At 40.9% G+C, this 66,051-nt stretch overlaps 2 long non-coding RNA genes across 2 annotated transcripts in view; one reads left to right on the top strand and one right to left on the bottom strand.

Moving 5' to 3' along the window:
* Positions 1-7,112: 7,112 nt before the first annotated feature.
* LOC137656963 (uncharacterized) lies at positions 7,113-24,821 on the top strand. Its single transcript, XR_011047063.1, has 3 exons — positions 7,113-7,242; positions 10,244-10,395; positions 24,538-24,821. It is a non-coding gene; the product is annotated as an uncharacterized lncRNA (long non-coding RNA).
* Positions 24,822-48,001: 23,180 nt separating this feature from the next.
* LOC137656962 (uncharacterized) overlaps positions 48,002-66,051 on the bottom strand; it is a 31,080-nt gene continuing 13,030 nt past the window's right edge. Inside the window, exon 3 of the long non-coding RNA XR_011047062.1 lies at positions 48,002-48,316. This is a non-coding gene — a long non-coding RNA (uncharacterized lncRNA). The remainder of the gene's footprint in view (positions 48,317-66,051) is intronic.

Below are 66,051 nucleotides of genomic sequence, written 5' to 3'. Positions count from 1 at the left end.
ACAAACCTTTTTTATCAGATCTTCATTCCCTTTTAGTAACTCTTTGATTCATTCAAATAACTTAGTGGAAAGAAACATCATAGAGTCCTGTTTCATAAAGGAAACCTTTGAAAATAACTTGAATATTGGTCATGGAATGTATAAACTCGACGCCTTTATATGTAAAGAGATTTGTAAGCTATATAAAAAAACATTAACCACTTAATGTAGAATTGAATGTATTGTGAATAATTAACATCGCTGTAAAATTAATATTTAGACCTAAGCTACCATTCATTAATAGGTACAATTATTTTATATAGTACGCATAAGTATATTGGCACTATATAATGTTATGCTAGATATAGGTATTGATATACACATGATTATATGTTTATGATATTAATGTTGTATGTATATATATATGTATATATACATATGTATATGGGTATATGTATGTATGTGTATATATATGTATGTATATATATGTATGTGTGTATATATGTATATGTGTGTGTATATGTATGTATATATATATATATATATATATATATATATATATATATATATATATATATATATATATATATATATATGTATGTGTATGTTTTGCTTATGTATTTATATAGATAAGGCTACCGTGTTTTCATATAAACTGTACTGAAAGTCAAAAAAACAAGAATTTACCCACAACTATATGTTCCTCTTTGGCAGGTGTCTAATGATCTTGGGGACTCCGCCCACTTGACCCAGGTAGCTGGTAAGGGAGTGTCATTGTTCTCTTAATCTTTATATGTATGTTCCTACGTTTGCTTTCCCTATAAAATGTAAAGAAACCTCTCTCAATAAATCAGTCCTCTGAAGAAGTATCACGAAACTAGACAGGACTTAAGCGTATATTTCGTATTTTCATTTTCCCTGTGGTTCTTCTGCTTCTGCATATATATATATATATATATATATATATATATATATATATATATATATATATATATATATATATATATATATTTTTATATATATATATATATATATATATATATATATATATATATATATATATATATATATATATATATATATACAACAAATGCAGCTGTTTCTAGTCAACTGCAGGACAAAAGCTTCAGACATGTCCTCATTCTTATTTCCAAATTTTAGTCACCTATTCTCTACCTTCCCTTGAATCACTATCCCAACTCTAAATCACTCAATTACCTCAGTTCCTTTACATGTTTTTAACGCATAATCTTTTAACTACCAAGTAAACAATCTGACATTGAACACTTCCCCGCTTATTTATTTTTTAATCTAAGTCTCTAAACTTACTAAGCCAGTTGCTTGCTTTCGTTGTTATTTGCTATTACGCTAACGTGTTATGGAGATTCTTTTTATTCTATTTCGGGTTATTTCTATGTATTTGTTTTGATTAAGCAAATATGATAGACAGCGCCTCTTTTTCTAAATGGGAGTAATGACGTTCTACCAATGTTAAGGACCACCATACCTGTATTTTTTCATAGAGATTTTATAATTGATATTATTTTCATTTAATTGATATGATTCTTCTTAAATTAGGTTGTAATGATTTATCGAATTAAAGTTTATTAGCATTTATGTTCATGTTTATTCCTGATGATGGGAAAGATTGTATCTCGAAAGTTTGTTGGAACATGATATATATTGTCCAAAATCTAGCAATTTCTGCTTTCAATCGACTTTCTAGTAAATTCAAAGCTTTCTAGATGTGAAAATGCAATTCATCTTATATATATATATATATATATATATATATATATATATATATATATATATATATATATATATATATATATATATATATATATATGTGTATATATATAGTATATATGTGTATATTTATATAAATGTATATAATGTATGTATATATATATATATATATATATATATATATATATATATATATATATATATATATATATATATATGTGTGTGTGTGAGTGTGTGTGTGTGTGTGTTTGTGTGTGTGTATGTATATATATACATATATATACTGTTTATATATGCATATGAATATATATATGTATATATATACATATATATATATATATATATATATATATATATATATATATATATATATATACATATATATGTACATATATACATACATATATATATATATATATATATATATATATATATATATATATATATATATATATATATTTATATACATATATATATATATATATATATATATATATATATATATATACTGTATATATATATATATATATATATATATATATATATATATATATATATATATATATATATATACATGGTAAGACAAAGAAAGTAAGATGCAAAGACAAATGTATAACAGGGAGTGTTTTTCAAAATTAATGCTGAAACATGACATTGCTGAAGCTGCTAATAGATTTAGATTGCATGTGATTTTTACACTCTTGAATAAATCTGTTAATTATTATCATCATCATCATCATCATTATTATTATTATTATTATTATTATTATTATTATTATTATTATTACTATTATTATTATTATTATTATCATTATTATCATTATTATTTATACTATTTCATAAAAAGTTTCAACTTGAAATCTCTCATTACACATTGCAGTATCAAGTAATTCCAGTTAGCTTCTTAGGTGTTGGTGTCTGGCTATAATGAAAAACGAATCTTATTTTTTTCGTTCTCAACAAAAGGGATCTTGAAAATATACAGTTTATTATATATAGACAATTTATGCTCTAACATTTACGTGAAAACTTTTTAATTATTACTGAATGTTTCTGAAATTGCTTTTTAAAAGATACAAGAAGGAGAGAGAGAGAGAGAGAGAGAGAGAGAGAGAGAGAGAGAGAGAGAGAGAGAGAGAGAGAGAGAGAGAGAGAGGTTGCGTGCCATTGTAATGATTGGATATTCATGATCTACCATAATGTTCATAGCTTGAAGTCTTTCATTCTTGATCACTTATATCTTCTTCCTCTAGTAATGTAAAAAGTATTTTCTATAATAAAAGGGGAAAGAGAATTAATGCTAAAATACATAGACGTCGGGTAATACACGCAAAATCGTAGAAAATAGTTATATTAGTTTCATAGCCTCCTGGCTAGTACAGTGGTAACGTGTTCGCCTAGCATTTACCAGATTGATCCCAGTTCAGTATTCTGAATTTAAGCTGTTTACTGATGAGGCCACTGCTGTGGTGGGGCACCACAGTTGGGGATTGGTCTTGCTTAGCTGCCGTTCTGGTGAGTATCTACCCTGATGAAACTGGAACTGACACCATACACCTTTACTTTTACCTTTAGACTAAACGAAGTACATTTAGCTATTTTGCCACGTTTGAAAACCTTAATATCTGTGTTTAAAGATTGATATGCCACTCATGAATGGCAGAGGCAATGGACTGTAACACTGCCCCAGCTAGCAGGACAATGCTCTAGAGACTAACCATGTAGGCTATACATATGCAGTGCCCAAGCCCCCTCTCCACAGAAGCTATCACCATGGAGGTCCAGGCAGTGACGGCTGATGACTCAGCAGGTAGACCTTTAGGCTCTCCCTAAACCCCCCGTCCTCAGTTTACACGGATGGTGAGGTTACGGACACTGCAAAAAAAACTATCGAGGTTGAACGAAACTCGAACCTCTGTCCGAAAGATCGCCAGGCAGGTACGACTTCCAGTAGGCCACCACCGGAGTTCTGTTTGTAAGAAGTTTAAGGTAACTACCTCCCTTATTAATGTCTGATATCTGCATTAGTCACTATGTTTCTTTAACAAAGAAAATAATAAGTTTCTTTTCTTTTCTTTTTTTTTTCAAATATTGTATATATATGAGCAAACGTACCAGGTTTATAATAATTCTTCATTATATTTTAGTTAGTCTATATTTGCTGCCTTTGCGAATGAAGAAACATCTTCAGTAGCCATCAAAGCATGCGATTTATTTCAATAACTGAAATTGTATTTCACATGAATAAAACACCACAAAATAGCCTGAACTCCCCTTTAGTTTACACAAGCCGTGTAATCATATTTATTTCAAACTATCAAGAATTTTGTTAAGATTGTGGTGGCCGATGTAGTAACGTCCCTGACTGGTGAACACCAGACTGGAGTTAAAGTCCCGATCAAACTCGTTAGTTTCTTTGATAGCTATAACCTTACCATACTTGTGAGCTAAGGATGGGGTGTTTGAGAAAGCCACTAGGTCCATCTGCTGAGTCATCAGCCTCCATTGCCAAGCCCTCCTTGGTCCTAGCTTGGGTGGAGAGGGGGCTTTGGCGTTGATCATTTGTATATTGTCAGTCTCTGGTCATTTTCCTGATTGATAGGGCAATGTCACTATCCCTTGCCTCTGCCATTCATGGGCGGTCTTTAAGCCTTTAAAGCCTTTAGAAAGAACAAACGCCAGCCACCATTATTTCTTAGTAACATAAGATTTATAATCCTACTAAACATTTCTTCTTCACCCAAAGGGTTACTGAACTCTCATTGTTCAGTGGCTACTTTCCTCTTGGTAAGGGGAAATGAGACTTTGTTGCAATGGTAAATCGCTCTTCTAGGAGGACACTCCAAAATCAAACTATTGTTCTCTAGTTGGGTAGTGCCATAGGCTTTGAACCATGGTCTATCACTGTCTTGGATTAGAGTTCTCTTGCTTGAGGGTACACTCGGGCACACTATTCTATCTTATTTCTCTTCCACTTGTTTTGTTAAAGTTTTTATAGTTTATATAGAAGGTATTTATGTTAATGTCGTTACTGTTCTTAATATATTTCATTTTGCCTTGTTTCCTTTCCTCAATGGGCTATTTTCCCTGTTGAAGCCCCTGGGCTTATAGCATATCCCACTTTTCCAACTAGGGTTGAAGCTTAGCAAGTAATAATAATGATAATAATAATAATAATAATCCTTCTAGAGTTACAGCATCTTTCTCCGTATCTCGTAGACTCATCTCATCCTCAAGAGCATCTTGAGAGTTCCCCATCTCGGGACATTAACGCGATGACGCCCAAAGAAAAACTTGTTTGCGACATGTTAGGAAGTTAACCCAAAGTTCCTTTTAACTAATAGTTTCCCCCGGCCCCTACGATGTAATCATCTTATTTCCTTTTTCATATCTTGTTCTTTTATTTTATTTTTATAACTTTCAGGGTCTTAGTGTTATGAATTTGTGTTCGAAGTTTTATATTGTACAGATATACAAAGGTATGCACAGATAGACACATACGCGCACACACACACATATATATAGATATATATATATAGATATATATATATATATATATATATATATATATATATATATATATATATATATATATATATATACATATATATATATATATATATATATATATATATATATAAAATATATATATAATATATGAAATATATAAATATATATAATATATATATACATATAATATATATATATATATATATATATATATATATATATATATATATATATATATATATATATATATATACAGTATATAGAGTACATATAAGTTCTTATATATTTGTATATATATATATATATATATATATATATATATATATATATATATATATATATATATATACATGTTTTATATATATGTGGGTGTTTGTATTGGTGATATATATATATATATATATATATATATATATATATATATATATATATATATATATATATATATATATGTGTGTGTGTGTGTGTGTATGTATATATACATATATATATATATATATATATATATATATATATATATATATATATATATATATATATATATATATATATATATATATATATAAGCATGTGCATTTAATTGCAAATATACTCATAAATATAATTACAAATATATACGTAAATATATATATATATATATATATATATATATATATATATATATATATATATATATATATATATATATATATATACAGTAAGTCTTCAGTAACGAACTGGCAGGTGCACCTGCTCTCTTCAGCTGCCTCAACACGCTCTAACTCCTCTTTGTAAGTGGCTGCTTCCCTAGCTAGCAGAAAATGTAAGGTTTATTATATAAAACAAATTGTCATTCCTGCGTGACATTTAAACTTGGAGCCAACACAGTGGATAGTCATCAGTGATACTACTCTAATCATTGATTTGATATTAATCCAATTCAGATTTCGTTGGAAAACTTTCATGCGTGAATTAAGATCGTAATAGTACATACGTACATACATTTATCTTCATGATTCATATGTAGAATTTCATTGATAAATTTTCTGGTAGGCGATGTAAAAAGGTATGAATTAGTATATATTCTGTGACTAAATACTAGTGTTGTTTCTCAAAGAGTTACTAGATGTCATTAACAGGGTATTCTATAATGCCTCTCCTTAATATCTCATCGAAGCGGAAAACATGTTTTATAGTTTTCCTTTCGCAGATTTAGAAAAAAAAAAAAATATTTAACATCAATTTTTTTTTTTTTTTTTTTTTTTTGAGAGAGAGAGAGAGAGAGAGAGAGAGAGAGAGAGAGAGAGAGAGAGAGAGAGAGAGAGAGAGAGAGAGATAATTTCCCCATGCTTATTACGGCATATTGTATTTCCATGTATTATCGCAAGTCAACAGGTTCTTCATTTTCTTTTTCTTTCGGTAGGCTGAACTATTATCTTGAGATAGTTTCATCTATTCTTTTTTTTCAAGTAGACCACAAGTGAAAATTTACCTTAAATAATGATAATGATATATACTTCTAAATAATATAACTTAATACTGACATTATTAGCACTTTAATTACAGTTGTATATTTCATCCCATTTACTATAGGTTGAATAAATGTGAAATAATATAACTCCTGTTTACTGTGCTTTCTGTTTATACAAGAATTTCAGAATTTCTTCTTTCTCCTTTCTAACTCTTTCTATATATCTTTCAATAACAATGATTTATTCTACTACTATCAACCTTACTACTGCTAGTTCTAGTTCTAGTTCAAGATGATTGAGATATGGGAATACTGTATATAAATGAAAAACATTGAATTTGTCTGAACATTATTAGAACCTTTGTGGGGTTGTAAGCGGTTACTGTAAGTTTGGAATAGTAATGTTTCTCCTAGTTAAAAAGAAAAAGAGGAAGAAGAATAAGAAGTAATGTCTCCCGTCACTTGTTACTCCTCCTTGACAATAATGAACGGTGATATATCGAATTGTGATTAATTTGTTCAGTGCAATTCTTCTGTTTACTACTTCTGTGAAGGTAAGGCTTTCCTTATTGCGTAATAACTTCATTGAAATACAAATAATATTACAGTTAAAGTGGTAATTCTTTATATGATACTGGTCTGATAGAAGCGTATTCTATTGAATAGGCCTATTATTTTTTTCGAGACTAGGCGTCTTCATGCAAAATTAGGCCTACCTTCAGAGTGGGCTTATTAGTAGAGGTTTTTCTAGGGAGTATCTTGGAATTTTAAAATATGATTTAAAAGGTAGTAAATCAGACACTTGATTCAAATGATGAAAACAACATTTACAAAGATTGTTTCCAAATTAACTTTCCTGTTGACATTGAGTTTTTTAGTTTTTTTTAGTTTTGACGGTCTATTATTGCTGCTAACGACTATCTATAATTTCTCAACTTCTGTTTCTTAATGTTATTGAAAGACTTAACCAAGAAACAACTGTTCCAAGTAGTGGGGAAGCAGAATGAAGTGAACTTTATCATCGGGAATTATAAAAAAAACTTTAATTCTAACGATCTAATCACTTGGATATGGTTCCTGTGAGCTATCAGAGGTTGGTTAATTCCCGCAAACCTAACAACAAGCTGTTTGAAGATATACTGTACAGTAGCTCACGAAAGTGACAGGCATGTTTCTTAGTCTCAGCTTCTCTAAGTTACCTAAGCTACCCTCATCGTACATACCATTACCTTTACTTACTTACTTTGATGGCTGCTTTTCCGGTCCCATACTGCAGGGGAACCCCACTCTCTACAGGACCTCCATTGTCGTTTTACCTTGTTCGCTCAGAGTATTTAACGTTTCATATCGCGTGTTGTTCATTTACTGTTAAATCGTCACTGTTGTATGACTGATGAAATAAGCAAGTCTTCAGTTTCCTCTTGAAAGCCTTAATATCTTCAATCATTCGAATGTTTCGTGGGAGTTTATTATATAGTCTCGGGGCCACATATTTAAAGGCTCTAGAGTCTAGAGCCTAAAGTAGACATAAATCTAGGTTCCAACAGTTTGAAGCCATCTGTAACTATTCTCATGTCGACACGATTTATTGGCTGCGCAATATGTAGCGATTCTCTTAAGTATTTTGGACGCCCTTCCCTATAGTTACCCAAGTTACCCTCTCCATACATATCATTGCCAAACCTAGCCCAGCCTTCCGTGCCCTTAAGTTACCTATACCTTAGCTGACCTACTTTTACTTTACCTGATCCTACCTTAACTACTCCTATCTTACCTAACTATATCTTACCTACTCTTATCTTACCTAACTATATCTTACCTACTCTTACCTTACCTAAGCATACCTTACATAAACATATCTTACCTACTCTTATCTTAGCTAGCCTTACCTTACCTAAGCATACCTTTCCTAAGCATATCTTACCTACTCTTATCTTAGGTAGCCTTACCTTTCCTAAGCATACCTTTCCTAAGCATATCTTACCTACTCTTATCTTAGGTAGCCTTACCTTACCTAACCTGACCTACTCCTACCTTGCCTAACCTAACCTACTCTTACCTTGCCTAGCCCTACCCTGCCTAACCTAACCTAACCTACTCTTACCTTGCCTAGCCCTACCTTGCCTGCTTCTACCTTACGAGCATTTACCTTACCAACTGCCATCTTGCCAGCATTTACCTTACCTTACTAGTATTACCTTAACTACTCATACCTTACCTTACTAGTATTACCTTACCTACTCATACTTTACCCAAATACATTATCTACCATCAATTTACCTGCACTTACCATGCCTAATTTTACCTTCCTACCCATGCCTTACCTACTCTCAACTTACCTATCCTTACCTACTCTTAACAGGCCTACCCTTTCACCCTGTCTACCTCCACTTTGCTACCCTTATCTTACCTACACTTACATCTTATCTGCCATCATTTTACCTCCCCTTATCTTGCCTAGCCTACCCTTGCTTTGTCTAGCCTAGCCTAGCCTATCCTTATCTTGCCTAGCCTACCCCTGCCTTGCCTGGCCTTGCCTTACCTAGCCTACCCTTGTCTTACCTAGCCTACCCTTGCCTTGCTTAGCCTACCCTTGCCTTGCCTCACCTTGCCTTGCCTCGCCTCACCTTGCCTTGCCTCGCCTCGCCTCGCCTCGCCTCGCCTCGCCTTGCCTTGCCTTGCCTTGCCTTGCCTTGCCTTACATTCCCTACCCTTGCCTTGCCTTGCCTTACATTCCCTACCCTTGCCTTGCCTTGCCTTACATTCCCTACCCTTGCGTTACATTCCCTACCCTTGCCCAGCCTACCTTTCCCTAGTCTACCTTTCCCTAGTCTACCTTTGCCTACCCTTGCCTAGCCTACCTTTCCCTAGCCTACCCTTGCCTAGTCTACCTTTCCGTAGCCTACCCTTGCCTAGCCTACCTTTCCCTAGCCTACCTTTGCCTAGTCTACCTTTTCCTAGTCTACCTTACCCTAGTCTACCTTTCCCTACCCTACCCTTGCCTTACATTCCTTCTCCTTGCCTTACATTTCCTACCCTTGCCTTACATTTCCTACCCTTGCCTTACATTTCCTACCCTTGTCTTACATTCGTTACCCTTGTCTTACATTCGTTACCCTTGCCTTACATTTCCTATCCTTGCCTTACATTTCATACCCTTGTCTTACATTCGTTACCCTTGCCTTACATTTCCTACCCTTGCCTTACATTTCATACCCTTGTCTTACATTCGTTACCCTTGCCTTACATTTCCTACCCTTGCCTTACATTTCATACCCTTGTCTTACATTCGTTACTCTTGCCTTACATTCCCTAACCTGAAGTTATCTTAGCTATTCTTATGTAGTCTACAATAATATAGCCTACATTAATGTAGCCTTACCTTACTTTATTTTTAGTTTCTTTTACTTTACTTTACTTTACCCTAACTTAGCTGACTAATATATTCTAGAAATGGTCTCTCACCAAGAAAAGTATCATAATTCCAAATTTTATACCAAATATTTTTTTTTCATGTTTAACTGTTATAGTTATACAAATTTATTCATTCAACAGAACAATAGGCACGAACAGCTACATGCCTTGGCGGAAGCAGCTACATTACACCTGCACTTTACAGTAGAATGAGAACTTCAATTAAGTCCCCGAACTCCAATTAAGTCCCCGTAGCTACAGAAAGACTTCAGTCTTTGACCTCCTGGACTTAGGTAAGAAGTAATGTTTTAATTATGGATTTATTTGGGTAATTTTAGGTAGCTGAAACCTCTTGGCAAGTAAAGAGAAAGACCATTTTGATTTAAGGAATTTTGCCCTTAGATCCCAGCACCATGATCAAGGAGACTATTCAGAATTGAAAGCATTATAAACTGAGAATTTAAAGGTGATGAATATCAAGGAGGAAGAAAGGAATTGATATCAATGAAATAGATTGATAAAAAGTGCATGCAGTTGTGGGCCAAAGAGATTCTTCAAAGATCCCTCAATATACAGTACATCAGCCGAGATACATTATTGACTCTAACCACTTCCCTCCATACCTTATATTTCTCATCTAATTGAAATTTAAAATTTCCTATAGAGTTTTAGCATCACAAATGATAGAGTGGATACGCTTTACAACTGTTTAGTCTCTCTCTAATTGATTAGTACTTTACAGGTTATCAGTTCTCATCTGTATGTCCATTTTATTTTGTCATAGCTACTACAATTACAGTAAACGGCTCTCTGCCTACATTTTGGTTCCTTTTTATTTCTTGGCTCTATATAAAAGATGGATTCTTCAGTCATAGCCACCACTATTTCCTCTTCTTTCAATATGAAAAACTTCATTGGTTCCACTTGTGGATGAACCTGTGAATGCCAAACATTTTTTTCCCATTATCAATGCAAGGAGTGTAATTCACTACGAAATTTGGAAAGCCTATAAAGATCTTACCATAGATAGACATGAGCACCTGTCTGTTAATCACTCAGAAAACATTGTCGATTCTGATAAAGGTGCACATACCCAGAACATTGAGAGCGATGATAGGATGTAGAGATACATTCCCTTGGGTAAATAAAAAGCAATTTGTTCCGGCATGATTACAAATCTTTGTCCTTTGCTTTGGGATAGGATAGATTATCAGAAAAGCTGGAGTATACGGCTACTAAACTTTTATAACGAGGTGTAAACAGGTGCAGGCTTGGGGAAGCCAACCTCCAGCTTCCATGCTTGCTCACTGAGATCTCATTCTGATATCAGCTCTCAGTGAGAACAGCTGCTCTACCACTGAAAGAAGTTCTTGGCTTTTATTAACTTTTTTTTTTTTTACAGCATTTTTGTGTTTGTTTGCTTGTCTACACTTAAGCAAACCTGACTTAATCAGTTTCTGTAAAGTAACTTTTGGATTTGTAACTTGAATGGGGAATGATATTCAGTACCTTATGATAACGCCCTTGAGACAGTCTTTACAAATAACCTCCCCCTTTATTATGAGTTCAGAAGATGATTTTGGGAGGAACACGCTCTCCTTACCAAGTGGTTTCCTTTGATTGAAGCAACAGCTCATCAGTGATACGTCTCCGAGTATGCAGTGTTTGGACTTATATCATTATTTGCCGATGAACGCACTACTTCATGCGCACAACCTTTTCTGACTAGATTGACAACCCTGTGTGCCAGATGTAGTCTGTGCTTAGCTAGCTCCTGATACACTTGATATTAGCGAATATGGAGCACGCTCACACTCAATAACTTAACAAGTGACACAACTTCATGGGATCCCATGGATTTGCAAGCACTTTCTTTAGCTCTCCTCACCGAGGGAAGAGACATGCCTAGTTTTAGCATGCCGCCCACACCTTTCATCTGGGACCACACACGTGAACTAACTGACCTGTCCTCACTGGACAACCACTCCTTTCTTCCCCCTGTAGTCGTAGCAAGCGTAACAGACGCATATTAACCTTCCCTTCGCCTTGCTGACATAAGCTGAAACTGCGGGAGGTTAGAAACAATCAAGTTACCATGCGCGTATGCTACCTAGACACGCCTCACCAAATACGGGCCGTAATGGAGAAGCGTGCTTCTTACAAGGCTCTCTGAGTTAGCAAGTAACATGTCTCTCTACATACGTGGTTCGTGTGGACACACCTGAGTGCATTAACTACTCTGAGTGCGGTCGTGGTTTGATCCACCTGTCTCCACTTGACAACCCCGTTTTGCCTGAGCCTGTTTTGGTAGCATGTGCTCAGTCTGTTAGGAGTCTGGAGCAGGTAGTTGTTTCGTAACCGAAATACAAACCACGCTATTTATATAGGGTTTACTTTCGGCGTAGCTGGAATGACGAGCCACTAGAATTTTAACAAGGGTTAATTACCCCCGCGCTAGTTAGCAAGGAGGTAGGGGAGTGGTAGCTAGCTACCCGTCCCCCCTCACACACCGGGGAACTGCTTCACTTCACTTTTGGCTCAGACGATGAACAGACGTCTCTGTCCCGTCCTTGCATGGCAGCCATTTATGTTTTGTCTTAATTACTTACTTTTCTTATACTTGATATATATGTAAACATTTTTATGTTTATATATATATTTGAGTATAGAAATACAGTAAGTTTCCTTTTCAGTGTTTGTGCTGTGTGTGTGTGTAGGAAGTCCACTCAATTGTACGACAACATCTCCGCGTGGTCCCAGGCCCCCACGGTGACATTTCGTGGGTCGCGATCTCTCCCTTGGTCCTTCGGTCTCAATTCGGCGGGCGCCATGGGGAATCGTCATCGCTGGACTTTATTTATTAATCTGTTTCTCCGCTGTTCCTCCTTCCCTACGGGGAACTTGGTCTATCAGTGTAGGGAACATGGGAGTTTAGTTTGACTATGGTCTCTCTCTCTCTCTCTCCTTGAGGTCGTTCACCCTTTTATTACGTATTACGGTAGCTTCCTTCCCGTTGCGGGTAGAGTTGCTACTCCGTTTATTTTGTCTCGATTTTTTTTTTAATCAAATCTAATTGTATTTGTTAACTTTTCAGCTCTGCGTAGAACGCTTCCCTTCGGGGTTCATTCGTTCCTACGATTAGTGAACATTCTTAGTTGAATTACATAATTATAATTGTTATAATTCTGTTTTGTTACAGTTCTCCGCCTTCCCCCCCTTCCCGTGAGTGTCAGTGGGGGAGGAGGACGCATGCCTGGTGCATAATTCTTATGTTCTTTTCCCTCAGGGGTTCCTCTTCGGAGTTCCTCCGGGGGAATAAATATCAACTAATTATTTTGTTTTCACAGTTAACTATCTAGTTTTTCGCTTGCCTAATGTGCCAACGAAGCAGAGCTGTCCTGTTTGGGCCGGGGAGTCTGCTGTTGCCGCCTCCTCTACGACTTCGTCATGGGCGTGTTCCCTTCTCTTAGAAGTTCTCCCGTGACAACTGTCAGCTCCTTAGTTCATTTAGAACGCTCAGGAGGTTAGCCTCTATGGGTGGGTAACTTCCCTTCCGAGGGAGGTTCCCTTCCCAGGTATGAGTTTTTTTCCCCTTCAGGGGGGGCAACTTCTCTTACCTTAATAATTCCTGGTTGGTTTTTTCCTGGTCCTCGGGCGGTTGCTCTTGTTGCTGAGCGACCGCTTTTGTAACCATGCTCTAGGGGCTGAGCGGTTTCAAGGCCGGACCATGGAATTCGTGCGATTATGCTCTTGGTGCTGAGCGATCGCACTTGCAGCTACCCTCAAGGGGCTGGGCAGCTGCAGGAGCTCCTCTTCGGAGAGTTTCTCTCTATGGTCAGCTTGCTGACCCAACGGCCCTAAGGGGTGCCTTCATCAGTTCTTCTGGTCTCTTCTACGAAGTGTTCTCTCTCGTTTGCGAGAGAGTCTCTCGTTCACGAGAGAGTCTCTCGTTCGCGAGAAGGACACTCATAGAGACTCCTCTTCGGAGGACTCCCCTGCTGTTGTTGCTGTTGTTGCTGAAGGCTCAGTTCCCCCCTCCGAACATCCTTCGAGGGGGCAGCTGAGTCCAACGGTCTCTCCTTTGAGTGTCTCTCCCCCTCGGGGGAGTTCACTAACAGAGACTCCTCTTTGGAGGACTGATGATGGTGCTCCTGTTCGTGGTCGTCTTCATCTTCAGCCGCAGAGGATCCTCCTCGACGAGAACAGACTGTTACAGCTGCTTCGCTAGACCTTTCGCCAGATCGTTCGCTATCTCTGACACCTGCCAGATCTTCTTGTCTTCCATCTCTGTTCTTGGACGCAGATGCGCAGTGGGCGCCACTCCACCCGGTTTTCCGACGGGCACCGGTCCCTTCGGGGCTAAGAGCTTATCTCACAATGTGAGTAAGTCCCTTAGTTCCAGGTTTTTACCTGTGCAACCTCGTTCTCCTGCGCGCTCGCACGCAGTAGATCGCAAATATTCTCCTGCTGTGGACCAGTCTTCTGCTGAATCAACACTCCAGCGATCTCCTGTAGCCGAGTCTCGTCGTAGATCTCCTGATCGCCAACGCTTCTGGGACCTTCTGTGCGGCTACGCGCCTTGTGCACCAACGGTCTCCTGAACGCCCACGATCGCCTGCTCGCCAGCGCACATCTAATCGCCCTTTTCTGATGTGCGCAATGCGCGCCGACGTTCGCCCTCGCACCCATGATCTCTGGATCTGGGCGCAAGCAGGGAGATTATTTCTTCACTGAACTGCATGTTCACCTGCTAGCCAGCGCGCATCTGCGCCCCCTTTCCCGATGTGCGCAAAACGCGCCAACGTTCGTCCACGCACCCATGATCTTCGGATCTGGGCGCAGGCAAGGAGTTTATTCCTTCTCCTCCTCGCCGACGATGTCTCTGGTTCTGCACCCTCGCTGATATCGTCTGGCCGCGCATATCTTCTGGCCACGTAACTACTCGCCTACGATCTCCCGGTTCCTGCCTCGTCGCGCGCAGTTCAAGAAGTTCCTACGCTAGCGCACAGGCGCTCACAGGTTCTTCTGGACTCGCAGCGCCCTTCTGGAGTTTCGCGCCAAGCGCGCCCACCACGGTTCCAGTTCCAGCGCGCCAACGCGCCAGCACGCTTCCACTTCTCACCGCGCTGCCCAGGAGACACCAAAGCTAGCGCACGTGAGCTCACAGGAACCCCTGGGCTCTCCTTGTGCGCCAGCGATCTCCTAAGCGCCTGCGCAATTCTTAGCCTGCGAGCAAGCGTTTTCAACACTTCAATCGTCATAAGTTTCCTACGAGCCCTCGCGTTAACCCTCCCGTACGCGATCGGTCGCTACGCGCCACTGCTCGCCAACACGCCATCGCTTGCCAACGCGCCTTCACCCGCCTACAAGCCATCGCTCGTCAACGCGCATCGCTCGCTAACGCGCCATCAGTCTCCCGGCCGCCTGCGCTCTCCCTTACGACCGCGCGCCCGCGCACATGCGCACCCATGTTGGCCCGCATGCGAACCAACGGTTTTCCATCGCGCCAGCGCGATTCCCGCCAGCGCGATTCCCGCCAGCGCAATTCCCGCCAGCGAGCCATCGCTCGCCAAAACGCGCCATCGCTCGCCAAAACGCGCCATCGCTCGCCAAAACGCGCCATCGCTCGCCAAAACGCGCCATCGCTTGCCAACGCGCCATCTCTCGCCTATGCGCCATCAGTCTCCCGACCGCCAGCGCTCGCCCTTACAACCGTGCTCGCCCTCACCTGCGCGCCCACGTGCACTTTCGCCTGCGCGCCCACGTGCACTTTCGCCTGCGCGCCCGCGCACCCACGTTCGCCCGCGCGCAAACCAGCGATTTACGTTCGCGCGAGCGCCAGGGCGATTTCGACCGCGATTCCCGTCGGGTTTTCGCAACACGGGCAACCTGGCGAGTCTTCTGGAGCGCGTACTTCCAGATCACGATCTTCACCCCGTAAACGCAGAGCATGGCACGTGCAAGAGCAGGAAGAATCTTCAGAGAGGTCTGGGCAACATTCTTCTCCTTCTTTTCAGGCAGGCCCCAACATCTCTACTCCTCAGGATCGTTCGATTCCCTTCCCCCCAGCGGGAGTCGCTGACACTGCGTCTGTCAGCCGTCAGCAGAGGAGGTACTTCGAGGTCATGGGGGAACCTGGTTTAGCCCTTCCTCTCCACCATTCCGTAGAAGGGGCTTACCAGAAGTTTTTCTCTCGAGAAATTCTCCGCCCAGCAGGTGACATTCTCAACTTCAGAGATCTTAAGCCAGGAGAAAACCGCAAAGTGTGCCATGCGGGCCACTTCATGGCTGGTCGTCTGGCTTGGATCTCTGGGCATCCTCCTGCGATACGAGAATTCGTCCAAGGAGAGCTCCAGGAAGGTCATGGAAACTTTCCTCCTCTCTGGCACGAGCACCATCGTTTCCCGGCTCACCAAGATTTGAACTTGTGGGCAAACTCGATGTTGAAGCATTGAGATGCAGTGACCGAGAGGTTCCTCTCGGAAGTCCCAACCATGGATGTCGGCAAGCTCAGACACTCTTCCATCCCTGGAAAGACCTTGTTTTGAGCCCAAGGATGGGGAACGGACAGCTGAGAGGTGGAGGAAGTCGAATCATGGTTCGCTCCTCCAAAGGTGCTTACATCCAGACCCTACAAGCCTCCAGTGCCTCAACAACAACAGCCTTGTCAGCCTAGGACATCGGAACCGGCCCCGGCAGCTAAGACAAGGTGTCTAAAGAGCAGCCCCCTCCTGTCAGAGACAAGAAGGGCGGGGATTCCTCCTTGGGAGGCAATAATCCTAGAGAGAGTGGCAGAGGCTGCAAACGCTAGGGTTGGCAACCTCCCTGCATGGTCCCCAGGGGGGGGATGCGTAAGGTTGCGCGCTCAGGTGGCAGCAACTCGGGGCCAATTCCTGCACGATCTCTGTGATCAGCCAAGGATATCACGTCTCGTTCTTTACATCTCTACCGCCACTGACAGCGAATCCAGTGTCGCTGAGCTCCTATGCCATGGGATCGGCAAAGGGGCTAGCAGTTCGGGCAGAAGTCGAGACCATGCTCTAAAAGGATGCTCTCCAGGAGGTCATTGACGGCTCCCCCCCCCCCCCCCCCCCCGGCTTCTTCAGTCGACTCTTTCTTGTAAGGAAGCGTCTGAAGGCTGGAGACCTGTCTCGACCTCTCAGCCCGGAACAAGTTTATCGAACAAACTTCGTTCAGCGTGGAAAAGCAGAGTCGATCAGGCTTTTAGTGAGACCACAAGACTTCATGTGCACACTAGATCTGAAGGACGGGTACTTCCAGATCCCAATCCATCCGTCTTCCAGGAAGTACTTGAAATTCAGCCTAGACAACAAGATATACCAGTTCAAGGTGCTGTGTTCCGATCTCTCCACAGCACCGCAGGTGTCCACCAGAATGTTCACCCTGTTATCTTCATGGCCACACAGGAGCGGCATCCGTCTCCTTCGCTTTCTGGATGACTGGCTAACCCAGGCAGTCTCGGAATCGACCCTTCTTCGACACCGAGACAAGCTTCTGGGACTTTGCCAAGATCTAGGGATCATAGTAATTCTCGAGAAGTCTTCTCTGCTTCCATCTCAACAACTGGGATATCTAGGCATGATATTAGACTCCAATCTCCAAGCCTTCCCATCAGATAACAGGATAGCAAGGCTGAGGAGAGTCGCAGAACCTTTCCTCAGATGAGGAGAGCTTCCAGCCCAATCTTGGTTACGCCTCCTAGGTCATCTTTCCTCCTTGGCCAGGCTAGTTCCAACGGCCGCCTCAGGATAAGATCCCTGCATTGGCGGCCCAAGACCCGGTGGAATCAAGACAACGATTCCCCAGACATTTTGGTCCCTTTGGGACCTGCGGAACGAATGGACTTGCAGTGGTAGTTGACCTACGGAAACCTTTGCAAGGGAATGGATCTTCTCGTCCTTCCCCCGCATTTGATGCTGTTCTCGGACTCGTCAAAACAAGGTGGGGGGGGGGGGGCCCACGTTCTGAATCAGGCCTATGGTCAGAACCAGAAGGGTACCGCCACATCAATCTGCTAGGAATGAGGGCCGTATTCTGGCCCTTCAACACTTCCAACAGACCCTGGCGAGTCACTCCGTGAACGAAAACTCCACGGTAGTGGCTTTTTTCAACAAGCAGGGAGGTACCTTTTCATAACAGCTTTCTCATCTTGCAGTAGAGATACTGAGATGAACCAAATTCCACTCAATACCCTGTGCTCTCCGACAGTCTGAGCAGGGCCTCACAGATAGAGAGTACCGAGTGGTCTTCAGCCCCCCCTGGTAGCTAACAAGTCCTGACCTTGTGGACCTGTTTGTGACAGCCTTGGATTTCAAGCTGCCGCTGTACTACTCCCAGTCCCAGACCCCAAGGCACTCTGGCAAGATGCCTTCCTACAACGGTGGGACAACATTGACGTCTACGTCTTCCCACCGTTCTGTCTGTTGAGAAGGGGGCTCAACAAGACCAGACTATCGGTCAACCTGTCGATGACTCTGATAGCTACGCTGCGGCATCATGCAGAGTGGTTCCCGGAACTTCTGCATCTCCTGACGGAACTCCTGAGAGAGCTTCCCCCACGACACGAGCTACTCAAACAACCACACTGCAACATCTACCACAAGCCGTAGCATCGCTTCGGCTTCACACCCGGAGACCATCCAGCATCTCCTCACAGAGAGAGGCGTTCCGCAACAAGTTGCGGAGTGGATGTCTCGACACCTGCGAAAGTCATCCGCAGGGGTCTACCAGGCGAAGTGAAGAGTCTTCTGTGGTTGGTGTCGTGGGAGAGGTACCTCTCCCCTTGATGCCACTATTCCAGCAATAGCAGAGTTATTGTCTATCAGCGGGAGGAAATGCGCCTTTCGCTCTCGGCGGTGGAAGCCTATCGCTGAGCCTTAAGCCTGGCCTTCAGGCTGAAAGGAATAGACATTTCCTCCCCGCTGGATCTTTCTTCGCTCATACGAAACTACAAACTTACCTGCCCCCAGTCGGAAGTGAGACCTCCTCCATGGAACATGGTTCGGGCTCTTAGGGCTCTTAAGAGATCTCCCTGAGAACCATTACGCCAGGCTTCTGATCGTCACCTGTCTTGGAAGACGGTGCTCCTGCTCGCTCTGGCCTCGGCCAAGCGTGTCAGTGAACTTCATGGTCTCTCGTACGATGTCGCCCATTCAAGAGGATAGGTGGAGGTAGCGTTCAGGTTCGTCCCTGAGTTGGTTACTAGACTCAAAATCTTGTAGTCCCGGACCTTCGGTTCGACTCCTTCAGGATTTCGAGTCTCCGTTCTGTAACAGATGACCCAGACCTTCTCCTACTATGCCCTGTAAGGAGTCGGAGGGGTTATCTTAAAGAACAGCTGTACTTCGTCCTCACGTGCAAGCCTTGTTTGGGAGCACAGGGAGGACGGAGAGGAGGATCATCAAGAATGCCTTTTCAGCCTGGATTCAAAGGGTCATCCATCACGCCCTGAATCCAGACCCTCCTCCGTCACGTCACCTTAGAGCACACGATGTCAGAGGCATCGCAACGTCCCTGGCCTTCAAGAGGAACTACACTGTGACTCAGGGGCTACAAGCTGGAGTCTGGAAGCGTCTAACGACCTTCACAGCCCACTACCTGCAGGACGTGACCCACAGGAGCCTCAATACGTTTAATATCGGCCCTGTGGTGGCTACACAACAGCTGGTCTAACCTCAGGCTCCTTAATGGACAAGTAGCAGAAGGTTGGGGGCATTGTTACCTGTTTTTAGACTGCATGAATGAAAGAAGTATGTCTGGCCCTTATTTCTTTCTTCATCCTCCCCTCTCTTGGGAAAAGCAGCATCCTGGGTTCTCTGCATAGTTGACCTCAAACCTCTGCAGGTAAACCATGCTTCCTTGTGTTCCTAGTATTAGGTTAATACTGTCGTGTCCCCCATACCCTGACGAGGTGGTATTGGGAACGTCCTAGCCTAGATTTCCAGCTAAAGGACTTCAGATCGACTTCCTAGGACAAGTCACACTTCTTCCCTCCACACACAAGCTTATGTAGGCCGCACGTTTCTTGCATAGCAAGAAACTTACGAGGTGCAGGGACTCTTTTTCTCGAGTGTTCCTCACTTGGATTCTGAGTCCCCTGGTAACCCAAAGCCAGTCAGGCTGGGGACTTCCACCCTGCCTAAGGGTAAGTCACCCAATGTAAATAGCGTGGTTTGTATTTCGGTTACGGAACAAATGACAAATTCGGAGATAATTTGTATTTTTCCTAACCATACAAACCTTAGCTATTTACACATATTTGCCCACCAGCCCTGTCCCCCAAGGCAAGTCCTACCTCTAAGTGAAGTGAAGCAGTTCACCGGTGTGAGAGGGGGGGAGGGGTAGCTAGCTACCACTCCCCTACCCCCTTGCTAACTAGCGCGGGCGTAACTAACCCTCGTTAAAATTCTAATGGCTCGTCATTTCAGCTACGCCGAAAGTAAACCCTTTGTAAATATCTAAGGTTTGTATGGTTAGGAAAAATACAAATTATCTCCAAATTTGTCATGTATATCATGTGGACATAACTAAAGCATGTAACCTCACCTAAGAGTACTCATGAATTAACTCACCTGTCTCCACTAGACAACCCCTCCTCTCCTGAGCCTGTTGTGGTGCCTGCTAATGCCTGCGAGCACCCCCTGTGTACACTCAATCGATTAGGGGTTTGGAACACATGAGTTGCTATGTACATCACTCACAAATGCACTCATAATTATGACCTGCAGGTCTAGCCAGTAATCCTTGTGGACTACCAGTAGCATGGCTTTTAGCACCCATTTACTTTTCTAGATGACCTTCATCCTCGAACCCATGGATGTTCGAGATCATCTAGAGTATTTTCCCCCAGCAACAATTATTGATTGTCCCCAATCACATTTGGTTTGACCTCAGAATCATTGAGTTCTCGGCAGAAAAAGTGCATTTGGGTTGACCTCAGAATCATTGAGTTCCCGGTAGAAAAAGTTTTCAGCCTCCTTGGAATGAAATAAATTTGGTACAGATTACAAGTTCCTGATGCCTCAGAGAAGGAGGTTTGTAGCTATCTCATTCCCCTCTTCTGAGAGGATGCAAGCCTCCGAGAAAGTAAGGATATCTAGTCAGGACTGAGGAGCAGATCTCGCAGACCAGAGGGGATTCTCAAGCTATTGGGGATATCATGGCTTGGGATACAGACCTGATTCTAGAAGGGGTATTGGGAAAAGCCCCTCTTGCCCTCAATCTCCTCCAAGGGGAGAGAAGCGTATGACATATTTGTATCTCTACCCCACCCCACAACGGCCTTGTTGCTGTCTCCAAAGAGAGTGACATAATTACCCCTGGAACATCTATGCAGAATTACATGCATGTATTCGATTATCACTGTTATAATGACGATATAATGGGGATTCTTATGAATCACCCGTTTTCCCAGATTCACAGAGTACAGTTGATAAAGAAACACGCGAACACAACTTTACGGCATGTAACATTTATTTGACGCTTTTCAAACAGACGAAAATCTTGTACAAGCGTGTATTGTATTCATACCTTAAGTTCCACAAGAGGATATTCAAGGAATGGAATATGCTTAATCAAAGGTTAACAACGAGTTGGCAAAGGTTTTGTAGTCCTCCTTTGGGTGGAGTAAAGCTCGATCATTAGAGAACTTCAAGTAGTTACAAAAATGCTCTTATTGATGACAAGAGTTGGCAAGTCCCATGACTCCTCCTCTTTCTCCACATCCTTTCTCAGGTCCTCCAGCAATCACAGGTCCGAGATTTTCATCTCCAGTGGCTCCTTATTCCCATGCAACAGGAGATGTAATTAGACCCACTGTAACAGCGGGTAGGACAATAAATCTACTACAAAGATGTCGTGATAGCATGCCTTCCTGGGACAGAGAGGAAAAAGAAGTGGCACAAGAGAGATTGCCAAAGGATTGGAGTCACCCTCCAAAGGAGATCAAAAGACCCTATTTGCCTGGCGTGACCCTCGTTCTTTCCTCGACCTCAGGCATGTTGTCAGTCAGCTGACATTAGACACATTGCCAGTCAGTCAGCTGACATTAGACACATTGCCAGTCAGTCAGCTAATATTAGACACATTGCAAGTCAGTCACCTGACATTAGACACATTGCCAGTAAGTCACCTGACATTAGACACATTGCCAGTAAGTCACCTGACATTAGACACATTGCCAGTAAGTCACCTGACATTAGACACATTGCCAGTCAATCAGTCAATTGACAATCGAATAATTGTCAGTCAATCAGTCAATTGACAATCGAATAATTGCCAGTCAATCAGTCAATTGACAATAGAATAATTGCCAGTCAATCAGTCAATTGACAATAGAATAATTGCCAGTCAATCAGTCAATTGACAATAGAATAATTGCCAGTCAGTCAGCTGTTATTAGACACACTTCCAGTCAGACGAGAACAAAGCCAATGCCCTTCCTTTACCCCTATTGAACAGTTAGTCTTGAAAGACCAACCGATAGGAGATTTATAAGACACTCCCACCATTCCTATCCACAGGGGAGAGACAGTGGTGCCCAATCCTTCACAGTTGACAAAGAATAGGACAGCAAAATGTCATACTACTTGACTTTCTACTCTCCTGTTCATAATTGCGATCATCGGTCGCAATGAAAACAATTCGCAATAGCAGATCGGTTACTGAATATGTACTCTTATGGCAGCTCCACCTTACCGGTCTGTGCTCCCATTAAAGTGATATAAGCCATACTACTAAGTGTTTGTGCACGCTTAAGAGTGTACCATTACACATGCGCATGATCGCAAGCCACAACCTTATCTTCTCAGCTTGTGATAGACGCCTGCTCCTGATAGTTCATGCATCTTCTCACCAACTCATGATCGATTGCTCATCCTTTCACCTGCTTGTGAGAGCGTTTTCCCAGGAGATCATCTTCACTAGCACACTCGTTTTAAGATTTTGGACTTAGCAGGTGGGGTGCCATCTTAGAGCTGTCAAATACTGGTGCTCTCCTATGTAATTGCACACAACCTCCCTCACCCGGTCCTTACGAGCTTTAGTTGTTATTGCAATCTCCAAGTTATTCTTTGGTATACATGGGACAGAGAATAAAGACACATACAAGCACACCCACGGCATGCCTTCAGCACAGTCCAAAGAATGTTGCTGAATGCAGGGGAAGTGAGGGCTCTCCAGGCTTCTTCAGTTAACGCTCTTATTGAGAACACGTCTGGAAGCCGGAGGCCGGTCATGACCTCTCAACCCTGGATGAGTGTTCTGCAAACCTCTTTCAGAAAGGAGACTACACACGCAGTCAGGAAAGAGATCAGGTTATTAGGCTTCACAATGAAGATTGACTTGATAATGCGTTCTTCCATATCCAAATCCGGCTTGCTGCTAGGAAGTACCCCCATGTGTTGTAAGCATGCACAGCATACCAATGCAAAGTACTTTGCTTTGTTCACTCAACAGCTCTGTATGTTTCACCAGTTTTTACTCTAGTTTAGACATGGAAACACACCAACATCCCTCATCTTCTCAATTACTTGGACAAATGCAGGATCTTGACAGACTCAGAGGACAGCCTTCCTCTCCACCAAGACAGGTTTCTCTTATTCTGTCATGAGCCAGGGATCTCGATGAACCAAAAGAGGTCACTTTTAATGCCTAAACAAATATTGGTCTGCTCAGATGTGGACTTCGACCCCGTTGTAGGAAATCTTCCCATCTCAGGACAAACACATCAATAGCAAGGACTAAGCAAGGTCTGGGAGTAGCTAAGAGACCAATTTATCTATAATTGGCTTTCGACTAAAATTGAAACTGACTGTTTTTAAATCTTAAGTACTAAACCAGCAAGTTCACTGAAATCTTTTCAGATATGCTAAAGTATTTGAAAATATTATAATAATCTCCATCTTCAATAATTGCACTTTAGACTCTACCAGAAAATTACAATTAGGCTGTATCTAAAATTATCTTTTCACCTAATATTCTCAAAATTCCAATACAATATTACCAATGACAATACTGTGTTAACTTTATCAAGAATAGCACTCATAAAACCACTGTTTAAAGAATTTGGTTGGTATTGAAACACCAATCTAATTTTATACAATACACGTCTGTTATTACAGTTCCGGATAATCATCCAAGCTGAATTTGTCTTATTCTTGTTTTATCCTTTTACAAAATAGGGTTATTAGCACTATTCTGTCAGATGTTTTTGTTGAAGAATATCACACCATGGTCAAGTTTAAGCTCCAAGAGTGTGTGTAATATAAAATTCTAAAGTATGAATTTGAATATGCCATCTATTCTCATGGGTGATTTTAAAAAGTTACTCTATGTATCAAATTGATTCACAAAATTGATGTTATGGCTTAAAGGTGAAGAACATTTGTAGTATACACATTTTACCTTCCTTTCAGATGCGTTCAAAAGGCGATGCCAGTAAACTAAAAACTTTCAAGCGCGCTACCCGATTCCTCTAGTAGTATGGGAAGGAGATGGAAGCTAAAAGAACATTGATGGCCCAAGATTGAATTAATCATATCTATATCAAAGCTGATAACAAGGATGGAGATTGCAAGATCCAACTGACATTTTCAAGATAAGTTTAAATTTTCATTAAAGTTTTCGTTCAGAAATTTACATAGTATGTAATAAATATCTATAGAAGGTAGCTTATGGTTAGTGAACTTATACCATCTGAAAAATTCTTAGTATTGCAGAAATTTTGATGAAAGATTTTTTTTAGGGGGTGGGGGGGGGGGGTGGGATGGTCAGATGCTGTCTGAGCAGAGATCTGGCAGTAATTCTAGTCTTCTAGGTTTTGTTATTACTGTACATTGCTCGAATTTTATCTGTATACTATATGGGTCATTGTAGATGTAGAAATATTTCTTAAAAGATAGATTTAAAAGAAAGTCTTATTGGTGATGTAGTACTTAATTTAAGATTAGATAGAATACTTTCATGGGTCATCGACTTTAAACACTCGTCCATGGGCCCATAGAATACCATATTTCTTAAACCTGTTATATGATACTCGTTGAAGAATAATAATTTTGATGTTGCCTTTGAATTCACATTTTAGCAAAAGTAATGATTATTTGTAAGTCTAGTATTTCACTTCCCAGACACCAAAAACTAAAGTTATTCACAAACTGATTTGACATGGGACCTCTTGTTTGCTGTTTGAGGCGAGTCCAACTGTTTAAGTACTTTGACATGCTATGTTTAATTGATATTACAATTTTCCTTCCACTACTGATGTATAACTATTTATTTCAATAGACCTAGACTTCCAGGTTGAAGAGAAAATAACGCAAACCCATCAATTAATGAAATTATTTTGAAGTAATTTATTACATAAACGTAGGTTACATAAACAAATCAGTTGAATATTGTAAATTCAACATTTGTAAAAATTAGGTCTTTTGTAAATAGAACATTTTACTAGTTCATGTTAGTCACTTCAAAATAATAATAGGGGATATTATAATTGATTAATTGATATTAATAAATTCATAACTTCAATATTGATAAGTCTTGAGTTTTCTAATATTGTAAGAGTTACTCCCACTTATGATTGATTAATTGATATTAATAAACTCATAACTTTAATATTGAGAAGTCTTGAGCTTTTTAATATTGTAAACGCTACTCCCACTTCAATTATTTGAAATGTTCCTTATAATCTCTCTATATCATTTTGCGCATACCAATTGCATTTGTTAAAGCTCATATCCATCTATGAACGATATTTTCACCAAACTCAGATATAATTTCTTTTATGTAAAATCTACATCAGTCATTTAGATCCAGTGACAAAATATATTTTACAAACTGAATCTATAAAACGCATGTGTGCTTGTTTTATTGATTTTCATGAAAAAATAGCTATGAAAAACAAATAAATTTTAGCAATAATGTCATCTAATAGCAGTTTTTATATGATGTTTTATTATACGTTTGCATTCTCTTATTAAAGCGACTTATTATAAAGTGTATGAAGTGTAATTCATAAAATACATCTATATTATTTTTCAGGATGAAGTTGGTCGCTTGCAATAGATTACCAAATGACTGAGGGCAGATGTCCATTAACCAGAAGAAAATTTATGTTCCACAGTACAAGTGGAATTTAGGAACTGTGACTTCAAGAAAAAAGATACATGCCATGGTTTTGAGAGTGGGGATTATTAATAATTTTTTTTTTTAATTCTTGTGTAATTTGTTTACAGTGAGGCTCTAAGTACTTGATATTACCTAACTTTTTTCTAAGGTTAGCTGTTAAAATTCAGTTGCAAAACTAATAGTCTATAAACCCTAAAATCTAACGCTGTCTGTTCCATATAGTATTTTTCTTTATACATTATACTGGTTAAATCTTAATATCGTAAACACTACTATCAATTATTTTTATTTGAAAATTTCAACAAAGAACAAAGCGTATAATCAAGTTATAACTTTATTCGCAACTTGAAATATCATTGAATTACCACTTCAAATTTGATCACTATCTATCTTTTGCTATTTTGTCATACTAAATTTACTAGAAGCCTCAATATTAAATTTCACTCTCTCTAATGTATTGTCATAATTGAAATTTTTACTTAAATTATTTGTTTCGTATTTGTACGAGGTATAAGAATGTTGATAATACTTTGTTTGATCAGGACTATGGAAAAGGTTTTTACAATTTTCAGTTACGAGCCATTTAATTCTAAATTGATTTTACCACAATGCTTGTATGTTTGCCATATAGGAGGACTTGAATTTTTACTTCCGGATGATTAATGACTATAATTATTTTATTATAGCATTTACAGCGACACAAACACATGATCATAGCACTACTATAAACCAGAAAACGTATTAGCTAAAACTTTTGGTACTAGTATTAAATGGCTAGTTTCTCACAAACAAGCATTGTGGTATCCTGGGGTATTTATTTTTTATTTTTTTGTCATTACAAAACTTACGTAGAAAATATTCAATCCTATGTATGTTTTTAAAGCGGCATGTCACCAGAAATCCAGATATTTGATCTTAACTTTACCTAATATATTCTTGTGACCTAAAGTACAACTGGTCACAAGTTTCTCAATCAGGTGAGGTCCTGCTGGGTGATGATCTGTTTTATACAGTGATTTTCATTCTTCATTGTGTATCTATAATATGATGCTCTTGGTGGAATCCTTGGATATTGGACTAAGGCTGATAAATTGGAAATCTACTTAATAATTCTGGGTTTTTTACCCTGTGTTTTAGCTTATGATCTTGTAAGGTTTTGTTTCAATTCTTACTTTCCAATAGAGTTTCCTATTCTGTTGATATTTGTTGGTCATTAGACTCTCTGTGAATATTTGTTGGTCATTAGACTCTCCTATTCTGTGAATATTTGTTGGTCATTAGACTCTCCTATTCTGTAAATGTTTGTTGGTCATTAGACACTCCTATTCTGTGAATATTTGTTGGTCATTAGGCTCTCCTATTCTGTGAATATTTGTTGGTCATTAGACTCTCCTATTCTGTGAATATTTGTTGGTCATTAGACTCTCCTATTCTGTGAATGTTTGTTGGTCATTAGACTCTCCTATTCTGTGAATGTTTGTTGGTCATTAGACTCTCCTATTCTGTGAATGTTTGTTGGTCATTAGACTCTCAATAGGCTCTCCTATTCTCTGAATATTTGATGATCATTAAGCTTTGCCTTTAATTAGAACATCATTTGCATCATGATGACATAAATCTTATGACGATTGTTATACTCTTTTGGAGTTCTGCTGAGATGTTGCATTCTTGTGAAATACCAATTTTCAGCAGCAGTAATTTAGTTCCATCTTTCCTGCTCTGTTTGATGTGAAGTCTGCTTATGATGCTGAGTAATCTGGAGATTTCCAAATGATAATTCTTACCGATGGGGAATTTTGCTTAAGCTATCAATTTTACGTTGTTAGTTACTGATTATACATGAACGTTGTATCCAGAAAGTTATTCTCTGATAAACTATAGTCGGATACTTTAGCAAAAGTCTTTTGTAGTCGCTTTTCAAGGATCTTGCTGAAGGCTGATATTTTATCATTACTTAATTGTTGATGGTTTGATGAGTTGCATATGATAACGTTTTTTTTTTTTTTTTTTTTTTTAAGGAGTTAAGGCTTTCTACAAAATTCAGAGGCTATCTAGATTGAAAACCTATTCCTAATTAAATCCTGAAACATTATCAATTTGACTTTCATAAACAATATGTTTTTCTGTGGTAAATATGAATCTCATTAGGAGATGCAATGATGATTTCACAGCTTAGTTTCATTTAGCTTTCAGTTTTTTTTAAGGCTTCCTGTTTATCCCCTCTTTAAGGAATAGCTAAAATCATTTGCTTCATTGGTTACTGGAGAAAAGTATTGAAATGAATTTGAATTTAGAGGATTTCTAGATATCTGAAAAATTAAATGGGTTGGTAAAATCAATAGCCAATGCTCACACACACATTGGCTCCCCACTTGGTGTTATTTGGGTGGTATTTCTTGGCCCATTCAGTTATTTATGACCCTTCTTAGTCTTTGAAGTTATTCTGGACACTTTTGTCTTTAGTGTTATTTAGAACACTTCTATGAGGTTATTTTTGGCACTTATTGGATAATGAAGTTATCTGGGACATTCATAGACCTATAAGTTATTCGGAGCACTATATTTCATATGGAATTATTCAGAGCAACTCTAGTGTATTAGTACAGCGGCATAGCAGACCAATTGTTCAAATTGGTCTAAAAGCACCAAAATTGGCACACATGTAGATTAATATATTCTAAACATTTTTGGATATGGAGGCATTCAAGATTAGCCCTTAGGAAGATATGGCGGCCATTGTTCAAAATGGCCGCCATTTAACATTAGCGTCATTACATAGACTTCATTATGTGTCGTTAGTTTGGTGCTAGATGGGCCAAAATTCCCTTTTTTTACATCAGAATTAACATCAATAAATGTTTAACAGATATTTAGATGAATCTTCTCAAAAATGGCCCCCAAACTGGCCGCCATTTTGTGGAAAAAGTGGACATTTGATGAAGATTTCAATACTTAATGACATAATACCTCTAATAACCAGTACCTGATTTCAGGAACACACTTTAATTGCTCAAGTTGCTTTTTTATTTCAAATTGCTGGCAAAATTGCTAGTCAAAATAATACACAGAGTACGGGAAGTTTACAGTATGGTCAGATTGTAGTTATATAGTCGACCAAAAGCCCAGTCTCTAGGCACAGTACTTGTGTAATCCTGCAGTACATACATGTAATACAATAACGTAGATTTTGCCACACTATGTTAATTATGATTCCGAACTTTTCAAATCTGGTCACCAGAATTATGAATGTCTACAGATCATAATGTTGGTTAGCAAGTTTTCTGTCCCAATCTACTGGCATTCGCCTTCACAGAAACATAGACCAGTGCATTGCAGTGAAGCGTTCTTGCACTTGCAGCGGTTTTTGCAGCCTTTCTTGCATCCGCAAGACACCAGCTCATAGCAGGCCTTGGTTGCCTCAGGGAGTGTGGTCCAGAGTGGTGTGTAGAGCCCATCATCACTCCGATGCCAGCCCCAGTCTGTTGGTGGAGGGAGCACGGGCGTTGGTACCAATGCCTGGCCCCAGACATGACCACCCTGAAGGGCAGATCTCTTCACATGCTGCTCCAGAGCAGCGTAGGTTGGCGGGATGTTCTGAACAGAGTTCGTCTTTGCAAAGAGCTGCTTTCTCGCCTTGTTGACGTCCTTGCATTTGCTTGTGCGGTCATACAGGAGTATGACAAACCTCTCGATGACATGCATTGTATCCTCTTGGATGCTTGTGGGTGCATTTGCCAGACTCAGCAGGGCATCAGTGAGTTCTGGCAGCGTGTTCCATGTTGCCCAGGCAGATTTCTTCCCATGTCCGACGAAGGCTGACACAGTATCACACCCTGTGATGGCATGAAACATTGGAAGAGCACATGCCTTCTCTGGACCAAGGGAGGAAGCTATTTCATGGGCTGCAATGTAGCGGTAGTTCTTGCCTGTCCCAAAGGCTACCCAGAGTTCGTCTCCAGCTGGTAGTTTCTGGACTACCATCACTGCTAGGACCACGACGTCACTGTCTACTGTTCGAACCTGTATCTGGTGGTGACCATGTTGTGCAGCATGTGCTACATGTAGCATCATGCGGGTGTCTGCCTCTTCTTGGTTGCATGGTGCGAGTGAGTTGACATCCTCTTGCTGTGGAACACAGATCACCTGCTCCCCATCAGTGACGACCAGTTCCTTGCCTTCTTCTTGAAAGGACTCTGCAAGCATGGTGGAGAGGTAGCTGAAGAGTTCCACTTTGTTGCTATCAACTCGCAGGAAACTTTGCCAATTTCCTGGTATGACTGCTGAGTCGACAACACGCCGACGTACTCCCTTTCCACGCCGTTCTCTGGTTGATGCCTTCAGGGAATCTGCTCTGTAGCTGTCCCACACAAGGTCAAGACGTGATACATGTTGGAAACGTTGTACAACGTATGGGATGAACACTTGCTGTGCATATTCCTCGAACGTGTTGGCAGTACCCGGCTTCAACATCTGTACGATTACTGCTCCATCGAGGACAACAGCAGTGACAGTAGGAGCTTCAAACTGAGGCTCAGCATGGCCTTCAAGGCACACCAGCAAGTCACTCTTGCTCCCTAGGTACAGTCTCCCTCCGTCAGATAAAGCTGGAGGGCATTGCTGATTTTCATGCCTGAAGAACTCTTCTAGATTCCCATCACGGGTCTGGCAGCCGATATATAATCGTGCGAAGAGCGCAACATCATTCTTCAGAGATTTGACCTGTTCTTTTCCTTTGGGTATATTGGGTCCTCTCTTGGTCGCAAACAGTGGTAGCTTGTTCCGGTGGATTGCCACCTCAATGGACTTGGTTCTGTCCACGATGCATTCCTTTGAGAATGCTTCAAACTGGTCTTGGCCAATCTGCTTGGCGTTACGGACTGTTTCTATGACTGCAGGGTCTGCGATCTCCTTTGTGTCGAGCACCAGCAAGTCCTGACTGTCCTCCTCGAAAGGGTTGCCCAGCTCTTCAATGACGGCCACGAGTGAGCGCACATCTCTGGCAAAAGTGTTCTGCACACTTGGTGTCTCTTCGTGGTGACGTGTCTCCTCTTGATCGTGTGGATGCAGATTGAAGTCGTCAAATTCCACAATCACTCTAGCAACCTCCGGTCCGGCAACCATCCAGCGCCTCAGTGCAGTTGGATTGTCTGTGAGGCCGATGGCTCCTCCATCACCCTTGACATACGCGTTGTTCTGCTCATGTCCTTGGTCAAGAGGGATTGCTGAAAAGATCCTCTTGGTCTTCTGGACTGTGAAGTGTCCCTTGCTAAACTCTGTGAAGACGTCTGGATGTTTGTTTGCCAGTTCTGCCATGTCCCGTAGATGCACTGGTATCCATCGGGCATAGTTCGTGTGGTCTAGTGCGAAGAACCACGGAGCCAGTTCTGTCAGAGCATCCACGTACATGCTAAAATTGGCTTCTCTCAGAGATCGCACATAGATCAGAGTGGACAGCTCCAGTGCCAAGACTGTTGACCAGTACTGAAACTGCGGATAACTCTGTTCTCTCTGACTGCACCAGTTTGTCTCAGGAGGTGTTGTGGGAGTACGTTGCTCAAAAGTATCGACCAGTTGGAACTTCTTTGCCATGGCTGCAGTCTGGAACAACGCGTCTCTGATGTCAGGTGGTGCTGCTGCTGCCTCACCTGCAAAGACACAAAACACCACCATGTTACCACAAGTTACTACTACAAGCACCATGACTATCAACACTATACTATTACTGCAGCCGCCGTCACTGCCACCAACGCTGCCGCTGCAAAGTAAAATTCATTTTCTTGTGAAATGGTAGCCAAATTATTTGGTAAGCACAGAAGTATGTGTAATTGTACAATACTTATCACCTCTAGCACACTTATCACCTTTAGCATCCACAAAAAGACAAATTATGGTACATATTCAATGACGCTAATGGTAAATAGCGGCCATTTTGAAAAATGGCCGCCAAATGTGCTACGGGGAGAATCTTGAATGCCTCCATATCCAAAATTGTTCAGAATGTATTAATCCACATGTGTGCCAATTTTGGTGCTTTTAGAACAATTTGAACAATTGGTTTCATATTTCTTACTATGCCGCTGGGCTATATGGAGTTATCCGCTACACACATTGGCTTAAGGAGCTATTTAGTGCACTCACCAAATTGACTATTTCATGTCGCTCGTTGTTTTCTTTTTTTCTATTCAAGTAATTTCTTGGTTAATTTTTTCATTCACTCTTGTTTTCAAGAGTTCCAGTTTTCTTGTCAATCTTTAGGTTCCAGAGTTATCTGGCATTGCTTTGTGGATTAAGAATTTGAAAAATCTATGTAATTAGTGGATTTGATATTCATACATAGATCTAATAACTACACTTTTATTGTATCAGGATATTTAAAAGAGAACTTCTATATCAATGGAATTCAAGGTATATTCCCCATAGGTAGCACCTTAAGATTTTTTTTCCTATGCTAACTGCCAAACGACCCTAAAACTGGTGAAAAATTTGCTTCATCCCTTTTCTTTCTTAAATAAAAAGTATTTAAAGCATAATATTATGTGAATTTCTTACATATTGCTAAGGGAAAACCCTGTACAATAATTAACTTTTGTTTTCCTTTTATTAAAGATAATATATTCACCCTTTGGAGCTCTGTTTTCCAAGGATGAAAACAAACTAGAATAATACTTTTGATTTATAAGTTAAAGATGAAGAATACTATGGTATCTTATATATCTTATTTTTTAATGTGTGAATAATTCTTAAAATATTTAAATTTCATCCCAATACCTATCAAGCTTTGACCTTTTGTATTGCTTTGCAACAGTTCTCTCTCTCTCTCTCTCTCTCTCTCTCTCTCTCTCTCTCTCTCTCTCTCTCTCTCTCTCTCTCTCCTCTTTTGCTAGAAATGTAGGAATTTAGTGAATGAGAAATAATGGAAAGGCTAGCTAATGAAACTAAAAACATCAAATGGTAAATAAAGTTATTGAATATAGGTCAGCGAACGTCCATCGAATAAGATTATGAAACGTAGGTTTGGGAGACTAAAGGTCATAGGACTCAAGTTATTGAAAGGCTAGATATGAAATAAAAATATTTCCTTAGGGGAGTTCAGTCACTTATCTCTTATCTCTTGCTACTGTGTAACTACAAGGGTATGCTCCCACAAGCCTTAGAGCTTAGTTTTATAGTAAAAATTCCTGAATCCAATCAAATCCTGAATGTATTATGAACTAAGGTTGATTGGCGATGTGAAAGAATGTTGGTGTATGAGAATATAACCTATGGAATATCGGTTAATGGAAATATCAATTATAGAATATATAAAAAACAGATTAATAACGAATACATTTACGAAGTATTGATGAAATGATGCAGTAGAGTCCAGCTCCTTAGGTATTTGTGAATAAAAATGCACTCGGTAAATTTTATTGATATTAAAGGTTATAAGTTCAGGATAATGTTATGGATTATCTGGAACACGTTTTTATAGTGTTCTAATTTGTTAAATAGAAATAGGCCATGACAGCTATTAAAGTCAGTTCCTAACTTTGATTGTTTGTTTATGAATCACCAACTATAGATCTATTGCATGAAATTAAAGAATCTAAATAGTGTGACTGATATTAAAAAGGATCTTTCGTTAATTGAAAGTTTTAGAACGCCATCTCAGCAAGCAACTGATTACTGAAAAACTTCTGCTGTTAATTGGATAGTTAGATGAACATATTCTTTCATTTCTTGGGTCAATTAAACCTTAGCATATAGTGATTTTGTTTAGCTAAATGGAGGGAGAAGAGTTTGTAATAATTTGATTATGTAGATAAAAGTGAATTTGGGATTATATATTAAATAGATGGGATATAAACTACCTGTAGATGCATTTTATTGGGCACTCCAATCTAAGGAAGCTCCTTTAATTTCCAAGAGCCTTAAATAATCTATTAATATTTCTCTCTCTCTCTCTCTCTCTCTCTCTCTCTCTCTCTCTCTCTCTCTCTCTCTCTCTCTCTCTCTCTCTCTCTCTCCTTTGGTGCTACAGGAATATACCTTGTTAAAAGCAACGGGAGACGTAGTACACATTTTCCAGTAAGGGTGAATTATGAAGTTCTCTTTTATTTTATCCTGATATTTGCGTCCAATTTCAGATCTCCCGCTCCCCATCCTTGATCCTTCCTTATCCCAAATTTGGAAATGTTATAAAAAACCCAGACACTCGCCTCATATGGCTGATGAGTCTCCCACTGCCCCCCTCCTCTTTGAGTATCAGCATTTGCCATTTTATTCCTCACCATGAAAAGGGCCAAAGGGTTCATGAGGTAGATCCTGCTCTTAACTAGAGTAATCACTTGTTCATTTGGACTGTTATTATATTCCCCATGTACAGAACTTGTTCATTCTTTCACTGGTGTCATGGGAGCTGTAGCTCAATGTGTTTGCTTGAATATATTGTACATGTCAAAGGCCGACAGCCTGTATTGGTAAACATTTTGGATTTTAGTCTGCTTATTGCTCCAGCTGTCTTGTCAGTGTTGGTTTTATCTTGATAGCTAAAGTCATGAAAATTGTGGATGTACTATTCCATTATTAATTTGCTCAAAAGCCTCAAATTCGTTAAGTTTGTAATGGTTTATCAGATTTTAGAATTTGTTATAAATGATCTTATTCAAATCAAGTATTTCAGAATGGATAAGAAGCTTGCATTGTAGAAGTTTGTAATGTCAAATGTACAGGTTTTGGTACTATCATTTTCATTTCTAGCAAAGTTGTATGCACTTATGTCAATGACAAATACATCAAATTTGTAATGAACTGTGTTATGTAAGTAGTGTAAAGTCTATATAATGTAAATGGATTGTGATTTAATGTGCTCCAGACATGTTTATATTCTTTTTGAAGTTAATGTGTAATCAGTGGTAACTGTTATTTCCAAATTTTTCATAAAAACTTCAAGTTAAAGTAATTAAATGTTAAAGATGAATGATAAGTATATTTAACGTAAGTGTTTCAAGGAATGTGGTAAGAGTCATTTTGAAGTCTTGCATTTCCGAGCTTTCTATTATGGCGAGATACCTGGGCTCTGTGAAAAGGTCCACAGCTCGGTTCATAAACTCCATTTTATTTCTTGTCTCGTGTCTTTTGGGCCCATGACATAAAGGAGGGATAAATAACACTTTAATCACTTTTAGATGAATTGTGTAATAAGTTCTTGAATATGTTGTCGTTGACGGAAAGCTGTCAAGGAATGTTTGTGTTGTTTAAAGGGTCTGGGACTGATTTAGTACAATAGGTTTATAAATAGTTAACAAAAAAGCTCGTCAGGTTTGTGTGAAATTTTCTGAATTTATGGAAAAGATTTTTTATTTCCTTTTAGAGGTCAATGTATGAAAGTCCCATTTCCATGAGATTACGTTGTTTACGTATCCTCATGACCTGTTTATAAATTGATTTCTGGGTAGTTTATTTATTTTATTTTTTTTTTTTAGTGCAATACTAATGTGCAAAACAGTATCTTTCCTTGAAGAAAAATCATAACGCAAGAGACTTATCAAGTAGTTTACACCCGCAAAGGTCACAGTAATTGGAATATCGTTAATATCGTATTAAAAAGTTAATAAATTAATATTGGTAATTCATAATCCGATTTACTCTATTTCAGATTTCCTTAACTCTTTATGGTTAGATATAAATTGTAAAAATATCTTATACACTGAGTCATAGGCAGATAGTAACTAAATTTTTTTGTGTAGCCATTTTAGCTTTTGTTCGTTTGTTAGATTGCCTGGCGTTTTAGTCAATTTTCTTTTAATTCATCAAATAATCGGTATCTTTATATCCCATTTGAAATTGTACTGGAATTTTAATGATGAAAATAATTGAAACTCAGAATATGGATAGTTATCAAAGTAATAACAAACCTTATTCATGATTTATAATGAGAAATTCACAAATTGTCATATTCTCCAAAAGAAACAAATTACCCACTACTGAACTTGTAAGTAATTATTTCAGTTCCCACACCCTTCCAGGATACCATTGGTTTAGTTGTTTACCCTTAAGGGTGATATTAAATGGAGGATCATCATCATCATCACCAGCTTATCACGCCAAACAGCAAACAATTGAAGCATTCTTTCATTGACATTAACTAAGTCACAGTTGTCCAAATTATGAGATAGTATTCATGATTGGAGAATATAATTGATGGTCTGGGTATTTTCTCCACATTGGCAGGACTGGTCAGTTTTAATGGCCCGTTTAACTATATTGTCACCTGTTCTGACCGCTCTAGTTCTGTTGAGGGTGCATCAAACCTGTCTGAGAAGCAGTACCCCATCAGCAATTTCTTCAATGGGGTCCTGCACTGCGTTGTTGGGGGTTAGTCTCCTATTGGAGTCCCTCCACCAGTCCATTCTATCATTCTTCCTTGGTATTTGGGCTGGCAGTCCCTCCACAGGGGCAAAGCTCTTAATTTACTTAAGTCTACTTGTAACTGACTGCCGTGTGAGGTTGTAATGGGCGACTTGATTTCAAGATTTGTTTTTTTTTTCAGTTTTTGTTGTATGCCTCTTGATTTCTGGGGGTGTGGGCATTACCAGCGAGTTTGTAAATGGTACTGGTGGGAGTGGGACGCCTTGTTGAGCTTATGGTCTTTTTTCTTGTCAAGTAAAGATCGGCTCTACACTGGTATATGGTACTTAGCTGGTGCATAGCACAGGGCTAATACAGTTATTCTTGATGTGTGAGCATTGGCTCCCCACTTGGTTCCTGCTAGTTATTTTAGCAGGGAATTGCGAGAGCAGACCTTCCCTCGAAGCTTTTGCAGATGGGTGTCAAATGACAGAGTTCTATTCAATTTTACCCCTAGGGACACTGGAAACTGGCTATGTTCTAGCTCTTTGCTTTGCCAGAGGAGCTTGTGTTTGTGATGAGCTTCTCTGTTTCCAAGGTGGAATGTATATACTTGAGTCTTAAGGGGGTTTGGATTCAGAAACCACTTGTCAAGGTACTGCTCTATCTGCTCTAGGGTGGCGGATAGTCGTTTTTCAACTTTGTGAAAGGTTGCGGCATGTGTTGCCAGACACAGATCGTCTGCATAGATGAATATGCGGATGCTTGGTGGGAGGGTTGATCATTAGTATACATATTGAACAGATGTGGTGCAAGTACTGAGCCCTGAGGTAGGTTGTTCTTTTGTGCTTGCCATCTGCTTAAGTACCACCCATCTCTATATAGAATTTGCTGTTTTCTCTGAGAGTTCAGATTATATACACTATAATAATTTTTTTTTTCAATGTTTTGGAGACTTTCAGAAGTAGGCCTCTGTGATTCATAGCGCCGTATGCAGCTATTAATTCTACAAACACTGCTCCGGTGATTTGGCGCTGTTCAAATCCGTCCTCTATTATTGTGTTAGGTTGAGGACCTGGCCACAAGAGCATCCTGGTCTGAACCCAGCTTGGTCTGGGGAGAGGAGGTTGTCTACTGTGTTTGAAATTCTGTTTAATATCAATCTTTCATAGAGTTTATAGAGAGTACATAGTAATGATATGGGCCTATAGCCTTTTGGGTTTGATGGAGCATTGTTCGATTTCAGAAGGGCAGCTACTTTAGTTTTGCCCTTTTTCTTGGTCTTTTCTTTGTTCTTATGCATGAATTAAAGAGATACAATAACTACTGTTGTGCCTTTGTGCCCTGGTGTTTCAGGACCTCATTCAAAATCCCATCTATTCTTGCAGCCTTGTTTGACTTAGCAATATGACTTCTTTCTTCAGTTCATCTAAGATAAAGGGTTGGAAGATGTCGTTTCCATCTGATACCACTGCCTTCATCTCCTTTTGTTGTCTCTTCCTTTGGAAATACTCTTTGTTCTTTAGTAGGCTACTTATAATCAGTTGATATGCAATGTCATTGAACTTTATGGCTGCTAATTGTTGAAGTGGTCTGTCCTTAAAATTGAGTTTACTTGCAGTTGACCATGTTTTTTTTACTATTGTGAGTCATATCCAGGTTAAGTAGGTCATGTCATCATTGCCAACTCTCTTGGTTCAGAAATGTTAGAACATTTTCTCCCATTTCAATGGTATCTAAGCTGAATGGGTCTTTATCGTATAAGGTGTAAAGCTCATATTGTTCTCTGATTTGGTCAGTCATTTCCAGGAATATATTACTTCCTGCAGCCTCTGGGTATATTCTGTTGAGCTGATTTTTATACTAGTTTGACAAGTTCATCATACTGACATGGTTCAGGTGGTATGATGTTAATATGTTGTTCCTTCATTCCAGTAAAGGCTGTCCATTTTGCTTTCCTCAAGTTAAATCTTGGGAGATATTTAATTGTCTAGGTCTTATTACTCAGTGGAAATAAAATTGTACGGGCCAATGTTGGGACCTTCGTATGTGCTCTAGTACTGATTGAATAAGGAGATTGGAGCCTGTTGAATTAATGAATACAAGACCTGGATTATATCCCCTCCTCCATCTTCCGATGGAGAAGTTTGAGGAGTATTTTGGGTCATATAGTAGTTCAAGGTATATAGTTACTTTTTTCATTTGTATCATCGTCCTCATATCCCCAATTAGTACTGCGGTGGTTAAAGTCCCCAATGATTAAATTCATCTTCCCTTGAAAATCTAAGTAGGGGGCCACTCAAATGGTTTATTCAGAGTTTTGTACATTGAGATAATGTTCAAGTGGGACAGTTTTCAGTTTTCTCAGTATTCAATAATATTCATTAATAGTCACTTGTCTTTGACGCTGCTGGCCTTCCATAAGTTTGGCTAGCAGTATCAAGAGCTAGGTGCATTCCCGGTAATTGGTGGGTTGTTCATTCTGTGGATTTCTTGTAAGTGCAGGATGTCTGGCTGTAGCTCTACCAGAATCTTTACTTTACTGCTTCAGCTACTTTACTGCTGCTGAAGCCTTCGATGTTGTGGCTGATTATCTTCATCTAGTCAGTGGGACGAGTATTTATCCTCTTACCACCTACTATCTTGCAATAGTTTGAGCTGTATTGATGTGTAGTGTTAAGATTGGTCACCTTTCTGATTGTCAAGGTCACGAGGTGAACGTTCCTAACTTAACCCCAGCGGACAATTATAAGAGTAGATTAAAAAAAAAAATTTGATGGAGCTTTAATAGTAATGGAAATCAAGGCTATTGGATATTGCATAATCAAGCTACCTTAGTGTTACTATTTAAGAGCAATGAAAAAGGGTAACTCTCCTTTCTCTCTCTCTCTCTCTCTCTCTCTCTCTCTCTCTCTCTCTCTCTCTCTCTCTCTCTCTCTCTCTCAAGGCAGATGAGGGTAGTGCCATCAGTATACCTCACAAAATTCTCTGTAGGCGTTACTTAATAGTCTTGGCAGTGATCCTTCAGCCCATACTATAGCTGTACTGTGACTTAACCTCCTCCTTTCCTGTCTTCAGTCTTCCATCTTGCCGTCCAAGCTCTTCTAACTTTTACTTTAAATTGTTGCACGTGAGAGCTGAATGGCCTTACAAGGCCAAGCGCTGGTCTATATCCCTAGATTCAATCCACTATTACTTTTAAAGAAATGGTAATCACCGGATTCCCAATCGGATAGTTTTTTCTTATAAATAACGAGTTGAATTGCTTTTTAAATCACTTTTACGCTCTAAGATTGTTGATCGTTGCACATCAGTATAGCAAAAGGATTAAAACCCAGTATTTTCCGATCCTTGATAATCAGTTTCTGATTTAAATGTGATGGTAATGTTGAATTATTGAATTTGGGGACTATGTGCTATGTAAGTGTTAAGAATTTCACTGCTAGGAATGAAGGATTGATTGTTTTGCTAATGAATGAGTGATAGGTGTGAGATTCTTATGGAGAAGCTAGGTGGCTCTTTTGTTTATTTCCAAGGGAAGTTAGTTTTTTTTCAGTGTTTCCTTAAAGAAGTCAGACTGGAAATATTTTAGTTATTGGTTTTCTTATGTAAAAATGGGTACGAAATTCGAATTAGGATTACAGGTGTTTCATGTTGAATTAGGATGGGTTTTGGGTTGTAGTTTACCATGAGTAATTTAAAAAAAAATTAATTTGTGAAAAGATGAGAAATGTACTCTATCCATTTATTGAATGCAACACTCGGTCAGTCAGCCCCTTGGCAAGATACAAACTCGGGTTTCTTTGAAAAATGTTTTCTTCCAAGTGTGTAGGATCCTCAGCTTCAGTAGGCAAAACCTATACATAAGAAATATTTAAAGGTTTTGAAATATTCCGAGTTATGATCTCGAAAATGTATTGGAATGAAAAAATCACTTGAACTTTTAGTATATGCCCTTTTTTTCCCTCGGAGATAAGTGTTTTCAACATGATATTATAAATTTTTATATGAATTTATATAAAAAAATGTTTAAAGCAAATTCTTTCAACGAATTTTAGAGTTTGAGGTATTACCGAAAAATAAATTAAATAATACAATTTGTCTTGTTCATATAGATTTGAGCTTGATGCTTAGCCCTTCATAGTATAAATTTTCATATAAGTAATAACTTGTATAGAATTCACAGTTGCTGGTCCTGTGTTTTCTATAACGAAAACTTTTTTAGCTTTTATATCATGAATCAAAACGTATAATGAATTCATCATTACTAAATGTCATTATCTTGAGGGACTGCTGGGTATTATAGAGAGTAGGGTTCCCCTGCTGTATAGGACCAGAAAAGCTGCCCTTAAAGTAAAGTAAAGTAATAATAGAACCATAAATTTCCCTTAATTGTTAGGTAGTTTTTTTTTTTTTTTTTTTTTTTTTTTTTTTTTAATATAACAAACTGCCTTACTTTGAAAGGTATTTACGAAATCAAAGACATTCGTGTTCCGAACAGTTCTAAATCATATTTGTTATTTAATATCTGTTCATCTTGTGCTAGTTTTCAGTAGAGTATATCGCACTCGGCGAACGTTATATCCGGGTGTCTGTTTTTTGTGTCTGAGCTCATTCCAATATCTTTAAAAATGCATTTTAAACTTCACTTCAGATTGTATTAATCCAAAGTCAGTTAAGGATAATAATTCAGAAAGTGTGGAGTTATTTTAATTACTGAAAAGTAGCTTTATCATACTTATTTTGACCGTAACTTGTATTTATATATAAAGCTGCACAGGACCTTCGTAAAATACGTAATAAAAAAGAATTATCCCCTTTGATTATTGGCTGAGGATACCTTAGGAAGGGAATACATACCCGTGGTAGTATAATAGGGGATTTTGAGTAGAAGATATTATAATAGATTCTAACCTGAGGAGTAATATGAATCGTTGTAAGTCGATGGCCGTATATTAAGGGGAGATATAAAGAAGATGGTATATTGAAGTATTATAAGCTGAGGATAATATCTTGTGTGGTTGACTTTATTTAATTCTATAGGTATATAAGATATAATTATATTTCTATGAGTACAATATTGTATATTTTAGTTATAGGCCAAAGTTTGTTATTGGGAGATATATCAATTTTGAATTAAAACTTGCCGGTAATTTTGTTCAAATTGAAGGTAAATATTCTATTAGAACCATATGATGTTTCACAACATCGTCTTATCATAAGTAAAACGAAAGCCCTTTTCATAAGTTTATTTTTATTGTTTTAGAATATTGTCATCTGCTTTGTAAAGTGTTGCAGGTTAAAATTAGCTTTTCAACGTCACTTTCCAACATTTCTTTAACAAGGGTTTGCATTTGAGAACTTTATTACACAGCTAAATTGATTCAGGTGTCCACGTGTAAGATGAATGCGTACTTCGGTCCGATCTGACTGTCTGCTGGGAGGAGTAGTAAGGATGGTCAGGGCAGTAGTCTTGCACGGCTCTTCTCTTTTACCTGACTCAATCATGTGCATGAAATGGGGCGAGACAGGGAGGCAACTTGGCATTTGTGAATCTTGTCTGCTTTTCACTGAGCTTCAGGTGTCTGTAGTAATGGATCGTTCTGAAATTGCACAAAGGACTGAAAGTGACTCTTTTTACTCTTTCTTGGATTTTTTATTTGTTTTCAATTCTAGATATATTGTTTTTTATCTTGTCTAGTGTATAATTTCATGTTTCATTAAAGAAGTAACGTAACTCTATAAGGAGATGGAATCTGCCTTATTGTAATGTAAATGACATAAATGTTTTACCATTTAACTTCAGGAGAGCTCCAAACTATTCCTAAAGTCTTTAGATCACAATCTTGATATCATTGTTTGTAAAATTATCAATAAAATATTCGAAAAAAGAAGGAAAAGGAAAGCATTCAAGGGCTTAGTAACATTGCTGCATCAGAAGAAAACTTTGCATTAAGTTATAGTTACTAGGTGGGAAAGGGGATGGCCTTGGTGGGCTTTCCTTTTCCTCCTTTTTTTTATTAATAATTTTACTTTCTATTAGATAAAGCACTACTTACTTACACAATCATGGAATATGTAACTTCAAATACATAGCTTTAGACACCCATATAATTGTTTGCTAAAAGAAAACGGACAGTTTGGATAAAAAAAGAAAACGGACTTTTGTCATTCAGAGCACTCTATTGGATGAAGGGTGACTCGTCTAAGAGCCTTTCTTAGTCGAATCGTGAGCTTAATGTATGGCAATTGAGTTTTCTTTGAATCGAGGGTGTTTAAAACTTTTAGAAAATGGGGTTTCATTAATTTGCTATGCATTGTCATTGACATCATAGTGTTTGTACTTCAATTATATAACTAAACTGACTATACCGAAACCTGTCATGTTTACCATTAAATCTTCTACAATAAAAGGATTTAACGAATTTCCAAGTTTTCTTCAGCCATATTGTGTTAATTGGAAGCTTTAAGTGGTAGGCTAAATATTTATGAAAAGTAAAAGATTTTAATTCAATACCTTAAAGATTGATTAAGAGGCTTTTGAGGAAAATTAACTAATGGAATTAAAAAGATCATCATCATGACTTTAGTCAGGAAAAAACCTATTCAACAGACCGCTGGATTAAAAAGTGGATTTGGGTCCAAAATGAAATACCGAGACAGTTCGGCCATCTTGACTTGTACGTTATATTCATACAACACTGGTACTGCTGCTCTCATACACCAGTGGGGGTGAACGAACTTTGTATTTGGGGGGTAAATAACAGTCCCAATGGACAAGTGACTAGTTAGGAGAAAGGACTATTTCATGAGTTTTTTGGCCTCTCTTTTGTGGGGAATAAGGCATTTTCTGGTACTTGAAGGGGTAGGGGGCCGGTTAAGGAGAACACTCTGCCATATGAGGCTTAGACTTGACGTTTTCTTTTTTATTTTAATTTCGTTTTCTAGTTTGTTATTTTCTTTCGTTTTCTTTATAATATATACATGGGAAACTAAATTAAAAACTGATACCTTTCATATGTATTTTATTTCTAAATTTGCAAGACATTACAATGTTTAAATATAGTAAAAAGTTTGAAGTTCTATATAAAAATTACCTTTTTTGTTACATATAGCAACATCTTATGTAAAACCAAGAAATATTTCTAGATAAGATAAAATGACCATTTCCAATATGTCGTTGTAAATAATAGGTGCTATTTGATAAGGTCTATTCATAATTGGTATAGACGAAAATCATTTTAGATACAAGAGCAACGATCCTGAATGATAATTTATGAAAAAAGGGTCATGTCACTACTAGTAGTGTAACTACATGTTCAGTAGAGGCGGATTGGCCAACATTTTGACGTCATTTATTAGTAATATGGACATACTGACTGCTTTATTCATATCCTAGGTTCATTATAGTCATAGAGTTGGAAAGGATTTATTCATGATATTGAGTACATGATATTTGAATAGCTAATTAGATTAAACTTCATTCACAACGGAAATGAAACTTCCAAAGTTGAACAATTCTGGGGTTTAGCAAGTGGTTTTTTTATTATTATTAATATCTCCCTTGAGCAATGCTTATTTCTAAGGCTTATCTCATTTTCAAAATTGAAAAAAGATAGGGAAGACCAGTCTTGTATGATTAGAGCTCGCATAAAAAAAAAAAAAAAAAAAAAAAAAAAAAAAAAAAAAAAGAACTGCTCAATGCACCATTCCAAGAACTGCCTATTTGGACCTAAACGGGCAAACAAAGTTTGTTTATCGTTGCCTTTAGTAACAATGTGAACCTGTGAAAATCAAATGAAGTTTTCAGGAAATAGTTTACCGAACAAAGGTTATTCAGGCAATTAGTCTTTACTTTCTATCTCAGTATTTATATATTAAGAAAAGCTTAGGCTTTAACATTTATGAAGGATATTAAAAAAGAATAATACAAAACCCTTGCTATATCTTGGGATTACTCAATTTGGGAAATTTCATTTCCATTATGGATGAAAGTGATTGAAATAGGCTATTCAAATATCTTTCACTCAATATCATTAACAAACCCTTTCGTGTTCTCAGACTATAATGAACTTAGTAATGTTCATATTACTAAACAATGACGTCAAAATGTTGGGTCATCTGTCTTTACTTAATATGTAGTTATACTACCAGCAGTGGCATGACACATTTTGCCATAAATTATCATTCAGGAGCCTTGCTCTTGTATCTAAAATGATTTTCGTCTATACCAATTATGAATAGACCTTATCAAATAGCACCCATTATTTACAACAACATATTTGATAATTAAATAGCATCTATTATTTACAAAATATTTGAAATAATCACTCTAAGCAATGTACACATGACCAACGTACAGTTGTGAATTACACAAGTTTTAATGATAAATATTTGTATCTAATAAATTCATAAATACTACAACAGTATTTCATTGTATATAAAAATCAACTGGTTTTAAGCATTTGATATATGGTTTACTACCTAAATGTTAAAACAATCGATAACTATTAATACATCCTATTTATATATAATTATTTGTATTACATTTTTACCTGTAAAACATTACCACTTTTAATACATTTAAAGATACAATCTACAGTACCTTCTCTTACAAGGGAAAATTTCAAACACAAAGTTACCCTCTAAATAATGTTCTTTTAGAGGTATTAAAAAAACTCTATTTTTTTAGCTTTCCTAAAAGTAATAATTCTTCCCATTGTCCTAAAAATCGATGACCTGATTATTTTTTTATCTGAAGCCGTGACTTTAGGTGCAATTCCTCCCTTCCTACATCCCAAAGGTGAAATCCATCCATTCCTAAATCCTTAAGGAGCAGTTCCTCCCTTACTACATCCCCATAAGGTGCAATTCCTCCCTTCCTACATCCCAAATGTGAAATCCATCCATTCCTAAATCCTTAAGGAGCAGTTCCTCCCTTCCTACATCTCTTAGATGCAATTCCTCCCTTCCTACATCTCCATAAGGTGCAATTCCTCCCTTCCTACATCCCCATAAGGTGCAATTCCTCCCTTCCTACATCCCCATAAGGTGCAATTCCTCCCTTCCTACATCCCCATAAGGTGCAATTCCTCCCTTCCTACATCCCCATAAGGTGCAATTCCTCCCTTCCTACATCCCTATAAAGTGCAATTACTCCCTTCCTACAAAATATTGATTAAAACCTTTCATAAGCTATAAATGCTCCTTTAAGACTTTCAGAAATTACCTTGAAGTTTTACATAAAAACTACTCTTAGCACATCCACTTTACTTTTAAGAAATGATCCATCAGTGTTTGTTTAAACTTCATCACTAAGTTTACTTCTCAAAAGACTATCATGGAAAATCTAATGCTTCCCTGAAACTCTAATTGGATTGCTATTTCTTTCATAAAATCTCTAATGAATTTAATTTGTAAATACTCAAAACAACAAGTTACTAACTATATAGGTTATGTTCTAAACTAGAGTACAGGTCAGTTAATTGCATCTTTTGTATAAAGAATACGCAAAGCTTAAAACCAGTAGAGAGATTTTATCCTTTTAAATATCAATTTTGTCATTTTAATGTTTTGAAACACAAATGGTCGTTTACTGGATTAAAACAATTAATAAATAAAATCTGCTACTGAAAACAAGTATTTGGAGTACTATACGTTACTAAAATTATTAAAATATTTTGGGAAAATTATTGATTTAACAAAACTTGCAAAAAAAAACTTCATTTGAAACTTGTACAAACTGTTTTCATTGTGAATATAACCTTAATTTCAAGATATGAGAGAGAGAGAGAGAGAGAGAGAGAGAGAGAGAGAGAGAGAGAGAGAGAGAGAGAGAGAGAGAGAGAGAGAGAGAGAGAGAGAGAGAGAGAGAGAGAGAGAGGCCCTTCACAAATATACTTTCCTTGATTCCCATTATACAAGATAAATAAATTAGGTTTATACTACATATTGATCTAGCAACTATATAATAAGTAAAAAAGCCAAATCTTTTCTTAGGTTACTTAGTTCTCATTTTGTTTAACTGGAAGAAAAAAAAAGAATTAATGGTGGGGCTTTATATTAAATTTTCAGTTAAGCAAAATATTTGTCGTGATTGCAAGAGAATGGATAATGTTACTGTATTTTGACACATTTAAGCAAAATAACTCATTAGTATTTTTCTCTAGTATATTTATATCTTTACATATGCACGTGTTGATTGACGCAATAAGCTACCCCGGCCCCCAAAGAAAAAAAAAGTGACAACAGCACTGGCAAGATATGGCTAATTAGAGAGGTAGACCTTTTTTCCCCATTAGCAGGTATCTTAAGCAAATCTGCTTACACCTTTTATGAGAACATAAGCCTAGATTTTAAGAGAACATTGATATCAATTAGAGGACAGTCTAAAATAAAAAATAATTAGAAGCCAGTCTAAAAAAAAAACAATTAGAAGACAGTCTAAAAAAATGAGAAGACAGTCTAAAAAAAAAACTATTAGAACTCTAAAAATAAAAAAAATAAAAAAAAAGAAAATGGTACACATAGGCAAAGATTATATGATATTCGTAGAGTTGAAATACTTAGTTGTAGGTTATATTCACATGAAATAAATGTATTTTTACATACAGATTGTAGACTGAACTTTAATCAATTGCTAAAAAGGTGATTTAGGTTAATTTCCCTTTAGTCACATTTAGATAACTTGTTTACAGTACTGTACACAATTCTAGAAATAATACGATATAGAAGTATGTTTAAGAGGTCCAGAGGAAATTGAAATTTGATTCAATAGTTAGTTAATGAAAATAAAAAAAAATGAGCAAATTTCTTAGGAAGAAGTTCTTCCTCATATACATTTGTTGATGTTAATTGGTTGTCAATGTTCAATTTGCTCATTTTTCATAAACATTTACAATAATGGGCCTACATATAAAACTGATCCATTTAAAATTACTTGAAATAATTAAATTATCAATCAGTATATTCGTATTCGCCAACTAATTTTCAGACAACTAAACGAATGATTGTTCAAATACTAATTAGGAAATTGTAAATGAATTTGAGTTAGAAATCAAACAGGCTCATTAATGTTGATCTGACCTAATAATGAAGTTAAATTTGGGGTGTTTAGAATTTACTATAAAAATAGAATCACAAGTAATTTTCCAGCTTGAAAGATGCATAGAATTATAAGGTAACTAATATTAGCTTTACATTAACTGATTTTGTGAAGATTACCAGCAAAAAAAAAAAAGAAAAAAAAACTTTCTACTAGATTAAGTAAAGATAATAGCTTTAATAATTAAATTCAAGGATTCGAGATATCAAAACACTTAGATAAACTTGAATTAATACGATAATATAATTGCTGCAAAAAAAAATTATATTAGTGATTTTCTGTAACTTTACTAGTTTTTTTCATCTTCAGTAAGTGATTGCTATTGAACTTATGGAATATAAACGGAGTGATCATCCTAACACGTAATCCCCCAAATTCTGGTTAGTTGAGCATTTCAAGATATTTGTAAAACAGTAATGATATTTCTCAAATGGATCTTCAATTACTCCGGAGTAGTTTGATGATAGAATGGCTGTTTCAGTTAAGACTAATTGGTGCTCCTTTTGAAATCACAGATTTTTTGCTGCTGATCTTCTTCTTGATGTCATTTGGAATGTGTCATAATACTTGCCGTTTATAATCCTGTTCTGAGCAGCAGGCTATAAAATAGTATACTCCTCTTTTAATTATTCAGTCTGAAAAATAAATAAAAAATATTAATTGTACAGATATATCAATATTATTCAAATGTTTTACTGCACATTTCAATAAAGACTATACTTTTAGTGAAGCAGATAAAATATAAAATATGATAATGTATTAAATATAGATTGATAGAAATAATGACAAGCTAGACTTGTCCATGACATTAATAATAGGAAATATTATAAACTAAAGAATATTTTGTAAAGTGGAAAAATATTACCCCCTAAATCCTAAGAAGGAAATACTTCATTACAATAATCTAATGACTGGCCTTTGGTAATCCACTAACTAACAGAAGCTCCCCTTCACTTAACCCTGAAATTTTCTTAAAAGAGTTATGCAATAAACATCAATTTCATGAATAAATCATGCTATATAACACCACATACGATACTCGGTCAAAAGCACATGTAATACTCATAAAATATTTATCAAAAAAGTTATAACAAAAGTCTGAGCAAAAATAGGATTTATTGACACGATATCACTTTCATGCATATAACTCATTTATATACAAGTATAGTGTTGGGCAATGAATAATTAATATGTTATTACTCTTCTAAAAACAGAAAAAACACGTCCCTAGATTAGTATGTAAAAGCATCATTCTCGTAATTGTAATGACATACTAAATTTTCATTATATATTGTATGGATCCTCCATACACTAACTCCAGAAATCCTATCATATTCATTTATTTAGCTAGGTGGATAATCTGGTTAACCTTCAATCAATGAACCAGGTTCTTCTACTCATCTTCACCATATTACCTATCTTGCCTTGAACTAGGGAAACACTTTTTAAACTCGCTCTCTGACTCACTAACATAGTCTCAATTAGTTAATTGAAGAGCTTATTCAACGCTATTTTTGACTTAATGGGTATATTTCATTCATTAACTAACCAATCCAACACTATTACCAATGTCATATCTAACAGTACTAAACAAAGAACAACACTAAATATGTTTTGCCAGTGGTTAACCAATATTACCTTAAATAAATGAAAAATTTATCCTACCTTATACAGCTTCGCTGAAAGCATATTACTCTTATTAAAGAACAAAGGTTTGTATTACATTCTCTATCCACAAGACTAGGCAGTGGATGGTGGTTAACCATCGTTACCAGAACACGATGGGGATGGCAATGATATCAGAAGCAAGAATTACACATTCAAATACCCTAATTGCCATGGTTGAGTGTTCATAGTTCAGACAAAGAACATCAACACCAGATTCCAGAAGTAACTACTTTACCATATAATATCTGGGTACTCGTTTTTTATTGTTTGTCATAAATCTCTCCACGGTTACAAATTATTATACCTTTAAAATATCATAAAACTCGGGTATAGTTTGATTTATTGCAGTTCATAATAATCTTACACATGGCTTCCCTTTCTAGATCTAAGTAATTAGTTCTTGCACTTTGCCCTTTCATTCACTTCCTTGTCTTAGCAAGGCATGTAAACTATAATGAGTAAATTGTGAGATTGCCATCCTATATTTACCTTTTAATCTCGCTGTACACCATGGATACGATTTACGAATTTGGGATATATAGCACAACAATGGGGCCTGTGAGGCCAATAAGAGATTATAAGAGGGCAGACAGCAAGATGTACGGAAGGAAGCGATATCATTGGTAGAATGATATACAAGAAGTGTGGCTACCAAGACCCTCAAGTAATGCCAAAGTATCCAATAGGAGGTGCACTGATGGCGGTGATACTGTACTTCACTGGCCTGGAAACTATCAAATAGACCCTAAGCACTAAATACTTCACTGGCCTGGAAACTATCAAATAGACCCTAAGCACTAAATACAACTTATTTTTTTATACCAGCATGTAGACATTGCTAGATGCATGCATTTAATTTTCGTTTCCATAACTACACACACCTTTAACAGAAATATGACTTCAACTTGGCTGAAACTCTGCTGTTAAAATTTATAACAAGATGAGGGTAATCACTGGAAAGTGGCTTCCCAGCACACCGAGAAGCCACTTTGACCTTGGCCTAGGGCATGCGGTGTGATTTAGACTTGAAGTGAAACTTGAAAGGACTCAGGTTTGTGTAGTTATGAAAAATACGAATTACCTTTAAAATCTGTGATTTGTTCCTACATGAATACAAACCTTCGTCTTTTAGTAGGATAATTGCCATTAGAAGGGAGGAAGCCCCTATAACCCTGCTGGCTGGATCAAAATCCTGAGATGTCTTGACACTTGTAGGTGGTGTGGGATTTATGACTCCAACATCCTAACTTTTCAGAAGTAGATTCTAAAAGGTCAGACTAGGTTACTCTCTATAGATATAGGGTTACAGAAGAGCCTGTAACCTCATAAGGATATGCTGTCATAATGTAGGACTAATATAAAGTAATGGATTCTGCATGCAAATCATCCTCCCCCTCGAGAGGAGGATGGGAGACATACTTCTATAGTATATCATATATAAAACAAAGATTGGTATTATATTTTGCATGCAGCAAACGTCTGATCCCGTAAATAACAGCGCGACTGCTGCGCCCCAAGAGAGGGGAAGGGAAAGAGGAAAAACTGCCAGACACACTATCACTTACCCCAGTCTAACGTAGTAAACATTATATTAGATGAGATGCTTTTAGTCCCATAAGGAAATCGGTACGTTTCCGAGCCTGCTGATAGCTACTAAAAGTCCCGATTAAAAACAGTGGGCAGTAAAGGTTTTCAGTAATTGTGTCACTGACAGGTTCCTCTTAAAGGATAGTGTTGAACCAATTCCTCAAACTGTAACCGAACTGAATCTCCAGGGTCCTCTGATAGTTTCACGAAACCAGAAGTAAATAGTGTTCCTTGAAATATTTTTAGTCCTGTCAGCACTAATAAAAAGATTTTGGATCTATGGCCTGAAGGAGTGGGTTCTCTTAAGGTAGCGTCTAAGTACCATCAAAAGACATACGACCAAATCAATCACAATCACTTGCATCCCTAAGGGAGGAGATGGAGAAAGACACTAACCTGTCGTCCATGATGGTAAGATTCTAGGTTTTCACTATGAACTCTGGATCGATGGTAAAAGGGAACTTTCTCCATCACTCAGAATGACATACATCATGAGAAAAAATGTACTGTGAAGTTTACCTAATCTCTTCGCCGAGGATAATGCCATAGCAAGAGATGAAAGCATGTGTGCACATGACCAAAAAGTATGGATGAACAAGAAAGCACGCGAGGGTGATGGGTGCTCCAACAAAGGCAAGTGCGAGGGGGCACTCCAGTAAAGGTGAGTGTGAGGGGCACTCCAGTAAAGGTGAGTGTGAGGGGCACTCCAATAAAGGTGAGTGGTGAGGGGCACTCCAATAAAGGTGAGTGTGAGGGGCACTTCAACAAAGGCGAGTGTGAGGGGCACTTCAACAAAGGCGAGTGTGAGGGGCACTCCAACAAAGGCGAGTGTGAGGGGCACTCCAACAAAGGCGAGTGTGAGGGGCACTCCAACAAAGGCGAGTGTGAGGGGCACTCCAACAAAGGCGAATGTGAGGGGCACTCCAACAAAGACGAGTGTGAGGGGCACTCCAGTAAAAGCAAGTGAGAGTACCGATCAATTAAAGGCAAGTGAGAGGGGTGCTCCAATAAAGGCAAGTGTGAGGGGTGCTCCAGTAAAGGCAAGTGTGAGGGGCGCTCCAGTAAAGGCAAGTACGAGGGGCATTCCAGTAAAGGAGAGTGCGAGGGGCACTCCAGTAAAGGAGTGCGAGGGGCACTCCAGAAAAGGTTTGTGTGAGGGGCACTCCAGAAAAGGTTTGAGTGAGGGGGACTCTAGGAAAGGTTTGTGTGAGGGGCACTCCAATAGAGGCGAGGGAGAGTACCGATCCATTTAAGGAAAGTGTGAAGAGCACTCAAAGGCGAGTGCGAGGGGCACTCTAGAAAAGGTTTTAGTGAGGGGCACTCCAGGAAAGGTTTGTGTGAGGGGCACTCCAGTAAATGCAAGTGTGAGGGGCAATGCAGTAAAGTGATGAGAGGGGCAGTGCAGTAAAGGCAAATGTAAGGGGCTCTCCAGCCAAGGTAAGTGTGAGGGGCACTCTAGTAAGAGTGGGTGCAAGGAGCACTCCAGTATGGTTGAGTGCAAGGAGCACTCCAGTATGGTTGAGTGCAAGGAGCACTCCAGTATGGTTGAGTGCAAGGAGCACTCCAGTATGGTTGAGTGCAAGGAGCACTCCAGTATGGTTGAGTGCAAGGAGCACTCCAGTAGTGGCGAGTGTAACGGCCACACCAGTAAGGGTGAGTGCAAGGGGCACTCCACCAAGGGTGAGTACAAGGGACACTCCAGTATGGGTGAGTGCAAGGGGCACTCCTGTAAGGGTGAGTGCAAGGGCACTCCTGTAAGGGTGAGTGCAAGGGCACTCCAGTAAGGGTGAGTACGAGGAGCACTCCAGTAAGGTTGAGTATGAGGGGTTCCAATAAGGGTGGGTGCAAGGAGCACTCCAGTAAGGGTGAGTACAAGGAGCACTCCAGTAAGGGTGAGTGCAAGGAGCACTCCAGTAAGGGTGAGTGCAAGGAGCATTAGGGTAAGGGTGAGTGCAAGGAGCACTAGGGTAAGGGTGAGTGCAAGGAGTACTCCAGTTAGAGTGAATGTAAGGGCACTCCAATAGGGGTGAATGCAAGTGCCACTCCAGGAAGGGTGAATTAAAGGGCCACTACAGTAATGGTGAGTGCAAGGGGCAGTCGAGTAAGGGCGAGTGCAATTGGCAGTCGAGTAAGGGCGAGTGCAATTGGCACTCGAATAAGGGCGAGTGCAATTGGCACTCGAATAAGGGTGAGTGCAATTGGCACTCGAATAAGGGCGAGTGCAATGGGCACTCGAATAAGGGCGAGTGCAATGGGCACTCGAGTAAGGGTGAGTGTGAGGGATGCTCCAGTAAAGGTGAGTGCGAGGGGCACTAGTGTATCAGTGACTGCAATGGACGCTCATATAGGTAAACATGATAGGTGCACGAGTATAGGTAAGCGTCATGAGTGCCCACGTAAAAGTGAGCGTGCTGAGTGTGTGCGCTCTGTCCATAGTGCACAGACTAACACATGATGGCATGTATAGAGATGGACGAGCATGTGAGGTCTCGCATAGTGCTCGGACACGTCTGAGGAGATGTCCCTCCTTTAGCTGCTATCACAATTGCCTCTGTCTTAGGGACAAGGCTCCAAATTGGGTATTTCCTCTACCCATGTAGCAGTTTAAGGAAAATAATGGCCCGAAACTATCCAGGCCTTGCAGCTATTTATGCTTTGGGTAGACACCCTCCTAGCCTATGCATGGCCAATATCATTATGGCCATTTCCTTAGTATTGCCATCACCTTAGTTTTAAGATTCATTAAGAGGCAAAGAGTGAGGATTAGCTAGTGAACAATTGTATTCCTGCCAAGCTGAAATCATAATCATTATAGGACGAGGGCTTGTATTTGTGTAGGAATAATCAATGGAAATATGACAAATTCGTAGATAATTTGTATTTTTCCTAACTATACAAACCACGCTATTTAATATGGGTGGGTAATTACTTTCGGCGTAACTGAAATGACGAGCCATTAGATTTTTAACGAGGGTTTACTACCCCCGCTAGTTAGCGGGGGGTAGGGATACCCCCCCTCACGCACACCTGTGATTTAACTCACTTTGCTTAGAGGTAGGACTTCACGGGGGACAGGGCTGGCGGGCAAGTTTGATTAAATAGCTAAGGTTTGTATAGTTAGGAAAAATACAAATTATCTACGAATGTCATTTGTTCCGTAACTGAAATACAAACCAAGCTATTTAATATGGGTGACTCACCCCTTAAGAAGGGTGGTAAGTCCCGGCCATTACTGGCTTTGGCTTTTTGCCCGGGGACTCAGTATTTGCGTGTGTTAGTACTTGATGAAAAGGAGTCCCTGCACCTCGCTAGCATCTTGCTGTGCAAGTGCTGCGGCCTACATAAGCTGTGTGTAAAGGTATGCAGTGTGACACTTACTAGGAAGTTGACCTGGAGTTCTTTAGATGGAACTCAAGGCTAGGACTCTCCCCATACCACCTTGTCAGGGTACGGGCACGTGACAGTATTAACTTAATACTAGGAACACAAGGAAGCATGGTTTACCTGCAGTGGTTTGAGGTCAGCTATGCAGAGAACCCAGGATGCTGCTTTCCCCAAGAGAGGGGAGGATGAAGAAAAGAATAAGGGCCAGACAAACCTTTTCATTCATGCAGACTAAGACCGGGTAACAATGCCCTCGACCTTCTGCTACTTGTCCATTAAGGAGCCTGAGGTTAGACCAGCAGTTGTGCAGCCACCACACGGCCGATAGAGAACGTATCGAGTCTCCTGTGTGTCACGTCTTGCAGGTAGTGGGCTGTGAAGGTTGTCTGACGCTTCCACACCCCAGCTTGCAGGACCTGCATCACTGAATAGTTCTTCTTGAAGGCCAGGGACGTAGCTACGCCCCTGACATCATGTGCTCCAGGCCGATGTGACGGAGAAGGGTCAGGATTCAAGGACAGGTGTATCACCTTGTGAATCCAGGCCGAGATGGCATTCTTGGTGACCCTCCTTTTCGTTTTCCCAGTGCTCACAAACAAAGATTGCACCTGGGGACGAACTGCAGCCGTTCTCTTACGATATAGCCTTAGACTCCTTACTGGGCACAGTAGGAGATGGTCTGGGTCATCTGTTACTCCATACTGGGTACAGTAGGAGATGGTCTGGGTCATCTCTTACAGAACGAAGACTCGAAACCTGGAAAGAGTCAAACCGAGGGTCTGGCACTCCCGGATTCTGAGTCTTGGCAACAAACTCAGGGAAGAACCTGAACGTTACCTCCCCCCATCCCCTTAAATGGGCGATGTCGTATGAGAGACCATGAAGTTCACCACTCGCTTGGCTGAGGCCAAAGCTAGTAGGAACACCGTCTTCCAAGTAAGGTGGCGATCTGAAGCCTGGCGTAATGGTTCGAAGGGAGGTCTCTTGAGAGACCTGAGAACTCGAACCACGTTCCATGAAGGTCTCACTTCCGACTGAGGGTAGGTAACTTCATAACTCCGTATGAGTAGGGAAAGTTGCAGCGAGGAAGAAATGTCCACTCCTTTGAGCCTGAAGGCTAGACTTTAGGCTGAGTGATAGCCTTTCACAGCCGAGACTGAAAGGTGCATTTCCTCCCGTAAATACACGAAGAACTCCGCTATTGCTGGAATAGTGGCATCGAGTGGAGAGATACCCCTTCCACGACACCAACCACAAAAGACTCACCACTTTGCCTGGTAGAACCCTGCGAATGACCAATGCAGGTGTCCAGACATCCTGTTCGCAACTTGCTGCGAAAATTCTCTCTCAGTGAGGAGATGCTGGTTAGTCTCCAGGCGTGAAGTCGAAGCGAAACTATGGCTTTGTGAAAGATGTTGGCGTGTGGTTGTTTGAGTAGCTCGTGTCGTGGAGGGAGTTCTCTCGGAAGCTCCGTTAGGAGTTGCAGAAGGTCCGGAAACCATTCTGCGTGATGCCATAGCGGAGCTATTAGGGTCATCGAGAGATTGACTGATATTCTGGTCTTGTTGAGCACCCTCCTCATCAGACAGAACGGGGGAAAAGCGTAGACATCGACGTTGTCTCACCGTTGTTGGAAGGCATCTTGCCAGAGAGCCTTGGGGTCTGGGACTGGGGAGCAGTACAGCGGAAGTTTGAAGTTCAGCGCTGTAGCGAACAGATCCACAGTCGGGGAACCCCACAAAGTCAGGACTTTGTTGGCTACTTGACGATCCAAAGACCATTCGGTACTCACTGTCTGCGTCGCTCTGCTCAGACTGTCGGTGAGTACATTCCTCTTGCCTGGAATGAAGCGAGCCGAAAGTGCGATCGAGTGGACTTCGGTCCATCTCAGTATCTCTTCTGCAAGATGGGATAGCTGTTCTGAAAAGGTACCTCCCTGCTTGTTGATATAAGCCACTACCGTGGTGTTGTCGCTCATCACCACCACAGAGTGGTCCACCAGGTATTGTTGAAGAGCCAGGAATACGGCCTTCATCTCTAGCAGGTTTATGTGGAGGTACTTTTCTGATTCTGACCACAGGCCTGAGGTCCTGTGGTTTAGAACGGGAGCCCCCACCATTTCTTTGCGGCATCCGAAAACAACATCAAATCCGGGGGGAGGACGAGAACATCCACTCCCTTTCGTAGGTTCTCATCTACCACCCAACACCGAAGGTCCGTCTGTTCCGCAGACCCCAAAGGGATCATAGTGTCTGCAGAATCGTGACCTTGATTCCACCGGGACTTGAGTCGCCACTGGAGAGATCTCATTCTGAGGCGACCATTGGGAATTAGACGGGCCAGGGATGAGAGGTGACCGAGGAGAAGTAACCACGATTGGGCTGGAAGTTCCTCTCGTCTGAGGAAAGGCCTCGCGACCCTCCTCAGCCTTGCTATCCTGTCATCTGATGGGAAGGCTTTTTGGAGATTGGTGTCTATGATCATGCCTAGGTATACCAGTTTCTGAGTGGGCAACAGAGAGGACTTCTCGAGATTTACCATGATCCCTAGATCTTGGCAAAGTCCCAGAAGTTTGTATCTGTGACAGAGAAGGGATGCCTCAGAGTCTGCTAGGATCAGCCAGTCGTCCAGTTAACGGAGGAGACGGATACCGATCCTGTGAGCCCATGCAGATATTAGGGTGAATACTATGGTGAACACCTGCGGTGCTGTGGAGAGACCGAAACAGCACCTTGAACTGGTAGATCTTGTTGTTTAGGCAGAATCTTAAGTACTTCCTCGAAGACGGATGGACTGGGATCTGGAAGTACGCGTCCTTCAGGTCTAGTGTGCACATGAAGTCTTGCGGTCTAACTGCAAGTCTGACCGTGTCTGCCGTCTCCATGCTGAACGGGGTCTGCTTGACAAACCCGTTCAGGGCAGAGATGTCAATGACTGGTCTCCAGCCTCCAGACGCCTTCTTTACAAGAAAGAGTCGACTGAAGAAGCCTGGGGACACGTCGACTACCTCTTGGAGAGCATCCTTCTTCAACATGGTCTCGACTTCTGCCTGAAGGGTTTGCCCCCTTGCCGATCCCATGGCAAGGGAGCTCAATGACACTGGATCCGCTGTCAGGGGAGGTAGAGATGTCGTGAACGGGACGCGATATCCCTGACTGATTACTGAAATCGTCCAGGGATAGGCCCCGAGTTGCTGCCACCTTCTCGCACATTTTTGTAGGCATTCCCGCCACTGGTGGACATGTAGGGGGATTACCAATCCTAGCATTTGCGGCCCCGGCCGCTCCCTCTAGGATTCTTTCCTCCCCTAGAGAACTTTTTGCCTTTCTTGTCCTTGACAAGAAAGGGCTTAGACACCTTTGTCTTTGCTGCAGCTGCCTTCTTCGTACTCTTGACAGGACGTAGTTGCTGGGTAGCTGGGGGTTTGTAGGGCCTTGATTTTAGGGCCCTATGGAGAAGGGAATCCTGGTTGGACTTCCTCCACCTCTGAGCAGCCTGCTCCACGTCCTTAGGTTTAAACAAGTTCTTACCGATGATGGAAGAATGTCTGAGCCTGCTAACGTCGGTACTGAGGACCTTTTGGTGGAATCTCTCAGCCACTGCGTCCCGACGTTACAAGATAGTGTTAGCCCACAAGCTCGAGACTTGGTGGGCTAGAAACTCAATAGTACGCGTGCCTGAGAGCAAAAAGGTCTCCGAGGCCTTCCTGGTGCTTTCTTTGGACAAGTCCTCAGACCGCACCAGGATGCCCAGAAACCCTAGCCAGATGTCCAGCCACGAAGTTGCCTGCATGGCACACTTCGCCACCTTCTCCTGGCTCAGGATCTCTGTTGCCGAATACGAGACATGCCGGTTGGAGTCTCTCTCTAGAGGAACTCCCTGGTTAACTCTTCCAGAAAATGGTACAGTGGAAGAGCTAAAAAAGTCTCCTCCAAGATCTCAAAGTACCTCCTCTGATGGATGCGTGGAGGTGGGAGGAGCTTGTTACCGGTGCTGGATCGGCTGGAGGAAGCAAGCTGAGAGAGCTGGCCTTCGACCTTGTCTCTGGTACTCTTAACCCACTGTGACCAGGGCAAAGCCGCACTGGCCCTCGAGGGTTTTTGAGTACTGTAGACTCGGTCCAAGACCGTGTCCTTACCCTCACGAGGGGGAATCTCTGGATATGGAAACCCATTGAGACTCCACATGAGGGTCAGAACTTGCCAGAACGCATGTTCTGACTCCTGCAGCTCTCCTCCTGAAGGGCTGGCAGCAAAGTCTCCTGTCCCCAGAGGCTCTTCCTGGGGGGACTTGTGGACATTCTCCGAGGGTTTGGCTGGCTCCTGTCTAATCCTCGATGAAGACTTAGGCAAGGTCTTCGAGTAATTCGACTCCCTCCTGGGAGGGATACAGGACTCCAGCAGTGATGGTGGAAGGCTCTTCTCAACCCCAACCAGAGAAGACTTCTCGGGGCAAGTGGGGTTTCCCCCATTGGTGTGATGGGGGAACGACCCGCTTCACCTGACTCCCCAGAGGACGGGAAATCCTCGTCCGCAGGGGAGGGAGAGAAAGTTCTGGGGGGAGAGGGAGCCTTCAAGGACTTCTGAGGAGACAGTTTCGCCCTTGAAGAAGTTACTATGGAAGTAACGCCTCTTTTCCTCCTCAGGGGAGACGAAGCCTCCACTGCTTCGTGACCAAGTTCAGAGAATACAGGCTTAAAAGCCTGCACGAGAGCTCTGACGATGGTACCAAACCAGGGCTGCCGACTGACAGTCGCGCTGTCAGACACTCCCTCTGGAGGGAAGGGGATCGTTCGATCCCTAGGAAGAGTCACCAAACGAGGGTTCACCTGAAAAGATGCTGAAACAGAAGAGGAGTCCGGAAACCTCCCCTCCTCCGGCGAGTGGGCTGTTCTGCGCTTGCAGGGTGGGGAACGAGATGACGATGAACTGGCCGCGCAATGTCCTGTGGCCTCACGAGTGGGATCGCGCCTATGATCCCTCTGGGAATCGCGCTGGCGATCGCGCGATGGGCCCTGCCCTGGGTCGTGCGTGAGAGAATGTTCGCGGGCACGCGAGGACGCACGGCCGAGCGATGGCGAGTGGCAGCCTGGACAGGCGATGACAGGTGGTGCGCTTAAGGCTGGATGAGCACCTTCGCGCGCGAAGGCGATTGTTCGCGAGCGCGCCAGTGCGCAGGATCCTGCCAAAGGGCCAGTGAGGGCGATAACGTTGGGCTCGCTCGCAGGAGAAATATCTCTAGCGCGCGGACGCGCAGTGCACATATCTGGCTGAAGCAGTGGACGAGCAGGGCGCGCTTGCGCGACCTCATGGGTGCGCGATGGAGACTGCGCGCGATGGCACACAGGTGAGCGCTGGCGAGCAAGAGAAACTGGAACTACACCCAGATCCGGAGATCGTGGGTGTGCCTAGCGCTCAGGAGATCTTGGGCGCGCATCAGGATGTGGGCGCACAGATGTGCACTGTCGGGCTGGAGAGCGCTGAAGCCCCGGTGAGCGCCTGTGCGCTAACTCAGAGTACTCCAGGGCTGTGCGCTGGTGCGCTATATCAGGAACAGCAGCCGTTGCGTACTTATGCGCAGTTGCGCGTTGAGGCACTGGAGAGCACTGGAGGACCGGTGAGCGCCTGTGTGCTATCTCAGGAACTTCCTTTGAAGTGCGCTGACGCGCAGGTGAGCACTGATGCGTAGGTGAGCACTGATGCATAGGTGAGCGCAGGTGCGCTTTAACAGGAACCAGTTGAGATCATTTGCGTGCAGGTTAGCACTGGAGCGCTATTGCAGGAACTATTGCAGGTGGTCGTGGGCGCACAGGGGAACCCTGGCGCGTAATAACAGGATCAACTGCACGTGCGCGTAATAACAGGATCAACTGCAGGTGCGCGTAATAACAGGAACAACTGCAGGTGCGCGTAATAACAGGATCAACTGCAGGTGCGCGTAATAACAGGATCAACTGCAGGTACGCGCACGCACGCAGGTGACCGCTGGAGCGCTAAGACAGGAACATTTGCTGCAGGTCGTTGGCGCGCAGGGAGTACCTGGTGCTTAAGGGACTGACACACAATTTTGTGCTCATGTCCCTTATGCCCCAAAGGGACCGTTGCCTGTTTAATAACAGGGTGAGAAGGCGCCCACAGCGCATCGGCAGCCAGGAACGGTGACGGCAGGTCAGCAGGTCTGGAGGGTGGAAGGTCGACGTGTCCTGTGTAAGGACGACCTCCCACCAAAGGAGATCGCGAACGATCTCCGGAGAGGTCCAAGGAGGTAGCTGGCAGAATCGGCGAACGACGACGAGGTTCTTCTGCGGAGGACTGCGGAGATGACGAGCCGAAGAGGCACCTCTTAACAACCTTGTGTGGTGAAGGAAGACCTCTACGGCGATGGGGAAGGCGAGCTTTCCACCTTATACGCCCTCTGGGGGCCGTAGTTTCAGCGGGCTGACCATCAGCAGTCCTCTGAAGAGAAGTCTCTGTGAGTGAACTCCCCCGAAGGGGAGAATCACCGGCAGGAGAGACCGTAGGACTTAGTTACTCCCACGAAGGATGTTCGGAGGGAGAAACTAAGCCTTCAGCTACCGCAGCAACATCAGGAGCAAAGGTTTGAGATAACACATCAGAAGCTTCTGTCTTAACAACGTCGACGATAGACAGAGGATCGATCTCTTCTACCGTCAGCGACTGTTTGACAGCTGCTCCCAACTTGATCATATCAAACAGAGCTTCCTTGTAGGGCGAACCCTGAAGCCGCAAGGAAGCCCAAAGCTGTAATAAACCATTATTATTAACGGACAAAGAAATATCCTCCTCCAGGGGAGGAGGAAGCGCTGCCTAGCTATGGGAGGCAACTCCCTCTCCCACACCCCGGGATTGGTCAACAGAACTACGGTCTACGCTACCCCTCAACAGATTCTCGGGAGAAACCGATCGAGTGGGAGCTTCGGAGGAGGTTTGGGCCACGGAAGAAGAGTCCTTGAGATTTTCTCTTTTCAAAGAAACCTTTGAAGGAGAAATATCCCGCTTGGACTTCTTCCGGTGCCGAGAAAACCTCTCCCACTGGGAGGTAGACCACTCCCTACACTCACCACATACGTTAGCACTATCACACCATTGGCCCCTACAATGAGGACACAAGGTGTGGGGATCCATGTCGACCGCCGACATAAATGTGCCACAAGGGCGGTCAGGTAAGCCAGGGCCCTTGTGCATAGCAGAGGCCAACTTCACATACACTCTGTAAAATGTTATTTTGATAATAAAATAAATTTTTGAATATACTTACCCGGTGATTATAATAGCTGCAACTCTGTTGCTCGACAGAAAAACTCTACGAAAAAATTCGCCAGCGATCGCTACACAGGTAGGGGGTGTACTCAACAGCGCCATCTGTCGTTCAGATACCCAGTACTCATTGTAAACAAAGAACTCAATTTTCTCCTCGGTCCACTGTGTCTCTATTGGGGAGGAAGGGAGGGTCCTTTAATTTATAATCACCGGTTAAGTATATTCAAAAATTTATTTTATTATCAAAATAAAATTTTTCAATATTTAACTTAGCCGGTGATTATAATAGCTGATTCACACCCAGGGGGGTGGGTAGAGACCAGCAAAATATGTTTACATCATATGAGCTAAGAATTTTTATTTCATTTTAGAAGTTATCAAAGTAACTAAACAAAATAAATAGGTACCTGGTAAGGAAGTCAACTTGAACAATTACTCTGCCTTTTTAAGTACGTCTTCCTTACGGAGCCTCGCGATCCTCTTAGGATGCTGAGCGACCCCTAGGAGCTGAAGTATCAAGGGTTGCAACCCATACAACAGGACCTCATCAAAACCTCTAATCTAGGCGCTTCTCAAGAAATGACTTTGACCACCCGCCAAATCAACTAGGATGCGAAAGGCTTCTTAGCCTTCCGGACAACCCAAAAACACCAATAAAAACATTTCAAGAGAAAGATTAAAAAGGTTATGGAATTAGGGAATTGTAGTGGTTGACCCCTCACCCACTACTGCACTCGCTGCTACGAATGGTCCCAGAGTGTAGCCGTTCTCGTAAAGAGACTGGACATCCTTAAGATAAAAAGACGCGAACACTGACTTGCTTTTCCAATAGGTTGCGTCGATTATACTTCGCAGAGATCTATTTTGTTTAAAGGCCACGGAAGTTGCGACAGCTCTAACTTCGTGTGTCCTTACCTTCAGCAAATCTTGGTCTTCCTCATTCAGATGGGAATGAGCTTCTCGTATCAACAGTCTGATAAAATAGGATAAAGCATTCTTTGACATAGGCAAAGATGGTTTCTTAACTGAACACCATAAAGCTTAAGACGGGCCTCGTAAAGGTTTAGTTCGTTTTAAATAGAACTTAAGAGCTCTTACAGGGCATAAGACTCTTTCTAGTTCATTTCCAACCATACGATAAGCTTGGAATATCGAACGATTTTGGCCAAGTTCGAGAAGGCAGCTCGTTTTTGGCTAGAAAACCAAGTTGTAGAGAACATGTAGCCGTTTCAGATGAGAATCCGATGTTCTTGCTGAAGGCATGAATCTCACTGACTCTTTTAGCTGTGGCTAAGCATACCAGGAAAAGTGTCTTTAAGGTAAGATCTTTCAGGGAGGCTGATTGTAGCGGCTCGAACCTGTCTGACATAAGGAATCTTAGTACCACGTCTAAATTCCAACCAGGTGTAACCAAACGACGCTCCTTCGTGGTCTCAAAAGACTTAAGGAGGTCCTGTAGATCTTTATTGTTGGAAAGATCTAAGCCTCTGTGACGGAAGACTGATGCCAACATGCTTCTGTAACCCTTGATAGTGGGAGCTGAAAGAGATCGTTCTTTCCTCAGATATAAGAGGAAGTCAGCTATTTGAGTTACAGAGGTACTGGTCGAGGATACAGATACTGACTTGCACCAGTTTCGGAAGATTTCCCACTTCGATTGGTAGACTCTAAGGGTGGATGTTCTCCTTGCTCTAGCAATCGCTCTGGCTGCCTCCTTCGAAAAACCTCTAGCTCTCGAGAGTCTTTCGATAGTCTGAAGGCAGTCAGACGAAGAGCGTGGAGGCCTTGGTGTACCTTCTTTATGTGTGGCTGACGTAGAAGGTCCACCCTTAGGGGAAGTGTTCTGGGAACGTCTACTAGCCATCGAAGTACCTCGGTGAACCATTCTCTCGCGGGCCAGAGGGGAGCAACTAGCGTCAACCTTGTCCCTTCGTGAGAGGCGAACTTCTGCAGTACCTTGTTGACAATCTTGAACGGAGGGAATGCATATAGATCTAGATGTGACCAATCTAGGAGAAAGGCATCTATATGAACTGCTGCTGGGTCTGGGATTGGTGAGCAAAATATTGGGAGCCTCTTGGTCATCGAGGTTGCGAAGAGATCTATGGTTGGCTGGCCCCAGGTGGCCCAAAGTCTCTTGCATACATCCTTGTGGAGGGTCCATTCTCTTGGAATTATTTGTCCCTTCCGACTGAGACAATCTGCCATGACATTCAAGTTGCCTTGGATGAACCTCGTTACTAGTGATATGTTTAGACCTTTTGACCAGGTGAGGAGGTCCCTTGCGATCTTGTACAACGTCAGAGAGTAGGTCCCTCCTTGCTTGGAGATGTACGCCAAAGCCGTGGTGTTGTCCGAGTTCACCTCCACCACTTTGCCTTGAAGGAGAGACCTGAAGCTTTTCCAGGCCAGACGTACTGCCAGTAGCTCCTTGCAGTTGAAATGCATTGTCCTTTGACTCGAGTTCCATATTCCCGAGCATTCCCGACCGTCTAATGTCGCACCCCAGCCTACGTCCGATGCGTCCGAGAAGAGAACGTGGTTGGGAGTCTGAACAGCCAGGGGAAGACCCTCTCTTAGGTTGATATAGTCCTTTCACCAAGTCAGACAAGACTTTTATCTTTTCGGAAACCGGGATCGAGACCGCTTCTAGCGTCTTGTCCTTTTTCCAGTGAAAAGCTAGATGGTATTGAAGAGGACGGAGGTGTAGTCTTCCTAGTGACACAAATTGATCCACGGATGACAGCGTCCCTACCAGACTCATCCACAGCCTGACTGAGCAGCGTTCCTTCTTCAGCATCTTCTGGATGGATAGCAGGGCTGGGGGCTGATCGTCTTGTTGTTCAGCAACGTCCTCATCAGAGGGTTCCTCATCCGAAACTGATGAGGAAACGGCAACGTCTGGCTCGCTGAATCCGATCGCACAGGTGGATGCGTGACGGAGCCGGACGCAATATCATGGAACTGCTGCACAGTCTGTGAACTGTCAACAACCATGGGTGCGCGAGGAAGCACAGCGTCAACCCGAGACTGTCTAGACCGTCTGGGTTGTGCAGTCAACACCATACCGGGTTGCTGAGGTTGACGCACTGCGTCAAAACAAGTCACCTCTGCTGGTTGTTGAACATCCTGAACGTCAACAACCACCTCCGAGCGTCGCTTAACGTCAACGTGCGGCTGGCAACCCACACTGGGTCGCATTGGTGGAGGAACCACCTCAATTGGCAGACGCGAGTAGGTTACCTCAGCATCAACAGGGCGCACAACCGACCGGTTGGAAGGTCGTTGGCCAGAAGGTTCTTCTCCGCATTTAAGTCCTCTATCAAGGATGCAAGCTTGGACTGCATGTCTTGCAGCAAAGCCCATTTAGGGTCTACAGGAGCAGGTGTGGCAACAGACGGTGTTAGCGACTGAAGCGGAACCGTTTACCATCCCTGAAAGCCTTGTTATGCGTGACATAATAGTACAGCAAAACTTCAAAGGCTCGACAGCAGCTGTGAAGTTGACCTGTAAACAACTTGGAGCGTCTCCTGGCTAGGCGCCATGGAGAGTCTACCAGAATTGAGAAGTCTATCTGGGCAGAGGCATGAACTCCCAAGCCGAGAACTTCTCTCGTGTCATATCAGACTCTCGCTCTATAAACCAGTTTAAAAGAAGGGAAAGCAAAGGCTGTATCCCCCAAACTCCTCCTGGTGAAAAACCAGTCGCCTAGCCAACGTAACGCTCTCTAGGAGAGCGAGAGAGCACTAGCTTAAAAACAACGGCTTCGAAGTAGCTAGGCCTAGTGTAAGCTCTGACGTTTAGGCGAACGAGGAGCAGCAGTTACAAAAAGATCCGGACGAAGATCCTTAAAAAAATCATCATGATTTAATTAAAGTCCATAGGAGGCTAAGCAGCTTTAGGCTCCTCTCCATCTGACAGAGTCCTCAAGGGAATATCAGTAGGAGGGAGAACAGCAACTTCCTCATCTACAGGAACCTTGTCCGATAAAAGCCGAGTCTCTCACTGGTGCATTAGTAGCGGACCAGAACGCAACGTCATGTAACTGCTTGACAGTCTGTGAACTGTCAACAACTGAACTGTCAACCACAACAGGTGCGTGAGGACGCACAGCGTCCACTTGAGACTGCTTTGACTGCCTAGACTGAGCAGTCAAAACAACTCTAGAATGCGGAGGTTGACGCACAGCGTCAAAACAAGTCAACTCCGATTGTTAGTGAACGTCTTGAACGTCAACAGGAGCATCAGCCAGTGGCCTAACGTCCAAATGCGGCTGAAAAACCACACGAGACCGCATCGAGTGTGGTTCTAAACAACCTGACTGACGTGACTAAGCTACGCCAACGTCAACAGTAAGCACAAAGGAACGTTAGGTTGGCTGAAAGCCAGGATATCGATGAGATAAACGGCTAGACTCAACGGACTAATCGGCAGAATAGTCTTCCATAAGG

This window comes from Palaemon carinicauda, chromosome 18 (genome assembly GCF_036898095.1).
Source record: "Palaemon carinicauda isolate YSFRI2023 chromosome 18, ASM3689809v2, whole genome shotgun sequence".
Lineage (NCBI taxonomy): Eukaryota > Metazoa > Arthropoda > Malacostraca > Decapoda > Palaemonidae > Palaemon > Palaemon carinicauda.
Note: the sequence above shows the minus strand (reverse complement) of the source record. Positions and strands in the feature narration are given on the sequence as shown.